At 41.9% G+C, this 72,089-nt stretch overlaps 1 protein-coding gene across 2 annotated transcripts; it reads right to left on the bottom strand.

The window, feature by feature from the left end:
* On the bottom strand, positions 18,735-64,143 carry LOC8072983 (achilleol B synthase). 2 transcript variants are annotated; one of them, XM_021464403.1, is made up of 19 exons: positions 63,878-64,143; positions 56,871-57,056; positions 56,440-56,529; positions 56,153-56,341; positions 55,505-55,589; positions 53,617-53,783; positions 52,554-52,742; positions 51,950-52,063; positions 47,144-47,266; positions 46,948-47,067; positions 46,420-46,518; positions 38,743-38,799; positions 38,254-38,300; positions 38,013-38,156; positions 37,751-37,928; positions 35,775-35,849; positions 35,591-35,674; positions 19,505-19,626; positions 18,735-19,207 (listed from the first exon to the last, which is right to left on the bottom strand). In XM_021464403.1, exons 1-18 carry the CDS (start codon positions 64,073-64,075, stop codon positions 19,510-19,512), a joined length of 2,262 nt encoding a protein of 753 aa, XP_021320078.1. In that variant the 5' UTR covers positions 64,076-64,143; the 3' UTR covers positions 18,735-19,207; positions 19,505-19,509. The 2 variants fall into 2 exon arrangements, with proteins under 2 accessions (XP_021320078.1, XP_021320077.1); XM_021464402.1 differs by lacking the exon at positions 18,735-19,207 and having other exon boundaries at positions 19,327-19,626.

Raw genomic sequence — 72,089 nt, 5'->3', positions numbered from 1 at the left:
CAGCATAAACAGGAGCGGCGAAGTGATCTAGAAGGATGCACTACCGATGCCTCGGTAGGTTACCTTTGAAGCCAATCCTGGTAAACTTCAAGAGATGGTTGATAGTGCTATCAACCGTGCTTTGATCAACCAAGCTGGTGTGCTGTCCAATACGGTTTTCAATGTCGTGGCTAGAACCTTCAAGGAAGGACAATTGCTACCAGATTATGTGGGCCCCTCTCATCATCAGCCAGGATCACCGGTGGTCACAGCTCCATCGGCTGCTACAGCCGCTGCGGGCCTGGAAATTCCTGTTCCTCCTAGCACGTTAGGGGTCACTAATGCACAATCTATGCCGATGACAACTAATCCATCGATTTCAGATGAACAGATCAAGCTCACCACAGATCTATTGGCATCGGCAATGTCAGGACCAGTTCCTCCTCCTAACTGGTGGGGTTTCGGTATGCCCCCAGAATACTGGAAGACACCTGGTACGTCCCAAGCAGCTGAGGTGAGAGGCAAGGCTCCTATGGCATCGGCACTTCCAAGTATGCCGATGAACCAGAGTCCTCAGTGTACCACAACCACTACTGCAAAGCCTTACAATGGGAATTCTCAAGCTCCAACGTTCCAGATGCCTAATGCATCGGCAGATTCAATGCTGATGCAGCAGAGGTTTGTGACTCAGCTAGGGTATGTCAATTCAATGATCATGCCCAATTACCAGTCATCGGCAGGTTCTATGCCGATGAACGCTAATAATGGATGGCTTGGGCAGCAAGTCTTTCCGCAAACGCCCCAACCGAATCATCAGGCTACAGGGTTCCAACAAAGCTAGATCTATCCTAGGTTCCAGAACCAAGGGGCAGTCAATCAGCCGATGAATCACGGCCAACAGATCGCTAGTCAGTAATTTGGAGGTCAACATTTGGGAGGCCAGCAAATTGGCGGACAGCAGATCGGCGCACAACAGCTTGGTGGTCCGCAGATTGGAGGACAAATTATTAATCCAACGTTCCATGCAGATCGCGCACCGCACCGACACGTGGAAGCTTACCAGCAAGCGCCACATCTGCAACTACCTCATCGGCAAGATGCCGATGCTTATTGGGCCGATAAGATTGCCGAACTGATGAGAGATCAATTTGGGATAAAACCCAAAGTCAACACTTACTCTTATCGGACACTGTATCCTCCCGCATATGATTTGATCTCGCTTCCAAATCGGTACAAGGTACCGGATTTTACTAAGTTTTCTGGGCAGGATGACACGTCAACCATGGAACACGTCAACAGGTTCATCATCCAGTGCGGGGAAGCTAGTAACAGGGACGAGTTAAGGGTTCGCTTATTCTCATCATCATTGTCCGGATCGGCTTTCACCTGGTTTATATCATTACCTCCCAATTCAGTGATTACTTGGGCTGATTTGGAGAAACAATTCCACAAATACTTCTTTTCTGGAGTCCATGAGAAGAAGATCACCGATTTGGTCAAATTGAGGCAACGCAATGATGAATCGGTTGAAGGTTTTGTGCAGACGATACGGGAAGTCAAGAACAAATGCTATAGCCTGGTTCTGGATGATCGGCAGCTAGCCAATTTGGCTTTCCAGGGTTTGTTGCCGCACATCAGGGACAAGTATGCGTCTCAAGAGTTTGAAAGCTTAAGTCATTTGGTGCAAAGAATTTCTGATCAAGATATCAAGCCTTTTGAGCCCAAGAGAGCATGGAACAAAAAGGTATCGTTCGTTGATGAAGCGACAAGCTCGGATTCTGATGAGGAACCAGTCATCGGCTTAGCGGAATGGGTAAAAAATAAGAAGCCGATGTCTTGCCCTTTTGGGCACAAGGAACCAGAGAAGTTCGCGTTCGACATCACTAAGGCCGATAGGATATTTGACCTTCTACTTCAGGAAGGTCAGATCAAATTATCACCTAATCATGTGATCCCATCGGCTGAGGAGTTGAAGAAGATGAAGTATTGTAAATGGCACAATGCAACTTCTCACAGCACCAATGAGTGCAAAGTGTTTAGGCAACAGCTGCAATCGGCTATAGAGTCAGGGAGGATCAAATTTGACAGCTCCAAAGCTCAGAAGCCGATGAAGATTGATCAACATCCTTTCCCAACAAACATGTTGGATGCTAAGGGAAAGGCCAAGGTCTTGACGTCGGAAGCAGCTGAAAGAAGTGCATCGATGGATCCTCAGCATCAAATCACTACCGCCGATGCAAAAGGAAAAGGCCTAGTCCAGGAGGGACCTAACTCAGGGAGGCCTCCCCGATCTGGTATTGTGATAACTCACAGAAAGCCTCGGGAGACTTGGCAGCAACGTGAGGATCGGTATCGGCGCCAGCAAGAGGACTATCGCCGGGAAGAAGAAAGACACCGGCAGGAGTGGAATTGGCATAGGGATCACTGGAATTGCCCGTTCTTCATTCATTGTTGGGAGGAGAATATCAAACTTCCCACTATCAGAGATTGTCCTGAGTGCAACGGTTATGACCGGTACGACAGGTCTGATCGGCGCTATCGTGATAATGATCAGCAATTTAATGAGCCGATTAGGGGGAGAGCATCCGTTCATGATCGGCTGGGTGGCAGGCTCAGCGTGCACGACAGGCTTGGAGATAGTGTTGAGTATTTTTCTAGGAGCCAGGAAGAGCTTGAAGAGATGGCCAATGCACGGGTTCCCGATGAGTTCATATTTTGCAGGGATGCCAACACTTATCGAGTGGAATCAAGGGAAAATCGTCGCCCGGCGGTAACACGGCAGCAACTTCCTCCATGGTGTCCAGAAGGGTTGACCAGGACACAAAAGAGAAGGCTGCAGCGTGAAAGGCGAGAAGAGTTAAGCAAGGGTGAGAACTCTGGCCAGTCTGAGGATCATCAACAAGCAGATCCCAAGGGGAAAGGTCCATCGGCGGATGTCAACATGGTCTTTATGTTGCCGATGGAGTTCCTTGCGCCATCCAGTGATGATGAATTGGAGTTTTCTGACGAGATAGCTCAGTTGGCTCTAGATCCGATGACAGCCATCTTCGAGAAGCCTACCGATGATGAAAGGCAACATCTTAAGGCTTTATTTCTCAAAGGAAGAGTGGATGGTCAGCCGATGACTAAGATTTTAGTTGATGGTGGAGCTGCTATTAACATCATGCCTTATACAGTGTATCGGAAGCTTGGGAAAGGAGATCAGGATTTGACCAAGACCGATATGATGCTCAAAGACTTTGAAGGCAATGTGTCTCCAGTTAAGGGAGCTATCTGCGTAGAATTGACCATCGGCAGCAAAACCTTGCCGACGACCTTCTTCGTAATCAGTGGGAAAGGTGCCTACAATCTGTTGCTAGGGAGAGACTGGATTCAGGCCAATTGTTGCATCCCGTCTACTAATGCTCTAGTGCTTGGTCTAGTGGGTAGGTGACAAGATTGAGATTGTCCCGGGAGATTCTTCCTATGTTATTGCATCGGCAGAGGCAGACACCTATGAAAGGACTAGGTGTATTTCAGGAGAAGTTTGGGAAAAGGATTTTCTCAAGGTTGCCGATTATGAAATTCCACCGATCCAAGCAGTCGGTTCTGATGAAGGTTTTTAATGGATAGGTTCGCCGGTGATGGAAAGTTAGGCCAGAGATTCACATCGGCCGATGATCTAGTAGAGGTAGACATAGGTAGTGGTGATAAGCCTAGACCTACTTTTATTAGTGCTAAGTTGAGTCCTGAGTGTAAGCAACAGTTAACTGATTTGTTTAAGGAATATAAAGATTGCTTTGCTTGGGATTATACTGAGATGTCTGGTTTGGACCGATCGATTGTCGAACATCGGTTGCCTATCAAGTCTGGATTTCGGCCACATCAGCAGCCAGCTCGCCGATGTAATCCTAATATTCTTCCCGATATCAAAGCCGAAATAACTAAACTTATTGAAGCCAAATTTATTCGGCAATGTCGATATGCCGAGTGGATTTCCAATGTTGTTCCGGTTTACAAGAAGAACGGGAAGCTTCGGGTCTGCATCGATTTCAGGAATCTTAACAAAGCTACACCGATGGATGGATACCCAATGCCAGTTGCCGATCTGTTAGTTGACGCTGCGGCTGGGCATCGGATTATTAGGTTTATGGATGGCAATGCAGGATACAATCAAATATTCATGGCTGAAGAAGATATTCCAAAGACTGCATTTAGATGTCCTGGTCATGTTGGATTGTTTGAATGGATAGTCATGACCTTCGGATTGAAAAATGCTGGTGCTACTTATCAGAGGGCTATGAATTTTATATTCCATGAATTCATCGGCAAGCTGGTGGAGATTTATATTGATGATGTGGTGGTTATGTCTGGGGACTTCACAAAGCATCTTGCCGATCTACGAAAGGTGTTGGAATGCACAAGGAAACATGGTTTGAAAATGAATCCCAATAAGTGTGCATTTGGTGTATCGGCAGGACAGTTTCTCGGTTTCATGGTGCATCAAAGGGGGATTGAAATTAGTCGAAGATCTATTGATGCTATCAACAAAATAGTTGCTCCTACTGATAAGACTGAGCTCCAGTCCTTGATCGGCAAGGTAAATTTTATCAGAGGATTCATATCTAATTTGTCTGGTAAAATTCATGCTTTCAGTCCTCTTCTTAAATTAAAAGCCGATCAAGAATTTGTTTGGGGGGAAAGAACAACAGTTGGCTCTGGATGAAATCAAGAATTATTTAGTGAATCCTCCAGTTCTATTTCCACCTCAGCAAGGGAAGCCCTTTAGATTGTATCTGTCTACCGATGGAATGGTCATCGGTTCGGCTTTAATCCAAGAATTTGAAGGGAAAGAGCATGTAATTTATTACTTAAGCAGGAGGTTGATTGATACTGAGACCAGGTATTCGGCTATTGAGAAGTTATGCTTGTGCTTGTATTTCTCTTGTATCAAGTTAAGGCACTACTTGCTATCGGCCGAATGCACTGTTATTTGCAAGGATAATGTGGTCCAGTACATGCTGTCTATGCCGATCATGAGTGGCAGGATCGGTAAATGGATTTTGGCGTTGTCGGAATTCGATCTGTGTTACGAATCGGCCAAGGCAGTCAAGGGACGGATTATGGCCGATTTTGTAACTCAACATTGCGGTGTAGTGGAGGCTTTGGAAATTGTACCTTGGACGCTTTTCTTTGATGGATCCACATGTGACCGGGGGGCAGGAGTCGGCATAGTATTAATTTCCCCTCAGGGCAGGAAGAATGAGTTTTCCTTGCCGATTGTTGCCACGTCAACGAATAATCAGGCTGAGTATCAAGCTCTAATAAAAGGGTTGGAGTTGTTAAGAGATGTTCATGCTGATGCTGTTGAAGTCTTCGGGGATTCTATGCTAGTTATAAATCAATTGGCTGGAAGCTATGAATGCCGAAGTGAAGTTCTCATAACTTATTACGAAAGGAGCATGCAACTGTTGAAGGAATTCAAAGATTTCCGATTAGAACGTATTCCTCGATTGCATAATGAAGAGGCCAATCGGTTGGCTCAGCATGCCTCGGGGTATCAGCCTATGATTAATACAATATCGGCAATCGGTGCCGATGATTGGAGAAAAGAAATCATTGATTATTTGAAGGATCCATCTAAGAAAGTTGAAAGACGGGTTCGATTTCAAGCCACCAAGTATGTGCTCCTCGAAGATGAATTGTATTATCGAACTATTGATGGGGTTTTTCTCCGATGCTTAGGTGATGATGAAGCTAAGAGTTTGGTAGGAGAAATCGATGAAAGGGTATGTGGAGCGCATCAGTCGGCTTTTAAGATGAAGTGGATGATTAGGAGGAATGGATATTATTGGCCGACTATACTTGAGGATTGCTTTAAGTATTTCAAGGGTGTCAAGGATGTCAAAAGTTTGGTAATATTCAAAGGGCGCCTGCATCGGCTATGAATCCTATTATAAAGCCTTGGCCGTTCCGAGGATGGGCTATTGATTTGATCGGCCAGATTTATCCACCGTCTAGCAAAGGGCATAAGTTTATTTTAGTTGCCACCGATTATTTCACCAAGTGGGTTGAAGCTATTCCTTTGAAGAAAGTCACATTGGCCAATATGATTGATTTTGTGAAAGAGCACATCATTTATCGATTTGGAATTCCTCAGACGATTACTACAGATCAGGGCACTATGTTTACGTCAGGGGGATTTGATGAATTTGCAATCGGTATGGGAATTAAAGTATTAAATTCTTCTCCCTATTATGCTCAAGCTAATGGGCAGGCCGAGGCATCTAACAAGGGGATTATCAAGCTTATCAAGCGAAAGATTGAGGAAAATCCTAGGAGGTGGCATACGTTGTTGAATGAAGCCCTGTGGTCATACCGAATGGCTTGTCATGGATCGACCAAGGTTTCACCTTATCAATTGGTGTATGGGCATGATGCAGTGCTACCTTGGGAAATTAAGGCTGGGTCTAGGTGAATATCTTTTCAAGATCAATTGGCTGCCGATGATTATGCTACTTTAATGACAGACGAGTTGGATGATCTAGCAGGACATCGGCTGAGGGCCTTGATGAGTATAGAAGAGAATAAGAAGAGAGTTGCCAGATGGTATGACTAGAAAGTAAAGGCTAAGAAGTTTGCCGATGGAGATTTGGTTTGGAAATTGATCTTACCGATCGGGACAAAAAGTTCAAAATTTGGGAAGTGGTCTCCCATTGGGAAGGTCCCTATCGGATAAGTCGATCGGCTCCTGGAAATGCCTATATTTTGGAAACTCTCGAAGGAGTTGAATTTCCCAGAGCATTAAATGGCAAATATCTGAAGAAATACTACCCCAGTATATGGGTCGATGCAAAAGAGTTAAGTGCCGATAACATCCCTATCGGCTGGGTCAAAATGTATCTGAGGATAACATTCAGCGTTTTAAAAGGCGCCGATAACAGTCTTATCGGCTAGACCAAATATCAAGAAAGATGGAAAGCAGAGAAGGGCGAGTATGTTGCCGATGAAGAGCTCACATGTTTAGCAGGGCCTGGATAACCGAAATGGCGCGTAGACGGATTTGGTCGGCTGCTTCTATCTCTTTGGCGTCTTCATCGGCAGAACCTTCTATCGGCTTTAACTTCTTCTTCAGCAGCAGTGCCATGCGACCATGGACATTTCGATCTTGCTCAAGAAGCTTGATTGTCTCCGGCAGTTGGCTTTCTTCCTGTCGGGCTTGGGACAGGGCATCCTCTACTTGTTTGAGTTCTGCCAACAGAGTTTCTCTTCTTGCCGATAGGTCACAAATTTTTTGCTTCAGAGCGCCCGAGGACTTCAAGCTGTCGATGTTCTTGTGCTTCTCATCGGTAAGGAGCTTTTCTTTCATCATCTCCTCAAAAAGCCGAGCTTGAGCGGCTCTATCGGCAAGGCGCTGGGCAGCCCTCTGGTATTGCAGTTGACGACTCTCTAGATGTGCTGCTTGGAAAAGGATTTCTTCGGCATCGGCGGGGATTTGGCCTCTCAAGGTCTTGAATAAAGCTTTGGCCGGATCGGAGACATCAACTAGTTGAGCTGTGTCTTGATGAAGGAGAGCCGACAGTTCTTCCAGCCTTGCCCTGATCTCTGCCGATGTAACCCCAACTGCTCGGGAAGAGCTTGCTTCCTCACCTTCATCCTCAGAGACGTCAATGGCAAAGGAGAAGAGGCTGTCGGGAGAGTCTTGTTCCTGCAAAGAAAATAAAGTGAGTCATTCCATGATCATATATCGATAAGTAATACTGATGGAGACTGGATGGCTTACTTGCTTCAAGGCGATCTCTCGCCTTTGACTGGAAGATGCCGATGGAATCACAGGTTGATCGGCTGAGACTGCCGATTGAACTATGTCAGCTGGAAAAACAACAGAGATAATTGTAAGACAGAGAAAATAAGTTCATCGGCAGTAATCTTATAAAAATATGTTACCTTGAGGAAGAGCAGTACTTGTCTGGATGGAAGAGACCACCGATGCTATAATGGAACCTGCAGGATCGGTAGTTTGTTCATGCACATCAGTCGATATGTCTTCTGGCTGAGGTACTTCTGGTTGAGGCTCTTCTGGATGGGGTTCTTCCACTTGTGGTGCTTCTTGCATCGAAGGGGGAGATGGCACTTGTTGCATTTGGGCTTCTGGGGAGGAAGGAGAAGATTCCACCGGAATTGGAGATACCGGAGGAGGAGGAGGAGGGGGAGTTGCCACTCTCTGGCGCTTTGTTTATGCTCTGGTACTCTTGGCACTTTTTCTCTTCTGCTGGCTAGACTGAGGGGCATCGGCACCTTTGCTTTTGGTCCTTGCCGATGCGCTGGTGTGCTGATACAGAAAGGAAGACTCGTTAGTACAAGTGTAACAGATATAAGAATGAGATCGGTATAAAAATTGAAGGTATACCTTGAACGCCTGTGCCAAGGTAGAGGCAGCTACCGATGGAGATATCTGAGTTCTCTTGGTGGTAACTTTCTTGAGGCGCACACCTCGATGCATGATGGCGGCCAGGGTGGGAGCGTTGTTGCCGATTGAAGAGATTGGACCTGGTGGGAATAGGTCAATCGGCCTGCCACTCCTACTGACCGATGGAGGGGTGATGTCAACCTGCAAAATAATACAAAAGTAAATCACCGATGGAAATAAACTTGAGAGAATTGAGACATTGGTTTGAAGATACTTACAGTGTTATCGGGAACTTCGTACTCGGGATCGATCATGCCGCGGTATGTAAGAGCCGATCTGTAGAACAGATGCTCCTTCCATTCTGCCCACCATTGTTTGTATGACTGAGTGATGAAGGCGGCTGAAACCCACTCTGACAAGTCTGCATCTGTATCGGCACTTGATGACAGTTGGGCTACTCGAATCCATTCAAGGAGATTGGTGATAACTTCTCTAGGTTTTATCACATCGGCATAACAGAGTGCAATTGGCAGCTGGCCGAAAGCCAATTGACGAGCTAGTGCCGATGGGTTGTAAAACTCATAGGTTTGGCTAGAAGTTTTCCCACTGCCGAAGAAGTTCACTGGTATAACTCTGGGGGTAATCAATGCCATCATCACTTCATGATCCTTGTTGAGAGCATCGTTGAATGGGTGGAAGACCAAAGGAAACATGGTATCTGGATCATCATAAGGCAACCATGCCCGCTGCTCTCTGGTTAGGCCCTCATACAAGGTTTGGAAGAATCGGCTAATTTGATCTGCATTGCCCCCTGTGCCGGGTAGTACTATAACAGCCTCGCCAAAGTTTAGAGGAGGGCGTGTTGCCGATTCTTCTTCATCCAATTCATGGTCCTCGGTTATATTTCTGGGGAAACGCTGCGCGAAAAGATCAAACTCAAGGCGCTTGTGCATGTGGAGGCTGAGCCACATGTTGATAAACCACCAGGGACCCCCCAAGTTGCCGATGGGCTGGCCGAGCAAGAGTTTCTTAGCTACCTGGTGCAGAAGATGGTAGGCAGCGCCAAGCAGGTATCGGCCAAGGGGAAATCGGCCACCATTAGCCAGTCTCTCTGCTGCCGATAGGTAAACAGAGGTCGGTCCTGCCGATCGGCCACAGAATACGAACTTGTCCAGCCACATGTTCAGAAAGGTAGTTTGTTCCTTTATGTTAACGGGCCCCGTCCTACGGTACTTCTGAATGTACCCTGACCAGCCACCGATGGCGCGAGTTTCCACTTTGGCACTAGGTGCGGTGTCAAAAAAGTGGGTGCTGTCGGTAGAGGATACATCTAGGCCGGTAAGCATAGCTACATCAGCAAGAGTAGGGGAAGCAGGGCCGTGGCCAAAGACAAAAGCATTGAGGGTATCTGACCAGAAGTATGATGCAGCTATCAGTAGTGATTCGTTCCTGTGCATATCGGCGATGGACAATCTGATGCATTGATCCAGTTTTCTCTCACCCCACTGGACTTCGTTTGAGTGGCTGACTCTCAAAAACCAATCCTTCCATCCCACGGTAGGACTGGGCCAGGAGCGAAAGGTATCCTGCCACAGATCTAAGGAAAAGTTCTCGGCTCTAAAAGGGATCCTGTTTGTTTCTGCATTAATCAAATCTGTGGGATCTGGGTTTCCTAGTGGACCAAGACACTGAAGATGTGGTTGATCGGTGGGGATGACAATTTTGTTGGACAAATCCTAATGGTTTTGGGTATAAAAGGAAGAACAAGAATAAAAAGAGAAAGGGAAGAATGCTCAGTAAAATGAATTGTAGATGAATCAGGATATGGCGAAAATACACGGGATGGGGTGATAAACTGACCTCAGGAACAGTGAAGTTGATGGCCATCTCATCACGAAGAGGATGATCGAGGGCTTCGGAGTTGGTGAAGAAGGGGCTTTGTTGGAGATCTTGGATCTTCCGAGCAGCGCCGCCGCCGAGAAAGTGGAGTTGGAGCTGTGGAATGATGTGATGGGGAAGGAGTACCCGAGAAGGAACTATTTATAGGACAAAACGGGCAAGGGCAAATTTGACTTATCTCTTCACCGTATCCGTGAAATCCGAGGGTACTCAGGTAGATATGGTAACTGTTCGCACGGTAATCAAGGGATTGTGCAGACGATTTGATAGGAAGCTGTCATTATCCAGAGATATTTTACTGTGCGGGATCTCCTGGTCGGTCCATCGGCAGCGCTTTGTAACGGTAATATTGCCGATAGGCGAATGAAGTGGAGATAGCCATTTGGGAGGATAAGATACGTTACTGAACTAGACGTCCTAGTCAGTCCATCGGCAAGTCCCTGTAACGGTAATATTGCCGATGGGCGATTAAAGTGGAGGTGCCCGTTTGGGAAGCTGAGGATTTTGAGGAATCTGCGGAGGAATAGGATCGGAGTAGTTCAGATTAAGGCTGTCGGTTGCCAGATTGGGAGCATTAATTGCGGAAAGACATCATTACTGCAGAGAATTTCGGAGCATTAATGATTTCATACTCCGAAATTGGGGGGCATGTGTTGACATCGTTTTTGGACACGTACCTAGGGACCAGTAGAGTATAAGTCGGCAGGTGGAGCAACAATAACTAGCTTGTAGAAGAGTTGCCGATGAGGATGGTTGCCGATGAAGAGAAGATTGAATATGACTAGGTCCAAAGGTGGTGACGTGTTCTTGCCGATGATGATCAATATTGGTGTTTGCCGATGGCCATAACAGGAAGACTGCCGATGACTCTAAAGGAAAGCGTGGAGGTTGCCGATTGATCTGTGGCGGTGTCCCGGTCGGTTACAAGGGGGTGGTTTTATGTTTTCCTTAGTTGTTTAAATTCGTTTTGTATACGGATTCTGTTTAATTTGGAATTCGAGTCCTAGTCGTGTCTGATTGTAGCTCTTTGAGCAGGGTATAAATGTGGACCTTAGGGCCTTGTAATGAGAATCTATCAATCAATCAATCAAACACCAATTTTTACTCATATTCTAGCATCTACTTTTTCGACGACTTCGTCATACTTTTTCCTATTATTACGAGTTCTCAAGAATTCGTCGACTTAAGCTCGACGTGTTCTCAAGTTCCGCGTGAATACCTCTTGGCCGTGGCATCTGGGCGCATCGCTGTTGTCGGGACCAAAGTATTTGAGTTATCACCTTTGCCGATAGTAAGGTCAAATCGGCTGGCACGCCTTAACGTTTAAATCGGGTATTAGCCCTTTGTGTTTGCAGATCCGCTTTTGTATCAACAAGATCTAAGCAAGGTAGGCTACAAAGATGATCTATGGATAATGGCTAACCGTGCTGCACAGGTCTTCTATGCTGAGCAGGTCCTCTCTCCTAATGATAAGAAGAAAATTACGGACCGTCCAAAGCACATAGTTTTTCCTGGAAAGCAACAAGCCATCGGAGTTGATGGTGTATCTGACTTGGATGAATTTAACCAGTTCAGTGACATGTCTTTCTTTGTAGACGACCATCCAGTAAAGATAAGAAATGTTGAGCGAAGCATTCCACAGAGCTCGTTGCCCTGGGTGCGTTACGATGGACAAGGAAGAACAGTAGCTGCCTAGATTTTATTTGTCATTTGCCATGTAATCTATTTCTACATGTAAGGGTTACTAGTGCCATTGATGTCGTATTGGTCTCAAACTTTTACTAAGGGTTACTAGTGCCATTGATGTTCAATCCACCAAGTTTGGGATTTTTCTGATGTGGTTTGTTACTTTATCCGGTTTAATTGAATTTTCGTGCGACATCACCCACTAATTAGCGCTTGAACTAAGTCTACCCCTGAAATAACTCCAAATGGTGCCAAACTTCTCCACAGGGTCTTATATACCATAGAAAATAAAACTTCCTTATGGTTGGTGGAAAAACCTAGTGGGATCTAGGTGTAGTCCACCATTTTTCATCTCATTTAGCACAAAGAAAAATGTAATAATAGCTTGCATGACCAGAAAATCCTAAGATCTTGTGTGGGGTTATCATTTGAGGGTAGAAGCTTGCCAAAAAATTTCAAGACATTTGGAGATAGGCATAACATACATGCTTCACAAACGTATAAGAGTCATTCCACCGAACTATGCTCAAACATATGGGTTCCTCACATTTATATTGTCAACGATAAATTGCACAAAGGAATATATTTTTCATAGCATTTACACACTACAATAAAGCTAACAAAATTAGATTTACATTTTTCTGGTATTCCTATAATTATTTATGTATTAAACAAGATATGAGGCACATATTCAATTTAAATCATTTTAAATAAAGCTGCATATAAAAGTATCTCAAACATGGCATTTAATATTATTAACATGTAGATCTACTTAATAGAAACACAATAAACTTTTTTTCACTATATTTGGACCAATATTTGATAAGATATGAATTTTTAAAGCTTTTATAAAATAATTCTGCAAAATAATTTAAAAACTAATTGAAAATCATTTCTACTGGCGGCTCTTCTAGCAAACCGCCTATAGAAATGCATTTCTACAGGCGGTTCACATAGCAAACCGTCTGTAGAAATGCATTTCTATAGGCGGTTGGCTATGAGAACCACGTGTAGAAATGGTTTCTACAGGCGGTTGTCAATACAAACCGCCTATAGAAATGGCGCCTTTATATAGGTCGTACCCAGACCTGAAATTTTCCAAGTCCCGAAGGCGCCAGTTGAATTCAAATCGACGTCGTCAGGCTACCGATTTTCGCTGCTGAGCTCGCCGCCGCCGTTCCTCCACGCTCGACCTGGTATGCCTGCCCCTCTCTTCTTCTTCGGTATGAGTGCCCACCGCCCCTCTCTTCTCCGGTCACGGCCGCGCTGCCGCCGCTCCCCTTGGCCTCCCTCCCCCCCCCCGCCGCCGCCGCCGCCGCTCCCCTTGGCCTCCCTCCCCCCCCCCCCCCCGCCGCCGCCGCCCACCCCCACCTCCCCTTCCCCCACCCCCTCCCCTGCCCACCACCGAGAAGATCCCCCACCCTCCCCTACGCAGCACGGCCACACAACCCTCCCCTACGCGAGGTTGAAGAAGATCCTGACATGTGGGGCCCACACGTCAATGACCAGATGATTGTTTTTTTGGAAGGAAATTGGCTCATATTTGGAAAATCATAGTAAATGCTAGAAAAATCATAAAATAACAAATATAGACTTTTTGAAATCCTTATGAAATTCTCTATGCAGTAAATCTATAATATTACATGTTTTTGTTTGAATTATTAGCTGTAAAAATAGATTTATGCAGCTAGGTTTTTAATGTTAGTTGAGTTTGTCTTTTTCATATCTTCTGCTATAGAGCTCCAAATGAAGTGAAATATCTGTGGCCTGCTACTCATGTGATGTTTGTTGTATGGTAAAATTTGCAAAATGTTTGGTTGCATTATAAATAAGTTATGGATTTAACTTTCATAGGGCTTGATAAATGGTTTATAATTATAAATAAAAATGTAAAAATAAAAAATATTGTTCCAGTACAATTCTATGATATGGTTGTATCAGTTTTATATATAATATGGTCATGTGTTTGAAGAAAATATGATTTGTGCATTTATCTTGCTCTCACATGATTAATTGCAATGTTAATTTCTCTTTTTCATAGAGATTGCTATGTTTATTCAAATGCAATGAAATTACTGCAGTAGACTATGGATAGTATGTAGAAGCTACTGTAATTTTTGTAGAATTTACTGTGCACTTTATGTGATTCAAGAAAGTATGATTTGCGCATGTGATTGAATCAATAAATATTGGTGTATGATATATTAGTGTATATAACTCAGGATACATAAATTTAATTTTATGCATAAATTATATAGATTTCTACAATGAGTTCTCTGCACAAGGACGAAGCACTGCAGTCCCAACACACGGAGCAAGTAGAAGGGTCATCCGACCCTATGGAACAAGCTCGTGAGGTCACGAAACAAGTAGAAACGGGCGAAGCATCAGGTTCGTCCTATGAACAAGAAGCTAGCGACGACATGGAGCCTCTAGAAGTGAGGAAGACTCGTCGTGAATTGGCACGTGACCCCGATTACAATCCAGAAGCTGATGAGGTAAATTAGAGACATTCACGATTTCATGTAATTAAATGATTTCTATTCATAGTTTCTACATATAAACACGCCCATGATTCACATGTCTATATTTAGGAGGCAATGTCTCAGTTTAGAGAGATGATGTCTTAGGAGGAAGTGGCACACGAAGACGCACCGGAAACGACGACCGCAACGACGAGCCCTGAGAGGCCATGTCAGTCTAGGAAAATGAAGCGGCTAGGTTTGAAACGAGGCGAGAGTGGGTTGAACCAATTTCCAGATGACACATATGCCATCACAGATGTGAGCCCTACTGGACAGCCCCTAGCTCCAGAGGAGGCCCTACCCAAATACAGGAACGCAATTGGTTTCTGTGTGAGGGACTTTCTTGATATCACAGTTAAGAACTGGGCCGGTGTGTCGAATAATCATAAGATCAAAATTTGGGATAAGATTAAGACAAGGTTCCAGTTTCCTAGGAATGTGCCAGAAGATTTAGTGAAGGCATATACAATGAAGCAATGTGCGGTTAGTTTTCGAAATTGGAGGTCGGAGATGAATGTCAAGTATGCAAAGACAGGGATGGATCCGACATCCAAATACAATATTACTAAAGGACAGTGGGCTGTTTTTCTAGAGCAGAGGAATGACCCTAACTTCTTAGCTCGGGGCGAAGCCAACTCCCAGCTCGCAAAGAGGAACAAGTACCACCACCATCTAGGCACTGGTGGTTACCGGCACCAAGTTCCTAAATGGAGGCAAGAAGAGGCTGCGAAGAAGGCAGTAGGGTTGCCAGTGCTGTCCGAGCAAGTCGGTGAAAGGTCCGCGAATTGGATCCGTGCTCGGAAACCAAAGGAAACCGAGACGGGTTTGTCCTTTGAAGACCCAATGCTTGATGAAGCAATGAAGAACATCTTTGCTGTGGCAGGCATGCAGCAGGAAGGCAAGTTTAAGCCACGAAGGGAGAGGGACATCCTTAGTGTTGGCCTCGGTAACCCCGAGCATCCTGGTCGAGTTCGAGGCATCTCATCCAAAGAAGGATGGAAGGATGGATTCGGCCCTCAATGGGCAAATGAGTATAAGAAATGTGATCGGTACAAGGAACAAATGGCAAATTATTTTTAGGAAGAGGCTAAGAAAGACTTCCAAGAGATGATGGGGAAGTTGCTAGAAAATCCTCCTCCTGAGTTGATGCAGAAACTAGCGAGTGCCATGTCAAATGCAGCTACCCAAAAGAGCACTCAAGCTCCCCAAATGCAGCTAGTCCCAGTGGTGTCGCAACCGTTGGTGGCATCAAGTGAAACAATCATTCCAAGCAGTGTCGCATCTACGGCAAACAAGGATCACTATCCAGTTGACGACATTGTTACTTCTACACCTTGCTCCCTTGTCGTAATATATGGGATTAACAATCATCGTACAAGGGAAGTAGCCACGGGCAAAACGATCCTAGGAGGACCTAAATACCATGGTGCTGACATCCCTAAAGACTACTGCAGAGTAGAGGTATCAACCGTGGTCCAAGGATATGAGGACGAGATTCTAGACATCCCTGGTCCCGAGGAAATTGTGAAACTGGGACAGGCGATAAACAATTTCATCCTTTGGCCTCGGAGGGACGTGCAACTAAGGGAGCCACCACCACCCTCTCAAGAGATGCCACTAACCCAGGAGTCGTCAGCTCATGTCGATCCTCTTCCTAACCCACCGCCTTCACCTCCCCAGTCTCTTCCTGACCCACCAGAATAACCTCTCCATGTCTTCCCTGTCCATCAACCATCTCCTCTCCATGATCTTTCTACCCCACAGTCAACACAATCTCCACCACCATTCAATTCCACCCCTTCCCCACAACTCAAAGATCCAAAACCAATAAGTGAGCCACGAAAGGTGCCAAAGAAGAAAGCATTTCCGATACCTAAGTTGATTTCACCATTCGAGCCAAAGAAAAACTCAGCTGGGCAAGTGAGATTTTTGTCAGGCATTGCTTCGAAACGCACAATACAAGAGCATGAGATTTCTGAGCTAGCAAAGTCAGAGGTGCCGGCACCTAAGGTCATAACTCCTGTCAATTTCAAGGTGCCAACTATAGAAGACTACAAGACTATCCCCAAAAAGTACGTGTGGGGAAAGCCTCTACTCAGTCGGACCAAACTTATGAAGAAACCAAGTAGTATAAAAAGGTTTCATGACTGGTACATGAGAGCCTCTTCTGCTGGCACCGACACCATAAGCATGCACATACCACAAATAGCATTTCTCAGCCAGAGTACTGACAAATGCATGCTCACTTTTGATGACATGTGGGCACTGATGAACCACGAGATGCTAGATGTACAGATCGTAACGGCATTTGCATTATAATTGTTACATAGTTACACACATTGTAGTTGAATCAATTTTCAATATCTGTCATGCTTCTATCTTGCAGAATGTTATATGATCAACAAGATTTGTATTTTGGTTCGGACCTTAATTATTGTGCCGAAGAAAGGAATGCCTATCTCTGCCTAATAGATATAGCCGAAGATCGGCACACATTCCGGATCGGGAATGACAACACAGAGGTACAGGGTTTGGAAGGTGTAGAACGGGATGAGAAACTCTGAAAGTTGAAACTTGATTTTGAAGCCAAATACGCCTTCTACATTGGAAATTCACTAATAAAGTTTCAAGACAGGAAAGCGGTGGTGGCCCCGTACCACTTTTGGTAAGTGTGAGTTTACAAATATCTATCTAAATTATTCCAATGCATAAATGCATCATTGATTTAATTCGAGCAGGAGGCACTGGATATGCTTCATCATTTATCCCAAGGAGGGAAGGGTGTTGGTACTAGACTCCGTAGATTACCCGAAAGAAAGCTATGCTCCATTCATCAAACTGCTAGAGCTGTAAGTCAAGCTATGCATGCATACTTAAGCATAGTGAGAATTTGACAATAACATGGTGATTCTATTTGAGATCATAGGGCATACAGGTTCTATAAGATAAATCATGGAAAGTGCATGTCCAAGAGACCAGAGCAACCATTGGAGGTTATACATAACTAGCCGGTACATATAAAAATTTACTATTATGAATACAAATCATACACATACGACCACAGTTACAACTATAATTAAATAACCACTCTCCTGTTATACAGTGCATGAAGCAACCACCGTTATCTGTCCTCTGTGGCTACTACGTGTGCGAGAACATGAGAGAAAACGGACGATATGCAAGGAACCCTGACAAGGTAATATAAGTAATAGTCTATTAAAGTTGAAAGTCATAAAATATATAATGTTTATAAACTTTCTTTGCAGGTATATAAGCAAGGGACGGCGAAGCGCATGGACGAACGTGCTTTAGACAACATAGTTAAGGACATCTGCTCGTTCATCATGAAGCATGTCATTCCACGTGAAGGCAAATATCATGATGATGAAAGCCAATTATCCAGGCCAGAGTTCCGAGTGCTAACAGAGATTAGTAAGCTCAAACTTACTAAAGAGGGTTATTAGAGGACAGAAACAAACTTTGATGTATATATATATGATGTGTGATGATAGATATACTCTTGTAATTAACTTTATGTCTTTGAGCACCAAACTTTGATGTATACAAATGCATGTATGAGATGAAGTATTTAAATTACATGTTGCCATGTTAGAAGACCAACCAATATCAATATATTTAAATAATAATAATAAAATAATAAATAAATAAATAAATAAATAGATAAATTAAAAAATAAATAAATAATACATATTTTAATAGGTTTACACAGGCGGCTCTCTTAGGGAACCGCCTGTGTAAATGAACATTTACACAGGCGGTTCCCTAAGAGAGCCGCCTGTGTAAAAGTTTTCTACTGGCGGCTCTCAAGCGACCGTCTGTGGAAATGGACGATTTCTACTAGCCTCCAGCGCAGGCGGATCCAGAAAACGCCTGTAGAAATATGTTACCAACCGTCTGTATAGTGTGCCAATGTACTGGTGCATAGAAGACAATAATGGTTCTCTAAAGTGTGCATGAGAATATAGAAAACGTATCGGAGACTAAAAGGATATAGAAAACGATTTTTATATACATGACTCTCTGAATGCTGATTTAGAGAGTGACATTTAGAAAGGTTATTAGAGATGCTGTACTGTACATGTATCGCTACGACGATCATTGAAACAGACGTGTATGTAGTATGTAGTATCCTAACTACAGACGTGTTTAGGGTACACGTGTCTTAATAGGGTCATTCAAACAGACACGTTTACTCACCGCGTCTATAGTAGTATCCTTACTACAAACTCATGGAGAGGACACGTGTCTAAACTATGATTCTTCACAGAGACGCGTCTTAATCTTGTTTGGGATGTGTCTTGGTAACACGCGTCTCCGCAAAAATAGCTCACCGCAGATGCGTTTAGAAACTTGCCAATTTGTGAGATGGGATTATTGGAGACACGTTATTTTTTATCACAGTTGTAGTGATGTGATTTTACAGACACTTTATTGCAGGTGCGTGCGCGTATGTGTGATACGCTTGGACCCGTGCTGCCTCCATTGGAGCTCGGCCTGGCGTGGCCTTAGAGAGGTCGAGCCGAAAGCAGATGATCTCGGAGGATGAGAATATAAAGGTCTCGTTTGGAAGGTGCAACCAATAAACAGCCTGATGAATCGGCGGCTGGAATGCAGTGTGGGTGGATGCTTGATTAATTAGTTATTCGGTTTTCTTTTGCAATCTCCTATATTGAAAAACGGTCCAGGTCGAGGATGATGATGTCCAGGGCTGTGGAATGAGAAAATAGGTTAGTAGGATTTTGTTTTATAAGAGTTTAACATTTGAAGTCAATCGATGGTTATATTGTTTTATGGAACCTTTTCGGTTCTAGTATGATTCAGAAAAAAAAAACTAAAAAGCACGGCAGCTTTATTTTCAGATAGGAAAGGACACGTTACGCAGGGCGGCCATCAATTTTGCACTATCATAACATAACCATACAGCGCAAAGTTACTAACATATAACTGTAGGTCTGAACATTTTCGATTCATTGTAAAGTATAAAACCTAGACTTCATGTGTATACCGGTTTCACTTCTTTCTTCCAAGAAGCCGCTGGTGAAATTCCCCGAGAGCCCATATGGGGTACAAGTTGCGGTAGTTTCCGTAATTGAAGTATAAAGAACTATTAAAGCACCCAACGTATTCCTGCAATCAAAGGTCATGCAGTAGCAAGCAAGTAAGCACTTGTTTAGCACAGCCCTAGGTTCAGATTTATCTATAAACAACAAAAGTATGATTTAAAGTGGCTTAAATAATTGTATTTACTCTAAATCAGAAACGATATTTTTTTTCTAAACAGCTCTGATCTAAGATTCTTTGGAGCTACAGCTCAACGAATCATGACTAATGTTGAGTTAAACCATCAGTCTAACATACAATGCTACATTCAGACTATCACAGGCGGTTCATAAACCCCCATCACAACCAGTTTTCGTGCTCTTACACTCAACGGTGATGGCATGGGCATCACAGCCGGGTGGAAGCTGGTTAAAAACCCGCGGTGATTAGGATTTCTAAAAATCCCAAAAACGACAAAAAAAAGGTAGCAAGAAATTTTTGTTTTAATCTCAAGAAGACCCCACTAGGTAGCCGGTCAGGCGTCACAAAGTCACACGATTTTTCACGCACTACACAGTGCTGAAACCTACACCCTTTTTCATGCGTATAGCTCCTCTAATCACTCCACCCTAAGTCACTTGTATCTATATAGCCCATCTATTCCCCTAATATTCACTTTTGAAGACTTTAAAATAAATATTTAGGACCCTAAATGAATTCAAATAAAATGTCATAAACTATAAATTTATTGTTCTAATCAAGATCCATCACTTTGATTTTGGTTGTTTCGCCAAGGTCGTTTAACAAATTTGAATTTTAAATTGTCAAAACTTCATCCATAATTTTGGGATCTTAAATGATTTCAAATAAAAAATCATCAATGACAAAGTTGTAGTTCTTATCGAGGTGTCCAACTTTGCTTTTGGTCAATTTTTCATCTGAGGTCATTTGATGTAAAATTTTAGAACTTTAGATATAAATTTGAGATCATAAATGATTTGTAACTAAAAAGTTGTCGACTACAACGTTGAGCTCATCAAGATCTATAATTTTGCTTTTTGTTGATGTTTCCATCTGAGATCATTTGTACAATTAGCAAATTTTAATTTCAAAATTTGAGGGCTTCAAACACAATTATGGGACCATAAATGATTTAAAATGAAAATGTCATCAACTACAAAATTGTAGATCTCTTCATGATCTACAACTTTATATAAAGTTTATTTTTATCCAACTCTATTTGAAAAGTTATGAATTTTATTGTGGTACAGCATGATTATCACCGCCATCTCATACAAGAAGCTTGTGGTGAAATTGGCGTTTGGGATAGGTCCAAATCTAGAAGTGGTATACTTGTACTACACCAGAGGAGTGCAGGATCACAAGAGGGCCTATTTGACCTATGCCTCTGCTCAGCAAGCAGCAAAGTGGGCAACACCAAAACTACGATGCTCAATTTGTTCTCAAACATTTGGCAGGTTGTGGTGCAAAAATTGAACCACGCTGTTGAAGTCGTGCCACGACAGGCCGCAAGTGTAGGAGCTAACCAAACAGCTTCCCCAAGTTGGGCATAAGAGTTGTTGCGTGGTTTGGCAACTTGCGGTAGCAAACCAAACAGGACTTCAATTTAAGTAGACTTTTGCAAAACACAATTTATTTTGGGTCAGAACAAGAACTACCCATCCCAAATGCAATAGACCTATATGCTCTGCTGCCGAGACATAGCCTGTAATACGTACAATCTGCCCTGTGTTCCAAAATGAATCCTTTATACCTATGTATTGGTGTGCTTCAATTTGATGCTATAAAATTACCAGTGAACTTAAAAAGGCTGACCGTAGATATAGTTTTCCCCATATGGTCCTGTTTGGATCATATGAATTGAAACTAATATCTAGAAACTGCTTATCATTTTATTTTAGATTACTTTTCGATTCATGACAACTCCTAGGATTAGGAACCTAATAGGGGGCTGTAGTTTTTGTTGTTGTTATGAAATGGAACTTAGCTAACTCTATTGCCATGCTCCAAAGGGGAAATATTGAGAAGTAAAAATAAAGTGGATAAAACACCATATTGTCTTTATAAAATACACAAGTATATATATGTTTAACAAACCCCAGGGTCATGGGTTCGTAACGGCGGTGAGCATCGTGGTTGTCTGTCAGAAGTCGATGTGTGGGTCTATAGCGGCTGACACTCAACACACAGAAGGGACACAATGAGTTATGCTAATTCAGGTCTCTAAGCCTTATGTCCAGCAGTATAGTGATCCTCATGTTAGGAATGACCAATCGGGGGATTACGATGGTGGAAATTAGAAGAGTATGGTAGGGGATTACTCGGTGTTATCCTAGTGCTCATCAGTGTTTTTCCTCACCAAGTAAGAAACTAGCTAATGATATCCTAACATATGGGTATGTTAATCCTCAGAATAAAGGGTTTTCGACTAATGGACACCCGACCAACCCTTCTAGGGTCGCCTGGAAGCTCGAGGGCTTCACCCATCGGGTACGCTCACACACACCCTCAGACTAAGGAATCAGACTGAGCCTGAGCATGCCGCCTCTATTTTGGACTCAGGGGCTCACCCGAGCCTCAGGCTTTCAACTGATGAGGAGCCAGAGCCCAATCCTTAGCCTTTGCCTAGCCTATGACACCACACTATCCAAGGCCCGGACGCAAGAAGGCACACCCCTGAAGCATCATGTCTCGAGGGCTCCCTGGTGTTGCCCCTTGGGCATGGCTCTATCAACTACTCAATCCCTTAATAGGGACATGCACAAGGCATGACACAAGAGGAAAAGTCTCCCACTATGGCCTCCAGAGGCTCGAGGGCTTGTGGACCCATGCGTCAGCCCATCGAGATAGAATCTCTTGCCACCGAGAAGACTCTAGAAGGCGCACCAGGGGAAGGTCTATCCAAGCGACATAGCTTGATACTTTGCATGTTAGAAGAGGCTAACCAGATGACACCTAGGGTTTCTTTGTCTCCACGACATTGCCATGGTCCATAGAACACCACTGAAGAATCTCCTAGACCCCGACGCATGTAGACCATAGGGTCAACCCCCCAACATGCCATGTACCAGACCTATCTTGATATATATGTGATAAAGGTTGGATCCTAGAGGGGGAGAACAATCTAGATAGATCATTCCATTCCTCATTGATCCACTCATGCTTAGCACTAGGAGTAGGGCAACCTAGAGAGGGGCACCGAGAGCTCCTACACCTCTCTCATCGTCTTCCTCCTCTTCGATGAGGGGAAGGCTCCACTGATGGCATGTGAACCTTAGGATTAGCATCGAGATAACCTTCTACAAAATATCTCTCTTCCTCCTATACACTCTGTTGTAACCCGTGATTTTGGGTGCTCTTGAGTATAAGAGTCATCAGCTGCTGGACATAGGGCATCGATCGGCCTAAACTAGGATAAATCGTTCCATCCCCTTTATGATTCTTGTGTTCTTGAGTCTGCTGGAGCCACCGGAGACATGTACTCTAACACCGAATCAAACAAACTATGCTTGCCATGGTTCTGACCCACTATAGCTTGCACACTAGGTAGGGTGTAGTGTCAAGTGCAATTTAGGATCTATGGTAGCTAGAGCAACCTGCCTCTTTGTCATTGTGAGTGGCACCGCCCTAGATGGTGGCATCCACTTCCCTGACATGTTCCTCATCACGGTCAACGCCTCAACTCTAGATCATGTCCTCAACTTTGGGAGCCTAGCCTACATCGCTGACTGCTATGGGGAGATTCATTCGCTTGATGGGGCCAGGCCAATGGCCACAAAGTATCTTGCACTACCCACTCCATCAAGCCTCTTAGGAGCAGATCTCAAGGTCTTGGCTTAGTAGATCTAGTGTAGCTTAGGCTCAAACCCTACCATGTCAGACTAGAACCACATGTTCTACATGCTAGCCAATGTCCACCACCAAATCAGCACCAGTGAGGTGCTCCTGTTGCCGACTGCTTCTAGTACTACCTCCTAGACCTACCTTTTAGGATCCAAAATTTGGTACCAACCTTCTACGTGGGGCTAGAGCACCCATTAGCCGCAAGGTGCCTCAGAGCACCATCCTCTCTAGTACCATGGGTGTTGATGTTCCCTCACTGCATACCTTCCTCAAGATCCTCTTAGGAAATGGCTTAGAGTATGACTTCAATGACATTGACTACTATGACCCATCTCACATGTGCTACCATAGTGACAGTGAGGACCCCACCAAGGAGGTACCTAGGCTCACACCATTGGACTAGATATCGTACAGCCATGTGCACTACCTTTAGGAGAATGCAGATTGACTACAAGCTGGGTAGGCGGACTTGGAGGCCACCAAGGCATAGCTGAAGCACCAAAAGGTAGGATCTTACATGACAACAAGCCACACAACCTCCTGACAACAATAGTGGCCCTCACATGGGGGCTCCCAGCGCTATACGCTTCCCCTGAGTGGCCTACAACATGGCCGCAGCTGCCTATCAGTTGGAGGACATCTCTGACATGTCAGACCCAAAGACCAACATGTAGTTGCATGAGGTATGATGGCTCCTTCGCATCAACCTCAACAAGCAGGCCAAGAGTTTGGCCTCCTGGTGCTAGGGATTGCTTCAACATGCATGCCCAAACAATGGGTGCAAGTGGTGGTGACTCCTCCGACACTAGCTCCAACCGTTCGTGGGCTAGGGGTGCCATGCCCTAATAGGAGTGAAGGTGAGAGCTTTCCTCTTGGCATCCCCGCACGTATCGCATGATCAGCGATGTCCATGACACAATCGAGGCCTAACACCGCGCTTTAGTGTAATCCCGCCCTCTCGAGACATAGGGTAGGGGTGCTGCTTTGGATCACTTCAGCCCCTTAGCAATTAGGGCAGCAATCTAAGCTGCTCCAAACCCAAGGGATTCTGGCAGTAGACTCATATCTCCAAGTACAATGGCGAGGCCAACCTAGACCATTGGCTAGAGCACTACAACCTCACCATGACGGCTGGGGGTCGGATGATGACTTCATTGTCTAGTACCTCTGACGTCCCAACTCCACAAGGCTAAGCCCGCTTACATTAGGTAGCTTTTCTAGGACATAGACTACCCTCACAGACCAACACCAGTCTTTTCTAAGCTCTTTGTCCTCACTTGTGCGCACCTAGGAAGAACTTCCTGGTGGGTCACACATCCCTAAATTTCTCTAGGCCAAACACCCTTAACTTTAGAGTTCTTTGGAGATGAGCTTCTGGAAAAGAAGTTGCAACTTGTTGGTATGAGTATCCTATTAATCCTATTAAGCCCTAGATTGGAATGTTACAGTACCTTCCTCTACTTCTTTCGAGCTCAACCAGAGCATGAGTCAAGTAGCTCAAACCCGGTAGCATCTCTTGCTAGGGCGATCTTCGTTCTGTCTTTGTCGATCACTTCCATGGTAAGTACACTCAGTCCAAGAATTCATGGGACCTCCACAACTGTAAGCAGATGGCTGACGTGACCCTCTAGGGTACATCTAGCGCTTCTCCAAGAAGTGCAACGAGCTCCTTAATATCATTAACATGTTGACGTGATCAATGCCTTCATCTACAGCATGATGTACAAAGCACTCATCCATGTGCACGGCTATGATACCCCATGCATGATGTGGGAGCTCTTAGACATCACCACCTAATATGCCACCAATAAGGAGGCTGTATAGGCCAACTTTAGCAACAAGGCCCAGGCCATCGGCCACCTGAGTGGTGGGCATAGCTGCAATGACCCTACTTCATCCTAGCATTGCCATGAGAAAAGGAACAAGGACTAGAAGCACAACCGGGAGAAGATGGTGCCATGGCCAACAGTGCCACCAGGCCTTAGGCACTCTTGGCACTCAAGGCCCTCTGTCTGATCCATGGTAGGCAGGTGAATCACCTCCTTAAGGCTTGTGCCACCATTAGAGTCTATATCTATGGCACCCTTGGCCAATAGGGTAAGGCCTAGAAGCCTATCATGAAGGCTAGCCAACCAGTGGATGATGTCCAAGAGGAAGATATTGAGTTTCCTAAGGCCGAGTGATGCCTCATGATCTTCAAGGATTCTTAGGTATATGAATCCTGCCAGCAATGTAACATCACCGAGCATGAGGTGAACACAATTCACACCCTTGCCACATTGACGTGGCTCCGTTGGTCCCAACTGGCCATCACCTTCGACTAGGATGATCACCCATACCATGTTCCTTATCTAGGGTGCTACCAGCTCATGGGCAGCCTCATCATGCGCACCACATGCTCTCTTAGGTATTGATGGATGGAGACAGCACCCTCAACATCCTCTATGTCAACACCCTTGATTAGATGCACATCTAGTAGAGTAGCTTATGCCCCAACATGAATCCATTCTAGGGTATCATGTCAAGGAAGGAAGCCATGCCCCTTGGGCACATCTGGCTTAACATCACCTTTGGCTGGATAGACAACTTTCGAAAGGAGTCACTCACCATTGAGGTGGTAGACTTTCCCAGCATCAACCATGCTCTCCTAGGTCGGCCATGCTTCGCCAAGTTCATGGCTATCCCTAACTACATCTACCTAAAGCTAAACATGTCAACCCCAATGGGGTAATCATTATCGAGGGATGCTTAAAGCAAGCATACTACTAACTACATTGCCCAAGCAACTACAATGATCGCCCCTTGTGCCCCTGACAGCTCTAGCCAGGCCACAAGAAGGGTGTCGATGGAGGAAGCTACAGAGATGGTGGTAGCACTCAATTGAGGTGGAGCATCGATGAGGCGCCTGAGGCTTCTGGCAGCAGCGATGGCTATACTGTCTCATCCATCCAAGCGCTTAGCCCCTAAGAAGGGGCTAACTTGATCAAGGAGAGTTCTAATCTTTTGCCATGAGGGATAGCCATCGCCAAGTCATCCTCCTAGTGGCCTAGCCTTTTGAGCCAAAACATGCTAGCCAACCTCCATCATCGGCCTACCTCCACAACAACAAAAACCAAGTCTCATCCTCCCAATCTTCTAGCTCTTTATCTTACTAATAGCTGCCTTTTGCCCTTTGAAGGAAGGTCATGGCTAAAGGCCCCCTGAACGAGCAAGGTCAGGATGGATGGAATGAGGCAGGTGACAAGAGGACCGGGCGAGAGATTAGCAAGAGCTAATAGAGGGTCTCAACTGTTGTGTTACTATCTATGTCATCTTTTTCTTCCCTTGTGTTCATTCTATGTCAATGTTGTCTATTTCTAACTCTTAATCCTTTGTTAGATCTTGTCTCCTAGATGCATGATGGCATGGGACCCCACATGAGGGCCATCATTGAGGGTTCTAAGGTTGGCCCACTAGGTTTCAAGGCCGCATGAGGCATCTAAAGGTGTGAAGCATGCACTTGGTCATGCACAAGAGGCCTTAGCCAAATGCCCCAAACTAAAGCTAGCTAACCATCACCTGATGCCCATGTACCAACCTTGAGCCGTTCATGGTGAGGGAGGCAGTGAGCCCCCAAGCTTTGGTAGATAGGCTTAGGAATCGTATGAGTGGCTCAACTGGGAAGCGAAGAATCTCCCATCTATGGGACATAAATAGGGCATGGAATGACCATAATCTTGGGGTTCTCACAGGCTTACCTACTAGATACATGGGCACGATAATCTTGGCCAATGAGGCCATTGTCATAACAGCCCATCCCAACAAGGAACCTAAGTCTTCGAGCATGACTCATGAGCAATGATATTATTTAATTAACGACCAATATGCTATGGCAAAAGCTATGATCTACTATAGCTTATATGGCAACAAAGACCACAGGCTGCGCTCGACCTCTAGGTTAGGGCCCAATGGTGCCTATGGCATGGGCAGCAGGCCAACCTTGGCACTCCTTAAGGTCCAAAGCTAGGTGATGGCAACCCCAATGAGACCAAGCCCCCACCTTCACTAGGATGAAGGGGCCACGACCAATGCGTCATGGCTCTCCTTCCCTTGTTGGAAGATGGAAGAGAATTCTAGCAATACCTCACAAGAATCCTTCCACTTTCTAGTGGAGGGTAATGTTACAGACACATCTAGCATCACGTTGTCACCCTTCCCTCACTAGAATCCTTCCACTCTCTTGGGAATGATCACTCTGGTGAAGAATGACATGCTCACTTGGATGGAAGTGTCATACTTCGTCATCACCATTGCCACCAGGAGTTGGATCTAGTAGGAAAAAGAGGAGCTAGGGGAGGGATAGAAGGCCTCGTGCACCCCTTTATAGCCCAGTCGAAGCACCATGAGTGTCTTTGGGCCCTCTAATTAGCCATCAATAGCTAAAGGGGCCTTGAGGGATTGGCTAGGCACCTCTTCATTCCTCACGATGTGCCCAGAGTGGTTGCATGATGTTGGCTATGTAGTAAAGGTAGAATCAGGAGGGCATTAACAATGAGTGAAGTCCCCACTCCACTTTGTACCAAGTGCAGCGCCCACTCCATGCATGCCTCCTCATGAGACATGAGGGGATCAACTCTCCTTAGGCCCACCACTCACCATCAACTTCCCAAATCTGTGTGCACCAAGTGCCACAGTCTCTCCTCTACCAGATCTGCTCCAAGTAGGATGGTGTGAGAGTGCATGCCATAACTCCTCTGGCAAGTGTGATGGCCTACGCGCCATCAGCCGCCTACATGATGCATCGAGAAGGAAGGATGCATCTAGAAATCACCTCACCCACTAGCAAGCAAGCCCCATGATGGCCTCAAGGGCTATGTTGGCTGTCCAAGTAGAGCAACCTAGCCTCCCAACCAATTGGTTCCTGAGTAGCATGCCCCAAAAACTAGCCAACTCCTCAGAGTTAGGGCGAGAGCCACTGAGCAGTAGGCCTAATGAGAGCCCTCTCTAAGCTTGGCACAATCCCTGTACCCTGACCTATGGCAGTAGAGGGTCATCCCAAGAAGGCCATCCCTAGAGGATCAGGGCCTACTATGGAAGCCTACAAAAGAGCATGGTGTGTCTGGTGATTAGGTGGCTCGAGCTAAATCCCACATGCTCTCAATCACCCAACACATGATAAGCCTAGATTGATATTGAGGGTGCCTCTAGGCCCAAGCTCATCGACTCCTAGATAAGTCTACTAGACTGTTGCTCAAGTTACAAACTCTTGAAACATAGGTCCAACAAGGAGTTAGCACCACCATTACACTAGGGAAGGTCCCCACATAGGGCATTGAACTCTTGTTAGTAGAAGTCATCCCTACCATGGCTAGTTTCACCACTAGAATATCAAATTTATCCCTTCATCACCATCATGAACCAGGCCAAGTGAGGCCATGAAGGGCTTAGGGGCTCTTGATGAGATCCTAACAAATGGGTATGCTAAGCCTCAAGATCAAGGGTTCCTAACTAATGGACCCCGCGACCGAATGTTCTAGGGTCACCTAGGGACTCAGGAGCTATACCAATTGGATATGCTCACATGCACCCTTTGACTAAGGAATTAGGCCAAGCCTGAGCAAGCACATTGCCTCTACTCTAGGCTTAAGGGCTCACCTAAGCCTTACGCTCACGACCAACGGAGAGCTAGAGTCTGATCATTAGCCTTTGCTTGGCCTATGATGCCATCTAAGGCTCGAGTGCAAGAAGGCATGCCTTGAGCCATCAAGACTCAGGGGTTCCTAGGCCCTACCCCTTGGGCATGGCTCTATCAACTGTTCCCCTAATATGGTCACACATGGGGCATCACACAAGAGGACAAGTCCCTCCATAGCATCTAGGGGCTTGGGGGCTTTTGGCCCCGCACATTAGCCCCTCAAGTCAGTCTCCCTTGCCATCGAGAAGACTCTAGAAGGCGCACCTAGGGGAGGCCAATACAAGCTAACATAGCCTAACACACATCATATCAGAACAGGCTAGCCGAATGATGACCATGGCTTCTTTAGCTACTGAAGACCCTCCTGGACTCCTGTGCATGTAGACCATAGACTCAACCCCCCAAACCACCATGTACCCGACTATCTCGATATATAAGGGATAATGTTAGATACTAGAGGGAAGAGAATGATCCAAGACAGATCATTCCATTCCTCACTGATCCACACCTACTCCACACAAAGAGTAGGGTAACCTAGAGAGGGCACCAAGAGCTCCTCCACTACACTGATCATCTTCTTCTTCTCTGATGAGGGAAAGGCTTCACCAGTGGTGAGGCAACCTTAAAATTAGTACCAAGCTAACCTCCTACCAAATCTTTCTCTTGCTCCTATATACTCTATTGTAAACCACCAATTTTGGGTGTTCTTGAGTATAAGGATTATCACCTAATGGACATTGGGCATCGATGTGCCTGAACTAGGATAAACCATTATGTCTCCTTTGTGATTCTTGAGTTCACCTGAGGCACTGGAGACATGTACTCAAACATCAACTTGAACAAACTATCCTTGTTGTGGTTTTGACACAGCAACACTGGCCTTCTCTAGCTAAGGCATGCTTGGGTTCTGTCTAGTTATAGGTGATCCTATCCCTCCAAACATCCTCCTTCTTTCTTTTCTTAGTGAGCTACACCTCCCCTTAATACATTAAGGAAGACACCATGTACAAGCTAGTTCAATTCTTAGTCTCTGGTCCTTACATCAGGTGCATGAGTCTTCTACCATGGCATAGATGGACACAACCTTGTCATGTAGGGAGGAGTCAATAGTGTAGCAGCTGCCTCCTGATGTTATTACCACCCTTCCAGCACCTGATCATCACGGTATATCTACTATGGTGTGACCTTCCTTAGGTGAGCCATCTTGAGGCTTCCTTGGCCTATAAGGAGCCCCTATTTGGAGGGGCTGACAAGTGGGCCATAGAGCCCTCCACCCATGGAGTTGGTGAAGTCTGTTGTCCTATTGTGTCATGCTAGTTGTGTGATCTGCCAATGGAGTAGCTGATACTAGGCCTCGTACCCGTTGAATGCATAGTTAGTGTAGCATCTCAATACCTACTAGGCCTTAGATGTCACCTAGTAGATTCTAAGGTGAGCCTGACCCATAGCTCGGGGTGCCAGTTGCCATCTCAGCACTAGTCTGGGTGTGCACTAGGAGGAAGTCACGCTCAAGCCACCATCACTCATATACTTGGGGCTATGGTTGAGCCCTTAGGCCCCAAGCAGTGGCTATGGGGATGCTTAGGTTCTATCAACTTCTTCCAAAGAGTGTGCACAAGCATATACAATGGGTATGACTACCAAGCCCCTAGGTGATCTATGAGATCAGTTAGGGAGTCCATAGTCGGCTTCCTCTTTCCTAGGAACTTAACAAACCCTCATGTTAGACTCTCATTAGGATCTTGTAAGCCCTTTGTGGTCTTTTGGGTTGAGTTTGTGATGGCGATAAGGTGCTAAGCCCGATCTATGATGATTGGTTCGATCGGGTCATAACATCCCCTAAAGGGTCCTGGGTCAGATGTCGTTTGGATGGTGCCTAAGCCCTTAGGTGTGTGCATGGCTTCTGATCTGAGCACTACTAGGATCAAGCATTATGTGGGATGTCCTGAGTGAGTGCCTAGCTAACCCATCGAGGGGTTGCTAACTGTGTGCCCAAATGGGGCATCCTAATTATGTTGGCTTGTTATGGGTCGAGCGATGGGGCTCGGGCTCTAGCTCGGTGCCAATCTATTGCTTGATGCTTCACACGCATATGAGGGCTTGGTGATAGGCACCCTTGGCTTGAACCACACTTTAAGATTGTCAACATAGTTCTACGCCATGGGCTCAAGTGACCCATGGTGGGCCCACTGCTCAGTGCCCCCTACTCTTGTCTTTTACTATTATTGAGACGGTCGTAGGGCACCAGTCTGTTGGTACTGAATTTCTCGATAGTAGGGCTATTGCAGCCCTGAGGCCATCACAGGGCATGTCTATTTGTGAACATGGTAGTTTCTTCATGCGCCTGTCCTGCTGATTCTTATTGCAATCTTTTAATATTACTCGATCACCGCATTAGCTGGTAGAGTAAACATGCATCGCACCATGCCTATGCTCCATGTGGGGCAAACTATCACACCACATGGCAATGATCCAAGGGTCGGCCACGACATTTTGAACATGTGCATCTTGGCCATTGGCCTTGCATGGAGGGCTCGAATGTCATATCCTTCATTCCCTTCCACCTCATGGGGCTCGGTGTCTCTGCTCACCCCTTCATTTAGACGTTCCCCCCTTCTTTGACCCGTGGCTCCATAATCTGACACTGCACAAGGTCGCCTAGCTCATGTTTTTGTGACCCTCTATGAGTGCTACTTTGGGATTTCGTCCACTTGGACTTGTGGCGTTGGATCTTCTGCCTCTCCTTGAACAAGGAGGGCGGGGTCACATAGAGCTGCTCGCCACCCTTTTTGGTGTCTAGGTAAGGATTAGATTTGCATCCCTAGGTTCTTAAACCATGTTATGAAAACTAACTATATTGCCATGCCCCAAAGGGGATGGAAATATACAATGTGCATAAATACCCTATGGTCTAGGTTAAATAAACAATTATATATATCTCACATTTATAACTGTGGATAAGTTTGTAGGTACTATGTTGCTTGAAATTTTTCCACAAATATTATTGAAGATAACAATAATACTAAGAAAACTATTCGCCACTCCACCAAAAGGACTATAGGTACTTCAGACCATGTAAGGAAGTATAAATATTAGGAAGTATGTAAACTCTCATAGGCACACTGGTAGTATTTACAAAACGGGGTGTACCAAAATGTTGTATACTCTCTTCGGCAGCAAATGTAAAGAATTTTGCGATTCAAAATTTGTCCATAAATAAATTCTACTAGCCATCATTTATGGCATCAATTAGTTGAAAATGGGAGGATTTAAATAAATCACTTTTATTTAGCTTGATTCGTAACTAGCTTAGGCCCTATTTGTTTGACATTTTGACCACTTTTAGACCATCTCCAAGAGCCTTTTTAAAATATGGTCTCCAATTCATCATTTAGAGAGTCATGTGAGTAAAAATATTTTGTATATCTTTATACTCCCTAATAACTTTTCAATATCCTGTGCGTAGTCTAGACATCTATCTCTCCATCTTTGGCTAGCCAAAAATCCAAAATAGAGGATGTCTATATTTAGACATCCAATAGAAGAGGGTATTGGAGGATATTTTTCCACCAAAGTCTCGACTCGTGTAAACTAGGAAAGGTATAAAGAGTCTCTTAGAGACATCTTAGACTACTAACTTTTGGACTTTGCAAATGCCAAACATCTCCCATAAACCAAAGGCTGAGCTTTTGAGCTTTGGCCTCCCTGAGCTTTTTGGCTTTTGAAAGGTCCAAAAGGTGTGGACCGAAATCTCCCAGGAAACCCAAATGAACAGTGTAACACCCTAAAATTTACTCCTTTTGAAATATAGATAAAAATTATTTAATTTTGTATTTTTTGTGCTCATAAAAATATAGGAAAAATAATATTTTTCATTAAATTAAAATTTATCATAAGGCTTAGCAATATTATTATGCATACATGCTGGTGCATATGTTTTGATGTGATGTTTGTTGCTCCTTTATGTGTTGATAGTAAGAAAAATATTTAAAATACGTTTAGTAGATCGATCTTCCTTATACGGCACCTATTTATCTTTTATCTACAACCAAATTCCTTGTTTCTAAGCTCAAATTTTTATTAGGACCTTCCTAAAATATTTTCTTTGTCACTCAAAGCACTTCTTTTAGTTCCTCGTCCATCAAGCAATCTCTACAAACTTTTCAAGAATTTTCCATCTTCCATTCTCACTTTTCTATGAGCATAAATCTAATTTTTAGATGCCCTAAATTGTCTTATCATGAGGTCCAAATACGTTATTTGAGTTCCTCATATTCCATAATGTCTCTGAGAATTTTCTCCGAATTTTCAGAGCTTTTAGAATATTTTTCATAGTTTAAATAATAATTCTGGACTTTTCTAGAATCATTTTATCCATGAAAATAATTAATTCCGAAAATAATAAATCTATTACTATTTTCCAACGTCAAAGCCCAGTTACAATAATCATATAAATCCCAAGACCATATTTTTATTTACTAATGGGCTTTAATAATTAATTAGGCCTATTAGTAAAGATGAAAGTTGCAAATCAATTAGTACCATATCGCTAGTTGACGTGGAGGTGGGGAGTTTTTCTCCCTATATATATGTACCAAGCCCTTAGGCAAAGCACATCAAAGACTATCATATGGATATGGAAAGCCTCTAATTTGAGAATTCCTAAGATAGTAAAATAAAATTTATATTTTCTTCTCTACAACGTGATCGCCCTCGTCTCGCCTATACTCGACATCTACGAATGGTCGGCTGCTCCGGCGTTGCTGTAGCTCCAAGAAGCGTCACTGCCGGTGAACCTACTCCCTGTCTACCAACGTAAACCCCAATCACTTTATCTTTCAGTTTGGAAAATACAAACAGCTCGGTTTTAGATTAAAAATACGTTTTCACTATTTACAGAATTGCCACTGACTTTCTTTTGGCCATAAAATATTCATTTTAACTCTGATTTGACCCATTCAAATTACGTTGGATTCGTATTAATGAGCTCGACATGTTAGTAACACTGTTTTCTTAGTTTGAAACCTTTTAATTTCGTGATCCTATTTAATTAATTACTTTTCTATATGAAATCTTAGAAAATTCATATCTTCTCCGTTTTAGCTCCGATTTTCGTGATCTTTTCGTCTGTGAGATCGTAGCGATACGTAGAATAATTTTATAAACTTTTCATACTGTTTTTATATAATTGGTGTACTGTTCTAATTGTAGCCTTGTTTGCTTCGTGTATGTTGTGTCCGATTGTTTGTGTGTTGATGATCGATGATCGAGTTTAGTCGGAAAGCAGTTTTTGGTGATCAAGATCAGAGCCTTGGACAAGTGAGACCAGTAGGACCAAAAGGATAAGCAAGTGCAATTGGATTAAGGCAAGTACAGCATTTGGGTTTTATTTCTGTGACCATGATCGTGTGGCTAGATTAATGTTAAGTAATAAACGATAAAAATGACTTTTTAGCAACTTGATGATTTATCTATACGTGATCACTCGGGACAACAGTGCAACCATGAGGGCTATAATGGCTCTGGCTTTAACTCAGTATGAAGACCTTTTCTAGCTTGTTAGCGGTTACCCGAAAGGGCGCTAGAGGGGCTGAACCGACATGGGTATAGTGCGAGCCCCTGTCCCTATGTGTATAGGCTGCGCGTCATTGTGCCATTCGGAAGGGGGGTATCTATATCTGCTCGCGAAGGAAACCTTGCAGCCCTAACATGTTAGACGAACTTTTGAAAGGCTTCATAGTGATCCCTGCTGACGTTCCTTGGTAGTGGGTTAAGAGGTCGACGGGCCTCGGCCGAAAGGGTAAATCATGACTCATGGATAAAGATGTGCAACCTCTGCAGAGTGTTAAAAACTAGTATACTAGCCGAGCTCACGGTCAGGAGCGGCCTTGGGGACATCTACATTAAGGGTGATGATTCTTGTGTGTTAAATATGCTCATTGTTTATTGTTTACTGCTCTACATTATTTATGTCACATTGATCATGAGATTGTGAGAGCTATACAATCTAGTTGCTATACTTGTGGAGTTCGACATGGACTCACTCTTGCTATTTCCCCCAAACCTCAGGAGAAGTTTAGACTTGTGATCAACCAGTCAGCTGGATCCTGTAGAGTGGAGTTAATACCCGAAGTTGGAGTTGACTATCCGTTGTTTGCTATCAAAGGTTATCTCTTTTATACTAAGTTCGTTATATATTTATGCATTGTCTTTTGATATTACCCCTTATTTATAGCTATATGTGAGATTTGACTTCTAAAACTCACATATGGTGTGTATCTGATTTTATCCTTAAAATCGGGTATTACAAACAGGCCAAAGCTGTCCTAAAAATTACAGTAGTTGTTATGTTTGTGGGCGTGCGTTGGCATATCAGATTTGTCACAGAAGGCAACAACCTAGTTCCTATCCCCGAGTCCTTGAAAACCAATACTGATAAAAAAATATTTTTCTGAAATAAAAAGGACCAACCTAATAATCGAGTCCATTCTTTCTATAAGAAAAAAAACTTACTTGTTGCGGGAAGTCACCGGAAACTAGTTGCATATTGATCAATTCTTTTGCAGCTTTGTATAATGGTGTTGGATTTCGGTCCACCTGCATAGCATGCCCATAATATGAAATAATTAGCTTATGACATAATAATTTCATAAATAATATAATTGTAGCAATTCTAATTAATTTGCAGAATTTGTACCTGCCCACCATAAATTAAGGCTAACATTGCCCAAGCAGTGTTTACTGCATGAGGTGTACTAGCTTCCATATAATTCTGCAAAATATTTAATTCTCAACCTTTATCAAATTTATTGAGATTTGGAGTAATCAATATATTGAGTTGAAAAGATCAATGTTTGAGGTATAATGCATCTCATATCATTGAACTATTGCCTAACAGTTAGTTAAGATGGACGTAACTAATGAATCATCCCACATTATATTCCATACTCAAGTTGGAAGGTTGTTGTACAAAATTTATATAACACATCACTTTATTTGGAAACCCAAGACAAGAGAAGAACATATTATTTCTTTTTCAGATTTTGAGGTGCCCAAAAATTAGATTAACGGTGGTTATATGTGAAGTAAGAATAGGATGTTTGCAATTATAGTGTATGAACCATAGGTGCTTGAGTACATAGCTGGTTGTATACAGGAAACACTATCAATTAAGCACGGTGAGACAACTAAACATAGTTGGAAGTAATTACCTCCATCTTCATGAAACAACTGATATTACTAGGATCTATTGTCAGGAAAAAATGATTGGTTGGACGGTATGTGCCCCCTAATTTATCCCACCTATTAGTACGACGTATCTATAAATAGTTGTATGTCATACAAAACCGAAGATAGGAATTTTAAAAAACTCAACAAGGAACTAATCAAACATGACTGTTTTACCATCAATAAACAAAAAATCTTATAATACTCTAACACATTATTGTGTTGGTCCTATTTCTCATGGTCGATCCATGTGCTATGGTATATGTTAAGTATCATGTTAGTTACCTAGATAGGTTGCGCCAACTTGAAACCATTTCCTAATCTCATCCTAACACCTTCAAGTTAACTCTTTTTTACTTAAAAGCACAAAAGAGGAGCTACGCATATGCATTCTTGCCTCACATATAGAAACTTTGTAACTGGAAAATGTATACCCTGTGTCCAAATAAAATTTGCTTATATGACCCAGCTCTGCACATGGAATGGACCCTACATACACGTAGCACCTCGCTTACACATTTATCCTCGCTTCGTGTACAGAGTTACCCAGAGGTCCTACATTTGGAACGATTATGATAATGTATAAGCTGGCTGTCACCCAACTACTATGGAACAAGGGTATTACATTCACCCTCCATCCTCCCCCCTTATGGGCTGACGCCCTCGGCAGGTTACCACAATATGCAGCAGATGTCTAGGATCACCCCTTACTGCACCCTACTATGAGCACATATAGCAAGGGCTGATGGTTTGGATACCATCTGTGGCACCTTGTGTCCAATCCAAAATCTACTTATATGGCCCAACTCTATATATGGAATTGGCCTACATACATGTAGCACCTCCCTTACACTTCTATCCTCACTTCATGTAAAAGAATCCTAGAGGTGCTATGTTTGGAACGTTATTAAGGATTATAATCTGGTCCTCGTCATCCTAAACTTTCAAGGTGGTACTAAATCCACCAACTACAGCTCCTCATGTGCCACATGGGTCACATGGGCCAACAACACAACGAAAATTATTTTGCATATCATATAGGATATAAAAGAACATATACTTTTTGTCAGTTGCATTGTGGCACATGTATCTAGATACAATCTAAAGAATGACTCACCAAACATATATTTAATATGAACATGACTCTAAACATCTAATGGTTATTCAAGAGTAACTAAATATACATTAACAAATCAATGGCTACAACTACTAAATTAAATTGTCACGGGCCATTGAAGTTATTTTTCCTTCCTAGATGTAAGAAAACAGGGTACTAGTTGTTCTAAACAATGGTTCATGGAAAACTTAAATTAAATCTAATAAAAAACACTTCAAACATTGCCAAGAGATAGTATAATGTACCTATATATTATGTTAACAAATATAGAAATATGAAATGAACTGAGCAAATCCTCTGCAAAATCATATAATGAAATTAGCTGTTACCTCAGTTTCACTAGAAAGATAGGATTCTCCCCATCCACCTGTGCTTAGCTGCTTTGACAACAAAAAACTACAAGCTTTCCTTATGGCAGCACTATTATCATAAGTTCTTCCACAAGCTGCTAAGCCTTTTATCGCAAAGAATGACCCATAAGTGAAACATATACCCCAATTGCCAAACCTAATATATTATGAGTAAGCCAGTTAATGGTTCCTATAAATATTAGAAATATTTGCATACAACATGCAATAAAATTTTAGATACCAGGAGCCATCTTTTTGTTGTTCCTTCTCAATAAACTTGAACGCACTTTCAATGCAGTTTTCTATCTCTTCTTTGCGGTACTTGTGATCCAGTTCTCTGAACATAATCAGAGCTTGTAACGCTGATGATGTACATTCAACAGACCTATCAATTGGTTTAAGACAATAAATCAGCTTCCATGTATATGGAAAACATGAATCGACTGTATTTGATTCACTTAGGAACATAATTAATTTCTTACGGATAATCAACAACAATGTTCTGAAAGCATTCCGAAGGGTTGAGAACCTATTGCCAACAAAATCCTAGTTAGCATCATGCGATCAGAAATGACCTTAATACCACTAGTAGCATTTGGATAATTATGAAAGAATTACAAAAGATGCGAACATAACCCTAAAAGCCCATTTATTTCATAGTTCACACTAGTGCAGGACTTGGTCTTTCTCCCGGTTAATAATATAGTCATCTTCACAAGCATATTGTTGGTAATATAATAAGTTACATGTGTGCTAATTGTATTTGTAGCATTGAATTTAATGCTGAAACCTAGAAGATTCAATGGTAGATATATATTAGCAGAAGGATAGTAGCAATCTTCTGATTCCTATCAGATCCAATGTCTGTGAAAAATATTTGTTCATAACTCACTCCTTAGTGGAATCCTTTTTTCATGGAACCTACAAAAGTTATATTCCAAACAAAGAAAATTGACACTTCAACTACTCACCTCCAATAAAGGTGTGGTTCTCTTACACTCATATGTAGAGAAGGTGCCATCATCATTCTTCAAAAAATAGATATAATCAATAACCTTAGATCAAAGGAAAAAGTGCAAAATTCAACAATAAGATAAAAGAACTATCTTTAAAGACATATTGTTTTGATTTGATTGCATGTGTGTCCATTGGCCATAGCCCTTCACATTTATATGGTGGGAACATCTTCTAGCATTAGGAGTTGAACTCATACAAAATTCCATGACAAAATATGACTTCAAACTCATTTTAGACTGAAAACACTAGCTAGGCAAGATTCCCAAATCGGCTTCCACGGGTATGCATCTTTCAATGGCCCAAACTCTAAATTGAACATTCTACATTTGTATTCCAATCACCTAGATGAGACGTACTCAATGGTGAAGTCCATCTTGTGAATTAACATTATCGCCAAAACTAACTTGGACATAGGAAAGTAGCTTTGTTGATTTTTTGTGATCAATTATCTGGTGCTACCAATTTTGATCATTAGCAAAACAACAAGTTGTAAATTTGAAAGAGTACAAACAAACACTTGTGTAGTATAGTGACTATGGGACTAGGGTACCATATATTGTTGGATGGTGATGTAGTCTTCAATCATGACAAGTTGTGCAATATGATTTGAAAATCTGATATAAGAATCAGGTCCTACATGGGAATATTTTGGAATAGGAGATAACTTTTTCATGCACCTTTGTTGTTTCTTAGTAAATCAAATCTTATTAACCTTCTAAAGGAATATCAATATATGCATCATCAATTAAGAGAACACAAATTTGTGGACTCTATTTGTACCCTAAAGTTAACCTCTAATGACATTATTGAATATGCCATGCATTTGTTGTCCTGTCCTCATATGGCTTCGATAGTCTATGGTTCTTCTCTATAGAGTAGTTCTACCCTCCATCTATATGTTGATAATACAAGTTAATTAAAACTTAGTGTGAGGGTCAAGATACCCTGGGTATCACAAGGCACAAAATAGTTAGCTTCTCGGATGGCCGAATCGGCCAAGGCCTACCAACTGTGGACCACCTAAGCCATGAAGGCTCTGGGCAGACATCAAGGCGAGCGATCCAACCATGACCTCTTCCAACTCCTTCCACTGCAAGCTATGTATCCATGCTCCACCTCTCGCCCTTCTCGACCCCTTGTAAAAGATGGGAGAGGTCGGATGCCACCCAGTACACCTACCCTAATAGAGACAGGCAAGCTTCACCCCATCCATTAGAACAAAGAGGATGACCATCTCAGGGTAGATACCATCCCTACATGCCCTTGTGTAGACAAGACAATATTGTAGGACAGTGATGACCGGTATGACATTGCACCATCCAAAAATTTCCCAATGAGATGAGCACACCCAATATAGGATGGGTTGCATGACCCCATCCTTGACTTCACAAGATCAACTGAACCACTGGAGGCCTCGACTTGGCCACCTAGGGTCAAGGGATGAGGCACTTTGTCCAGGAAAGGTGACCAACGATTCAAAAGTGTCCACCTGCTCCCTCACTATCACCACGACACCACCAAGACAACTAGAGACACAAGGCCATAGGAAGTCTGCATCGTGTAGGGCAGTTCATGAACCACCACCATGCCAATAGTGCCATCATGACCAGCATTGTAGCATCATGCCATACCACACCATGACATGGGAGCAAGACCACAACAATGACAATAGACACATGCCTGAACATACGATGATGCCAAGATAAGACACTTGAACCGAGGAACATGAACCAAAACCATCTGTAAGACTCAATGTAGGGCCTCAGCCAAGTCTTCCATCCTAGAAACTTGAGACCCATGGCAAATGACAAACTTTCCCATGGGATAGCCCTCAGCAGCCACCTTTGCCTAGGGAACCATGAGTTCAGCCACATCGATAGGCTAACTCCTGCCCCAAATGCATAAACAACATGGCTCACTCGTGAGGGAAACTCCTACATGATATAAGGATGACTACCCCAAGAGGCATGAATTTTTGGCTCATACTAACCATTTTGGAAAATCCACAGACAAGAAGGGCCACAATAAGATGGAAGGAAGGGCAACAATTGAACAAACAATGGGTGAAACAAAGTAAGACTTGTGCTTTCATGCTTCTTGTAATTTACAACTCAAACATGAGTGGGCACCATTAAGTCATGGCATGACTAGGGATGCCAATAGCCTCCTAGGTCCATGAGTAGAGTGACCCACCACCTACAAGACCACACATTGCACATATGAAATTTCATTTTAGGCGGGCCCTTAGTTGGGCTCAAGGCCACCAAAAAGTTAGGGGCAGGAGAGACAGGCCCCGAGCAGCTCTTATTTGTCGGTGTAGAACCTCTTGACCATCTCCCTCGGTGTTTGAGTCATTGGCTTCAAAGTTGATTAGGTTGAACTCCCCTCAGGAGGGAAGGCATCTTGCCCTCTAGCAGCTGTAGAAGTGGTTGGGGATCGACGAGTTTGATGGTCGACAATTTATGGGAGTCTCTTGATGAGGCATAGCTAAACTTCAATTGATTGTTGGAGGATATTGGATCATATGCAAATTACCCATTGACCTCAATGAGGCACACCACTCGATCGGTGAGGTTATGGTGGACAGTCTCTCCCCACAAGGCACCAAATCACACTTGCCCATAAAAAGGCACCATAACCCCTCAGGATCAACAAGGATACCTAGGAAAAAGGAGTTAGATTCACATGACCTCAATAGAGGTCAAGGATAAACCTTGACTGACTCCTTGTATCCATGGTCATCAACCTAAAGCCAGCTCTAGATTCTCACAAACAGACAAGGGCTCAACACCCCTTGTGGGATAGATGAACTAGGTGGATCATTAAGGATTTGCAATGGTGCCTTCCTCATGAAGCAGTGCAAAATTCAGTAGGATGCGATCATAGCTCGGTCATGCATAAAGGGCCCTTGACCATGAGCCACAGCTCAACCAAAGGGAATCCCATGGTCAAAAATAGGGAGGCCGCAGCTCAACCTCTCACATAAGGTGTGAGATGACCCTTTTGGTCCTGCGACCTTATGCCCATGGCTCAGGCCAGGAATGGCCAGATCCCAACCTAATGGCTCACAAACTCACCCCAACCTTAGAAAAAGTCACAACACTCCTAGAAACAGCTTCTCTTTATTCATAATCATCAATTACAACTCTAGCACGGCCAAGCCGCATACAAGTTGTAAAAACCTAATACCACCACTTTGGTGGTATCACCAGAAGATCCAAAAGCTTTGGCTACAAGCAAGACATGACAAGGTGGAAAAGAACACCTCACAAGCCTTCTTTTAGCATCAAAGCTCTCGGTGCATATAATGGAGGGGGAGACTAGGGATGCAATGGCTCATAAGATTCCTCCATGTGCACTGATGGGTTTTCAGGAACATATATAATTAGATCTTGTGCAAAATGTCATGCATGCAAGAAAGAACCATCAAATATATGATGGGGTTTCCTGACCTCCAGAGCATGACTGCACCACCACCATACCCTCCATGACGAGGATGGAAAAGTGAAACCATCCACAACCAGCAACCACTCCATGCACCCAAGCCAGTAGGCACTAAGGAATGATGACGGCACACAGCTAGAGGTTCGACTACTCCTCCATCTCGTCCCCTCTTGATTGCAAGTCTTCTTCTAGCATTAGTTGCTAGTTGAAGCATTGCCAAACTTCAGCCAACACAATCAACCCCAAGCGGGTTCCATCCTCAAAATCTCCACAATCTACTATGAAGCACTATCTCTATTAGACTCTGCTTCTCAGAAATCTAGGAATGACCCAAAGGCATGGTCAAGAGTGGTTTGAAAGGAAGGGAAGCCCCTGTTTATAGGTCCAAAGGTGCATTATGCATCTCGTGACTCCCAAGCTGCATGGCAAATAGTGAGAGGTCATGACTATTGATAGGAGCCTACATGAGGTTGGGAAAAAGAGAACCTCCAAAAGATGGAGCGATATAGTGTTAAGGAGACCACTTGGCTCAGTCTGGAACTTGAACCCTTCTCGCATAGTACCCTAACACGGCAGGGCTTGGTGGGACAGATGTGTACCTAGCCATCAAGTTAAGATGACCTAACGGGATAGCACACAATATCTACCTACCGCATTAAACACTCAAACAAATGGAGGTCAAAGCTCTGAGTGTGGGCTACCATGACCCCAAGTGCACACATACCACACATTAAAAATTAGCATCTCCACGATCACTCTAAGATCATGAAGAGACCGGGGGCTACTGTAGATCAAGATACCTCGTGTATCACAAGGCACTGAATAGTTAGCTATTTAGAGGACCCAATAGGCTAAGGACCAGTGACTATGGCCCACCTAAGCCCAAAGGCCCAAGGCTAGACACCAAGACGAGTGATCTAGCCATGACCTCTTCCTACTCCATACACAACGGGTGTGTTTGGTTGGATTTCTATATTAGCCTGGCTAGCCCAACCAAACCAGGCTAGTATAAGCTTGCCTCTAGCAAGCCAAAATATGTTTGTTTGGTTACCTACGCATTTGAGTCAGGCTAGGATGGGTTCGTGTTTGGTTGTTTCACTTGGTTTGCATACTGTCACCTTTTCCTCACGCTGGTGAGTTTACCCCCCTCTCTCTCACACATTGCCCCGAACAGGTTGTGGGCAGAGTCCCTTATCCACATCTCTGCGTGGTTGGTGCCCACCACCACGACAATGAAGTGGCCTCCGCTGCCGGAGCAGTCGAGGTGGTCGCAGCCGCCGGCGGTGGTGGTGGTCGCGGCAGCGCAGAGCACCGCGACGTTCCAGCTGTAGGGGTAGTAGGGTGACTAGGCGAGGTGGGGCAGGTGCGTGCGGCGGCCCGTGGCGGGTCCTAGACGGTGAGCGCGCTTCCAGCTCACCGGGACAACGAGCATGCTTCCAGCGGCAATGGTGTCTGCCTGGCCACGCTGCGGGTGGCCGACCCCCTCAACTGGGGGAAGGCGGCTGAGGACCTCACCGGGAGCCACCTAGAAGCCGTGAAGCGGATGGTGGAGGAGTACACAAGGCCGCTGGTGAAGATCGAGGGCACCAGCCTCACCGTCGCCCAAGTCACCGCCGTGGCCGCAGCCGGCGAGGCCCGGGTGGAGCTCGACGACGAGTCCGCGCGCGGCCGCATCAAGGCCAGTAGCGACTGGGTCATAAACACCATGATGAACGGCACCGACAGCTACGGCGTCACCACCGGCTTCGGCGCCACCTCCCACCGGAGAACCAAGGAGGGCGGTGCAGCAGGACCTCCTCCATCAGTTCCTCCATCAGCGCGCTCGTCGGCGGCAGCAGATATGCTTCCATGGTTAGCCAGGTGGGCCCGAGCAGCGAAGGCCGACACGGCGGCGGAGCAAGAGAAAAAGAGGAGGGGATCTGCTGCTCTGTTCTGCTTCCATGGACGGAGCAAGAGAAAAAGACGAGGGGATCTGCTGCTCTATTTGGCAGTGGAGCAAGAGAAGAAGAGGAGGTGGAGTGCGGGGCGGAAGGTGGAGTGCGGCCCGGACGAAGCTCGCTGGGTAGGTAGGTGCAGAGGAGCAAGTGCGGAGAAACACCGGGAGGTCAATCGAACGCGATAGAGGGCTGGCCAGAGCCTGGCTCAGTTGGGAAGCTCGATTTGGGCTTTCAAAGCTGGCCAGGCTATCCCAGTATGGCCGGCCAAGCCTGGCCATGCCCCAAGCCCTATTCAGTGAACCAAACACCCAATTTCTGGCCCAACTAAGCTATGGCCACATGTAGAATGCAACCAAACACACCCTACAAGCTTTGTAGCCATGCTTGACCTCTCCCCCATCTCATCCCTTTGGAAAGGATGGGGAGAGGCCGGATGCCACCCAATACACCTACCTTGACAGAGATAGGACCACTTTGCTCCATCCGTCTAGATAGAGAGGGCAACAATCTTGGGGTAGACACCATCCCTGCATGCCCCTACACAGACAAGACAACACCACGAGGCAGTGACAATCAGTACGACACTACACCGTCCAGAGACAGCCCAATGAGATGGGCTGCACGACCTCGGCCTTGACTTCACAAGAATGAACAGACCACTAGGGGCCTCGACCTGGCCACCTAGGATCGAGGCCCATGGCACCATGACCAGGAAAGGTGACCGATGATCTGAGAGCGGGCACTTGCTCCCACATTGTCACCATGATGCCATTGGGAGAAGAGGAGACGATGACAAAGGTCACAGAAACACCACATTATGCAAGACAGTTGATGAACCACCACCATGCTAGCAGTGCTATCACGATCAGCACTGTACCACCATGTCGTGCCACACCATGACATGGGATCAAGACCATGGCAACCACAATGGTGACCATGCCTGAATGCACGATGGTGCCAAGATAAGATAGGGGATTGCCAGCCAAGTTTACTCATTTCTTCCTCCCCTAGGCTCTTGACCAATGAGGTTGGGAGAACCCATCTCACTACATGCAACCTGGCCCTAAACTCTATATACCATCTCTGAGACTCGACGTAGGGCTCTGACCTGAACCAATATAATTCCTTATGTCTTTGAGTGCTACCATTGTCTTCTTAGAGTAACGCGACACACATAAATTCACTCGTTGGTTGGCAAAACACCAACACATAGTATTAAATGAAAAATATGAAATGGATTCATATGGTAGCATCAACACTACACCCTGTACTCACAAATAAGTGAATGTTTTGGTCATTGTTTACTTGTTGTGATCTCCAATGCACAAAATTGGCTAGGACCCTTTTTATAGAATGTCTATCAAACATAGAAAAAAGTATGATTTTTGAAACCATATTTTCGGATGACTATACTCATATCATTTTTGAAATATCAAAACACTACACAACTAAAGTTTACCATTATTGACTTAGATAATCTGAAAGGACACTTATTTGTGCCTATAGGTAGGGATGAAAATGGTACGGATATTTTCGTATTCGAGACTGAATTCATTTAGAGGGGTTCAGATCTGTCCGTATTTGATTTCGAATATTCAACATCTGATATCGTATCTGTATCCGAATACTTAAATCGTATATTTATGATATCGACATCCAATCATATCTTATCCGACATGATTGGCATTATCCGTATTCGAATCCGAATCTGACCAGAAATATGATATCGGTGATATTCGTGTGTATCCGATCTGTTTTCATCCCTACCTATAGGGAGTAGAATCTCAAAACACTATGTGTAGTCCTGAACATGTACTATTATTCAATAGGACATGTACTAAAGAAAATTTTGACTTGGTTTACAAAAGAAAACCCATTCATAGTTAAGGCCTAGTTGGCCCATTCATGGGTTAATGATCATACTTGTTGTAGTCTTGGCATATCAAACATGTTTTTTCCTTAGGTCTAGCTGTATGATCAAGGTACACTGAATAAGGACGAGGGCCGAAAGCTAGTATACCAAGATGTAAAAAATGGGTACCATTTGTCATTCAAATTAATCACCTTAGTTTAAAATGGAACGGTAGTGATATTGGATCACTTAAAACCCTACGAATGTGCATGATGTGTTAACTATATTTAAACATGGGAGCTAGTATTAAGATAGATTATGTCATATTGTAAAAAAAATTATAGTTCATTTAATAAATATACAAGAACATGTCAAATGATCTAAAAGCAGAGTCATACCACATAAGAAAGTATGCAATCCACTGCATCATACAACCTTTCTCCTTTGATGGGCTCCCCCACAAGATCGGGAGAGATCTTTGATAATAATAGCAATGCCTAAAGAGAAGAAGCAAAGTGTTAATGGAAGAAATTCAATAAGCATTTTTTGAAAATTTGAGAGATCATAAGTATTTCCACATAAGGGTACTCAAAAGGGTTCCATTTAATCATGATTTAAGATGCACGCTTGTAAATTTAATTGAAAAAATAAAATATTGTATACATTATGGAGAAGATAAATCAATGCGAAACGTGTTTGTTATGCATGCAATAAGTACTTATCCTGCGCACATGTATTTTAAGTCCAGTGTCATTTACTACAATAAAACACAATGCAAACTGTAACACAACTACGTTTATATTGACAATGGCCGAATTAGTAAAGGTATTAAATCATAGCATATATCACTTATAATTTTACTAGAGAATAAGACAATCACAATCAGGGTTTTAACAAAATTAGAAATATAAGAGATTTTTCCTAACCTTCAATGCTTCAGCAGTACAGTCAGATACTGACCAACCATTATCTGTTGTTGAAAGTGTCCATGAACCTTTTGATGCATGACGGTAGTAAGCTTTGTAGTTAGGATGGTTTTCGTGAATCTACATATAAGAATGCACATGAAAATTTTGCTTTACAAATGTGTTTTTTATTATAAGAATAATGTTTAACTTAAACCTGTGAACTTTTAATGAATTCATGAGCTTTACGAAGGGTAGAACCAATCTCATTAACAAGTCCACTCGAGCAATAGGCTTGGACAATGAAAGAAATCTCCCATGTTGCACAACCATCGTAGACCTGTTATAGAGAAAGTTTGTGCAATGCTTCTTAAGTCTTAATAGAAAAAATAGCTTGTTCCATAGAAATAGGATGAACACATAAATGGCCATGGGTGCACTATAATACAGAACATTAGTGAAAATATTATATTATGAAAGCAGGATTTTTTGAAAAAGAAGTTCCACTTTTGTCCAAGCATTCCATGGATTACCTGGCATGCATGGTTATTTTATTCAAACACTTTGATTGTATTGTAGTGTCATTGTAGGATGAATGTCATGAATTGTTAACGGCTTGACTAGAAGTTGCTAGAACTAGAAAACAAGACAAACAATTTGTTTGACTGTTAATAATGGCATTATTTGTAGTATTTGCGTCATGACCCATTCATGACTTGTTCAAATTCATCAGCATCATATGCATCTCAAATTCAATTTGGAAACCAGAATGTGAAAAAACTGAACACGCATGTTTTGGCGGATCTTACTTCAATCACCACAGAACATGCCGCTCCATGAGAAACACTGAGCTGTCACTTGTGGAGCACTTGTGCCCCACAAGTCAGACCACCCGTTGCCACATCGTGGAGCAACCAACCAGCTAGGCAGCAGCTCATTCTCCCTCTCCCTATCTCTCTCTTGTTCTTCATTTCCTCTCACTACACTCTCTCACACACTCAAACAAGGAGAAAGAGAAAGCAGGGAAGGAGAAGGGGGAAGGATTGGAGGCTGCCACCACCAGCAAGCAAGCATGCACTTCATGTAGGATCTGCTATCCACAAGAGGTGGGGGTAGAAGAGAGAGGAGCCCTATCTTACTTAATTACCATTTGGAGCTAGGTGGAGAAGGATCAGAGCTGAGCAAGCAAGAAGAGGTGTCGAGTTGCCAAAGTCTAGATCTACCTCTTCCACTGCATTGGAGAGCTTCACAACCATCCCACTGGAGCCTTTTTTTGTAAGCTTGAATCAAGAAATGCACAATTTATTGCTTCACATTGTCATTTACATAGAACAGACCACCCAATGACTAGGTATTGATTGCACACAATGTAAGTCCAAATGACTAGCTAGATATGCTCTATATTATCCTAGGAACACATCCTAGCAAGGGATTACACATGTGAAGTCTCTAGATGAAGATCATAATTTTGAGATGCAATTTTTTTCACTGGACAACATTCCATGGATCGGCCGTCAATTTAGTTAGAATGTTCTTTCAGAACAATTACACAACCAGACACTTAGGCATTTCACTTAGTGATTTTACATGAACACTTCATCCTCACCACAGAATATGTTGTGAAATCATTCATAGAATGAGAAAGATTTGAGGCTATAGACTTAATTTGATGGACCATCCACCAATCTTGTGGATCATCTGATAGAATATTTTCCAAACTTGAGAGCAGCTAGTTTATCAAGGAGCATCCACCAAGAATGATGGGATCTTCTGCAAGAGCCACCTCACACTTAGAAAACTTAGGGGCTATAGAATTGTCATGGTAGAGCATCCATTATTTTTGACAGAACATTCCGTCAACTCAACTACAGACCTAAGACACCTATAAGCTACAAACTTGAACTCGTGGATTGTCTTCCACCATTAACGAAGTATCCATGAGCATAGTCCAGACTTAGTCATTTAGAGCCTAAAGTCCCCTAAACCTATGGATCGTCCCTCAAACTGATAGATCATCCATCTGAATATAATTTTTAGATTGGAGGCTAGCTAGTTTTGGCCTTGCACTCACAGATCGTCTATGAAAATCAGCACTTAGAAACTTTCACCAATGTGTTGTCGGACTGTCACCATGGATCATTTGACATATTGAAGGAGCATTTGGCATTACTAGTCAATAGAATACTAACACTATACAAGTTATACATACCTAAACCATAATCAGGTAACATCAATGCATACATATCATACCATTTACTCCTATGCATTGTATCCATGATGCATGATACATTCATTAGGTGACACGGGCTCTGACAAGGTCCTTTTGGAGGAGACTCAAAAAGTAGAGGTTATTGATGAGCCACCAACTGAACCAACTCAAGTCAGGCCCCTATGCAACCCTATCTTTTGCTAAATGCATAATGTGATTATGTTAAGTATTGTGTCGCTATGTTACTATATGACTAGACTGCATATCTTTCCAAAGTTGTGCTTTCATACCTTGAATGATACTGCACCACACAAATGTTGATTGTTTGCTTCCATTATTCAAATAATTCATGCTTAGCTTTTGCTTAGACGGTAGAAGTTGAGTTGACGCTCATCACTCGTGCATTATAGGGCAAGCTTGTCCACTAAAGCAACGTATATGGGTTATGATCTAAAACTTGAACAATGAGGTTAATGTTTGTGGATGGTCTGTGAGGGGTTGGATCATGCCAAGATGGGTGAAGGTCTTGAATGATATAGCTCGCTAACCGGTTAAAGACCGTATATCCATGGTAGTAAGTGATGAACATATTTTTAAAACTCACTTGTCATGAATGGGATGATGAGCCAAGTATCGAATTGCGATCGGTCTACCCATGGATTCAGCACGAAGGTGATGCTAGGTAGAAGAGATGTTAGTATTACCTAGGTACCTTTCAAACAAATCGTGGGCACCCATAGTCAGATTGGGAAAGGTTGAGACACTGAGGTATTCCTTATGTACTAACAGGTCGTATGGTGATATCCCTTGACTTTGGTGGGGTTAATGTGTACCCTCTCCAGAGTTTCTTTATTTGAAAGCTATAAATTTTGTACCTCTAGATATGGACTAGAGTTGAAATGAATCAAGGACTCATGGAAGATCGTGATCCCCATGCTAGTTGCTCATTTCAATTAACCATGCCATGCTTGTCAATGCTTAATGTATGATCATTCCATAAAATGCTTTTATGCAAACCAAAATGTATACCTTGCTACTATCCAAATGCGTACTCCATTGTTTACTATATTGGGTAAGTCCTACATAGTACAATTAAGTACTCACCCTATGATCAATTGAGTTTTGCAGGTAATGTTGCACCTTCCTATGGTTTCTTCTACATTGTTGAGTCCTAGGAGGACTAAGAGTGGTGAAGAGACCAAAGTCTCATAAATGTGTGGGCATGGCACTACACACATATATTTTTATCTTTAAAAATATGTTTCGAAGACTTCCGCTAGATCTCTAATGTTGTAGTTGAATGACTACAATTGAAGTGTTGTGAACTAAGTTTGAGAACTTGATGTGAACTTAAGTACTTGGTATTGTAATATGTTCCAACTGTGGATTGTGATGTGTTTCCTTTCTCTAGCTTGATCTTAGATGAATGTCATATTTAGTAAACTTATGGGAGGTCTACCAGGATGACCAATTAAGTGGACTATCTAACATAGTAGTCAATGAAAGACTATTATGTTAGGTACTCATTTAAAAGGGAGATGATCCTAACAATTTGGCATGTTGAAAAATAGTTTTAAAATTATGAAGGATTTTATGCTGGTGTTTGATTATATACTAGTGTTCGAGATCAAAACAATGCATTAGAAATAGAACAATGAATAATAATGAGTACCTACAAAAACTTACATGTATTTTGTTTTTGTGGTCAGGATGGTATTGATACTCATGGTATTCTCTCATTAACTCATCAAGGCAAGACTTAACTATCCATAAAGGATTTCAGTTAGCTTACAAATGTGGTTGACTAGTTCAATTCCTAACCATATTTAGTTGGAGGATCGCATACACTACATAAGAGGACACTTGGATCCTAATGAAAACCCAAGGGTTGGTTGTGTAGCCATCTTAAGGCACAACCAATAAATTGGCGTTTCAGGTAAGCCCAAACATTATTGTTTCTTTAGGTGAGCATACTAGGATAGAAATAAAAAAACTCAAAACTTGAAACAAGAGTTATTGTGGAAATGACTTTGCATTGTTTTCCCCCAAAACACCATAATGGAGAAACAATAACCATTTTCGACCAGACCATTCAATAATCATGATCAGAAGTAACTACCAACCCGAAACTGATTCTCCAAAAACATGCAATGAAACTTGTTTTATCTAGTCATGTCTCTAAACTCTTCATCACAAAAAAATTACCAAGGGTACAAAGATATAGTTAACCATGTAATTCTTAGTTTTATGATGGAATTACATAAACAGAAAAATAAGAGCACACAAGGGGGTTAGTCTTTACACTTTACTGATTCATGTGTAGGAATGAACAGAAGATGCAAGAAGATTACACGGTAGCTGTGATTGTCTCATCTATGTTTTGATCTTTTTAACCTGAGATTTGGGCAAGTTCGTTTACACATAATAAACTAATACAAATCTTTCTCCCTTAGCATTGAAATCAGTAATGTCATCATGAAAGTATGTGAACTTTGAAAAATAAAATATTAGCATTGTGGTCAGTTGCTAAACAATGCAAACACTACTAAAATATAAACAAGCTAATCAATAACAAAAAAATGTGTTCTAAAAAATAAAGATAGAGGAGATTAGTTTCATTTAAGATATTAATTTCAGAAGTTCTGAAAAATATATCTAGACAAGCTAATTTTTTTAGTACACTTGCTCATAGTAAAGGGATCAAACAAAATCTACAATATGTATCATCAAAGCTTTTCAGTAACATTATAAGCCATTGCTAAAAATGAAAATTTGACAGTGGTAAATTACTACACAAGGCATGCAAAACAGTACCTGTGCCTTCATTCCATCTTCTGCAAGCCATAAAAAATCATATATCCTTGGAAGATGCTGCTTGAATGCATCTGAATCTGGATTTTCTGCCCAACAACAAATCATATCTAGTGCCTACAAGCAAAAAGTTGACGAGTACCTATTTATTATAGTATAATATGCCTTTCTAAATGATTTTAGTTATATGTAAGAAAAGAGATGTCAAGTTAGTTTAGTTACAACAAATCATTTTCATGAATACATACAGCTGTCCCTTTAAACTTTGAAAAAAAATCCACTTGGGGATTCATCTCATTGCTATACTAAGACAATCAATTACCAATATACTTATATACTCAGAATTTTAAGAACCAATGCATCATTATACAAGTTCATAGGTACACGTAAGCAATGGGCTGAGCCTTACAAGTAAGTTGATACCATACTATTAAATTAAATCTGTTCAATTAAGATATGCCTAGGTCCACACAGAAAGTTTTGCGCTTGCAGCACTAGCTAATAAGAAAGACATGTAACCTTGTTCACATAATAGAAAATGAAGTTAGACTCTTTTTCTTGTTAACAAAAATAAATAAAATCACTGTCCAACATTTATGCATATTACCTTGTTTATGGGACATACACAGATGTATTTACTAGTTTCATCTTCATAGTGGATATGTTCCATAATGTTTTTCAATGCTATATCTCTTAACTTGTTGAATGGCCAACAATTCAGTACTGGCTCTATGACTTTATTAAGGCAGGTCCATACAAGATTTTGTGCCATTGTCCTTGGATATACAAGGTCCACCTAGATGCAAAAAAAAGAGAGAGAGAGAGAGAAAGACATTAGTAGAGTGAGTCAGGCGTTTAAAATTTGTGCAGACTTTCACTCAGTATATATAAGTTCAGTTTACTTTTATATAAACTTACACTTAAGCTAAGATGGACACATTTTTTATGACCAAAATGATCAACGCAATATGGTGGAATTCAGAACTGCAAGTATAACTCCGAATACCTTCCAATTAATGGAACCATATCAAATAAGTTCATCATCGTTTTCAACTACCCTTTATTATAATTTCATTATTTTTTATTTCTCAAAGAGCCCAGATAGAAAATAATAGTTTCTGGAAGTTCTAAATGTTGTTACTACAAATTTGTATGACGCATTGATATTTTTTATTATTATTAAAACTCAAGTCCATTACTATTTATGTGATATATCTCAATAAAAAAACGGAATGCAAACTTCACTAGAAAGATTATTTGCTTCATGCCATAGAAGAAAGGTTCTCATTGTGTAGTCTAGTATTTAACATGTTTAAATCCAGATACTCTCATTTGTAAAAGTGAGCTTACTTCTTACATGTAGAACTATAAAGCGAGAAAGAAGTTCCCCTTGTAACACCATCCTCTTGTATGCAAGCATGTGTATCAAGACTTGTGGTGAAATTCAATAGAAAAGTTGTTTGCACATGCTATTTAATTTAACATACCTCAGCTGTATTGAAGATCCTTTTAAAACCTTTTTCAGACTTCTACAAGCTTGCATACATTGGAAATGCATAGGTTGCACTTTCACTTATTTAAAATAATAAAAGTTGTATATAGATTTTTTCTAGGAAAAGTAATAACAATTGTATGGGGGACGAAATAACCAAAGCATAGTAAAAACGAACCTTGGCACAAGTATCACGAGCTTCTTTCCAATCAATCTCACTGTATGGTATACTATAGAGCTCGTCCCTTAATTCCAGTATAGTTGGTGTAATTGTTCCAACGAATTTTTTAGCAAAGAGGTAAGCCATAGGCAGATACACCATACGGCAGTAAACCCAAAATCGTCCTGATATAGCCAGTAAGAAATATAAAATGTTCAGTGTCAGTTAATGAGACTATTTATAATGGCACAATTGTTCTATGCCATTAGATACATGGTGAAGGCCTCTTCATCTACGCTAGCTTTCCCCAAGTTATAGGAGGCCATCGAGGTATGGGAGCAGGTGCATAGCCGCATGGCACACCGCACATCCACCTTCGCGGCATTGGTGAATGCCGCAGAAGGCGAAGGCAGTGCCCGCATGGAAGGGCAGTGCAGCAGGGGGTGACAACCATGGCATGGAAGATGGCAGCATGGATGCGGCTGCGTGCTTGATGCAAACACAGCCATGCTGCTCGCTTCAATGTAGGCTGTGCGCAAGCTGGATGACAAGGAGACGACTACTCGAGCGATGAGTCTAATGATAATAACAATGGCTGTATTATCGAGGACAGTGAAATGGAGGCCTCCTATGCTCGATCAGGGATGTATGGCAGTGGAATAGGCCAGCTTCATGTTCCCAGATTTGCCGGGTGCCAGGGCTAGGGCACCCGGCAAAGTAATTGTTAAAAAATAAAATAAAATCTTTACCGGGTGCCAAGGACAAGACTCCCGGCAAAGAAATTATTGAAAAAAAAATAAAAAAAGTTTGCCGGGTGTCTCTGACACAGCTCCCGGCAAAGAAAGGACCGACAGAGCCGGCGCCATGACGGTCACTTTTCTTTGCCGGGGGCTGTGTTTACTCTCGGCAAAGTCTTTGCCAGGTGTCCGATAAAAAGCTCTCGGTAAAGAAATCTTTACCGGCCAATTTTTTGCCGGAGGCTCTTTGTTGGGTGCTGCTCCCGGCAAAGGCTTTGCCGAGTGCAAAGTAGCCTTTGCCGGGAGTTTTCGGCTCCCGGCAAAACATCCGAATCCTGTAGTGTTGTAGGTGCGTATTTGTTTAGTTAGTTTGTTGGGTAGGTAGGCAGAAGTTGTGCCAATAAGCATTTGTGTTCAACTTATTTGTGTAACAATCAGGATTTGTAGAATTTTGTGGAAGGCACGGACCAATGCCATATATATACAAAGAAATTGTGTGTTTATATGCTGGTCATCATGTGCGTTTATTTTCCAAAGTTGTCCATTCACTACTACTACTATGATTTCACTTCCATCGTCTGTTTGCCCTAAAATGTTTGTGATAGTTATCATAGCCAGTTTGTGTCACCGATCGACAGTTTATTTTCACTATTGGTTTGTATCACCAACCGTCGTTCAAACTTATTTTCGCCAACTGTTTCTATTAGGCCTTCTGCGGCAGTGTACCAAGCGATGCCAGAAAAAAACAGGCCCCGTGATCGGAAAACAAGCATCGGATTCGGACTTGTTGGCCGCAGTGTACAGAAGAATGGGCACTGCAGCTATCTATAAAGACTGGGCCCACTTGCAAAAAAAAAAATACACATTTTTCCAACCAGCAGCCGCACCCAATCTGACGCCATGGAAGCCAGCTAATTGAACGGGCAAGAAATGTTTCTTTATTGAATGGGCATCAGTGAATATAAATTCACCGCTCTGGAAACAGAAAGGAAAATCATGTCCACTCCCGACCTTCCTAGCCCTAGGTGCTGGCCTCCCAGGCCGCCGCCACTTCCTTTCTCCTAATCCCCAAAACTTCTCCAGTTTATCCTCAAAGTCTTCATTTTTATGAGGGGCGGCATTGCCCAAAACAAAGTTCCATTGATAATTGTACTGAGAAACATAGGTACCTGGATGAATTGGAAGAAAGTGTGGGACAAGCCATAACTCTGGAATTATTGGATTATTGCCAGACCAATCATACAAACCCATCACCTTCAATTAAGAAGATAATAACCTTGAATTACATATCCAAGTCAAGAAAATGTAATTTACAATAAAAATCCACAACTACAATTGCAAGTTTGCATCCCTTTTTTCTAAGATCATTTTTCAACGAAGAGCCCTAATTAAGAAATATAGAAATATTAAAATTCATAACAACAGTTTATGTTTAAAAAAGTTTTTTCATAGACTAATAGCTAACCATATTTATATTCTATTTCTAGATAAGCCCAGATTTAACTTGGGCACTTCTTTGACAGGCCAAATCATGTCAAATACATTCAGCTCAAATTCTAAGTATCTTTTGCAAAAAATGAATGGTACTTTAGCATACTAATTTAAATGGAAAACAATGTCATGATAATTAATACCATTATAAAAGGATTACATTGTTTAGTACTAAAAATCTGGAATATACATATAGTTTAAATTTTATCTGAAAGGGCATTTCATATATAATTGCATAGAATTATTGCAAACTATTATATATGGAGCCTAGTGGCCCTTAAATACTCATGCAATTGTATGAAATGATATTTTGTTAAATGTCATACCGAGAACCATATCTTTCCCCACTGCGGAATTGCAGTTGCACTTCCATGGGACAAAATCCACTCACGTCCTTTGGTCAATGCAACATTTTTGCGCTCTTCACCAATAAGTCTTAAGGCAACATAGTTTAAGCATGAGCCAAACATGGTGCTTGGTCCCAACACTTGTTTACCCCAACCACCATCTTCATTCTACAAGGATCATGTTACATGAAAGATTTATAAATTCCCTTAATATTAGACCAAATTATATTAATTATAAGAAAGCAAATAGACTGTCATAAACGTGCCTGATGATTGTAAATATAGCGGCATATCTCACGTCGATGTTCTTTAGATAGGACAGTATTGAGTGATCCAGTGGTATATAGGGCGAATACCTGAAATGATTTAGAATTCCCATAGTGTTGCATGTAGATCAACTAAGGTATACAGTTCCTTCACAACTCACAGTTTGTTAAGCATGACTTAGAAGAAAGGAATAACCTGAATTCCTATATTTTTATTACTACTATTTTTTTAGACTTACACTTCTAGCAAATAGACAATATCATAAATAAATAAATAAATAAATAAATAAATAAATAATCTTTTTCCCTCCAAATTTATGGTAGTTCTGTATGGCATATGCCAATCAATAGTGAACTAGCAGGCCTAACATCGAACATAAACTATCTGATTCAAGTCAATTAACAGTGTAAGTTTCAAATTAAATGTGTACCAGGAGAGGCATAATGAATAAAATGCCACTAAAATCTGCTGGCCAGCACCCATCATCTGCTTGCAGACTTGAATGTTGAGCGAGGGCTCGCTTCAATGCTGCTAATATGATCTCCTCTGTGACTTCTTCATTTTCTGCGAGTGTGGCCGGTGGAGGATCCACCTGAAGATGTTTATGTTTTGCATACTGCAGTAGAGTACAGTTTAGTATATCAAGAATATAATGGTATATATAGGCCAGAAATAGTTAAACCACTTGTACACATACAATTAATATAACTAGAACAATTTTTCACACAAACAAAATTAAATAAGAAAACTAGTTTTGGGATCTTTCTCAACGTTAAGCTAAGCCGGCAATTGTTACTTCAAACCATGGGCGGCGCCAGGGGTATGCCCCTGTATTCCATGGAATACCCATGATTTTTGTGACAAACACAAATATATGTATATATACACACATGTATAATCAGTATATATGTTAGTTTGTTGAATGTTGCAAATATGTAACCCATAAGGGCAACTCCAATAGTCTGGCTAAAATTAATTGTCAAATTCTATTGTTTAGGTATTTTGTCGAATAGAAAATTTCTAAAAAAAAAGAGATCTACAACAATTGTTACTTTACAAAGTCTTATAGTTAGCGTCTGTAATAAGCTATATATAGCCACCGAAAATCAAGAGAAAGCGAACTTCCTATTTTACAAAATTAGATAGCATATTAGTTGGAGTCTACTTTTTGCTATACAAATTCTGAAATAGCACAAGCAACAAGAATAGTTAAACTCTTGAAGTTGCTCTAAGCCTAGTAGAACAACTAGTAGCGGCAGCCCATGAACTCATCAGAAAGAAACTCCATCGACGGCATTCCTCTAGCGGTGGCGGCGGTCAGTGGTCTTTGTAGACTTTCTCATATACGGCTCTCCCTCAACGCCTTTCTCATATACGACCAATATACGGCTTGAAGCAACAACAAGGTGAACACAAAGATTCCACATTCATTTTTTATTCTTTAAAGCAAGAATTGAAGGTTTCGTTTTCTTCTTTTTGTTGCGTTCTAGTTTTTTTTTTAAGAAATGTTGCATTGTGTTCTTGTAACATAGATAAAGAATTTATATATACTTTGATTATTACCAGTGGCGACACTAGGCTCACTTTGCCTGATGCCTTGTTACCAGGATAAACAAATATTTTACCTAGCATATATTTTAAGAAAATTATATGTACTACTTGAGTTGTGCATCAGGATCAATTTTGTATTGATTTTGTCCCCTATTACTATTGCACATATGCATTGAAAATTTTTTATACGTGGAATACCCAGCTGTAAAATCCTGGCTCCGCCACTGCTTCAAACTAATGATTCTGCCACCAGTTTCAGCTGGCATAGAAAGCATAGCTTGGAGCCTCCAAAGGGCTGGACAACAATAAGCATAAGGTTGTGCCTAGGCCGTGACTCTGGCCCACAGTGCCGGCATGGGCATGAGCATGACACAGCTAATGATGGGCTGGCACGATGCGGTCTGATCTTTCTAGAATTTCTCTAGAAGTTGGATGGTCTTGGGGAATTCAAAACTGTTAGATATAGATAAGAGAGTATATAAATACCCCAAACACTAGCTCCCAAATACAAGTTCCTTATCCTGCCATATGTTACCAAAATACGTGCGCGTACTCCACACAACATGCTCCCTCTTGTATGATTCGCGCGACAGCCACGGCTCCCGATGCAGCAGAGAGCATGCTATGGTGGGGATGCTGTAAGAAAAATGGACCCTTGGTCTATTTAGTTTAAATTTTGGTATTTGATGATCAATATGACCAAGTTGGACTAATTAATAAGTTTGCAAATGTTTGTTTTGTAGTCAAATAGGGTGCAAGGAGGTTTGCACTTATAGGCAACATGGTGATCCAGATGATCAACACCTCAAGCAAGATATTAGAAGCCATGTTGAAGACCTACAAGACATGCTAGAAGTGCCCAAAAAGAATGATGCAAGAGTTATTCAACAATACAGGCCTATTTGTTTGCTGAATACCTCTTTCAAAATATTCACAAAAGTGGCAACAAATAGATTAACATCTATCGCCCAGAAACTTGTTAGACCAACTCAAACAGCTTTCTTACCAGGTAGAAATATTATGGAGGGAGCTGTGATTCTGCACGAAACACTGCATGAACTTAACACGAAAAAAACAAGACGGTGTGATTTTTAAAATAGACTATGAAAAAGCTTATGATAAAGTGAACTAAAACTTTCTACAACAAACTTTAAGGATGAAAGGTTTTTTACAAGAGTGGTGTCAATGGATACAACACTTCACAGAAGGAGGTAATGTAAATATTAAAGTTAATGATCAATTAGGACCATATTTTCAGACAAAAAGGGGTTGAGGCAAGGTGATCCCATGTCACCCATACTATTTAACATAGTAGTTGACATGTTGGCCATACTAATTGCTAGAGCAAAGGAAGACGGCCAGGTAGAAGGGGTTATCCCCCATCTTATTCAAGATGGACTTTCCATCCTTCAGTATGCAGATGACACAGTGATTTTTATGAGCCATGATGTTGAAAATGCTGTCAATATGAAGTTATTGCTCAGTACTTTTGAGCAACTATCTGGCCTAAAAATTAATTTCCATAAAAATGAGGTCTTTTGTTTTGGAAAAGCGAAAGGTCACGAAGAGTTTTATTCGCAACTTTTTGGATGTGTCATTGGGAAATTCCCCTTTCGTTACTTGGGGTTGCCTATGCATTTCAAAAAAAACTCTTTAACAAAGATTGGAAGAACATTGAAGAGAGAATTGAAAAGAGACTTAGTAGTTGGAAAGGTAAAATTTTAACAGTTGGCTGTCGTTTGGTCTTCATAACTCATTATTGTCTAGTTTACCTATATTTATGATGTCCTTCTTTGAACTACCAAAAGGTGTTCTAGAAAAGATTGACTGCTTTAGATCACGGTTTTACTCGCAAAAAGATTAGCATAAAAGAAAATATAGATTGGTTAAATGGGAAATTATGTGTCAACCTAAGGAGCAGGGCGGTCTTGGGATTAAAAACATAGAAGTTCAAAATAAATGCTTGCTTAGCAAGTGGTTGTTCAAGCTTTTAAATGAGAATGGGTTATGGCAGGAATTACTAAGAAATAAGTATATTAAAAATAAGACTTTAGGAAGTTGTGTAAAGAAACCTTTGGACTCACACTTCTGAAAAAGCCTTATGAATGTTAAAGATACTTTTTTTAGATATGGATATTTTAATGTAAAGGATGGGTCACAAACCAGATTTTGGGTGGATACTTGGCTAGGTAATAAACCCCTTAAGGATAAATTTCCTGCGTTATTTAATATTGTAAGGAGAAAGCAAGATTCGATTGCAACAGTGTTGAACACCCCTACACTAAATATTTCTTTCCGTAGGAATTTAGTAGGGGCAAATTTAACTAACTAGAATAGAATTGCGGCTTCTTTACAACAACTTAGCTTATCGCAGGAAAAGGATGTGTTCTTTTGGGGCCTAAAGGCATCTGGGGTTTTTACAATCGAGTCTATGTATGCTGCTTTAATTAACAATAGGGTGAGAGGGTCACAAGATATTTGGCAAACAAAACTTCCAATAAAAATAAAGATTTTCATGTAACCAAGGATAACTTGGCAAGGAGGAATTGGCATGGCGACAAAACTTGTTGTGTCTGCCATTCCTTGGAAACGTTACAACATCTCTTTTTTTATTGTGTCTATGCTAAATTTTTGTGGCGCTCTATACATATACTTTTTGGGATTGTACCTCCTTTGAATATAGATGATTTATTTGAATATAGATGATTTATTCAACAGAGACGGGCGGGCGATTAGCTAGTGGGCCTTCCCTAAAATTAAAAAATTTCCCTATTTTTAAAACGCGATTTCATATTTTCTATAAAAAAAATTCCACATACGGTTCTCTAACAGAGCCGCCTATGGAAACGTTTTCTACAGGCGGCTCATAAGGAACCGTCTGTGGAATTGGTCCATTTCTACTGGCCTCCAGCGCAGGCGGTGCTGAAAACCGCCAGTAAAAATAGGTTACCAGCCGCCTGTATAGTATGTCCTTGTACTAGTGTTAATTAGAGTGACAACTAAGAAAAATTAAGTAAGATATGGCACTACAATTAAATTAAAGAAGAGAGACGGGAAAATAATTTTTTTTGCTAAGAAATCATATCTATATGAGAACCAAGATATAAAGAGTTGTGATAGATAAATCATGGAGAGATGTATGAGGGTTGAGGGACCAAAAAATTAGGGTCATGTGGCGGCTATGAGAGGGTTATGTGGCGGTTGTTAATGGATTTAATGGCTTAATGGGATGTCATTAGGCCCATATTTCTTGAGGCAGGCTTTAGAAGACCCGTCTCTTAAAATAAGGTTATTTATAAAGATAGATGTTCGCTAGTCTAAAAAGTCATGACTGAAAATATTATTCGTTAATTTATCGTGAGAGAAAAATAGTGTTGGCTGACATAAAAATACGGCTGCTAAAATTATTGACAGAGGGGGACCAATAAAAATGCCACCTCCGGGAGGAGCCGTATCTACCAATCCAAAATTGCTTTTGTAACAGTGAAATGTACTATGCCGCCCAAACATACCTGGCTAGATGCCTGTCGCCACCTACACTAACGAGTAGGGATAAAAATAGTACGAATATTTTCTGACCTTATTCGAGACCGAATTCGTTTAGAGGGGCTGAGATCTGTTCGTATCCGAGTATGAATGTTTAATATCCGATACCGTATCCGTATCCGAATACTTAAATCGTATATTTATAATGTCGACATCCAATCGTATCTTATCCGACATTGTTGATATTATCCGTATTCGAATCTGAATCCGACCAAAAATATAAAAACAAAGTGATATCCGTTCATATCCGATCCGTTTTCATCCCTGCTAACGAGACTGTGACCACGACTATGCTAAGGGCCGTGTGAGCTAGATGTGAGTTTGAAGTTCATTAGTTGTTTGCAGTATACCGGCATAAAAATTATCCTACAATAATTTTATGAATTATTACATCTTAAGCACACAATTGGACCATGATTATGCTTTTGTATACCGGCATGATCCAATGAGTATAAAACTTTTACTATACTTTAAGCATATAATAATTAGTCTACCATAAAAATTTCACCATAGTTGGGCCATAAAAACTGCAACTATGACTTATTCCGTTTAGTTACAGAAAAGCATAGATCTAAAGTTACAATAAAAACTTTATACTAAAACATACCATATTATTTATTTACATCTACTTATTTGAAGTCCAATAAAATTAGAATTTATATTTTATAATTTTTCTGTGATTTAATATGATTTTTTAGAAAATCAGCCAAAATAAAAAAAAAAGATAAACAAAACCGCCTTTAAAACAGATTATAACCGGGTCAAGGAGGTAAGATGAATGGGTTTAAAGTTGAGGAATATATTTTGTCTGGTTTTAGAGTTTAAGGAGAAGAAAAGAGATTTTTACAAAAGTTGAGTTAAATAATATGGAATTTTTCTAGATATATACTACTCCCTTCATCGCTTTTTAATTGTCGCTTGCATCTAAAAAAACAACTGTCGGCAATTATATATTAAAAAATATTAATAAATACATAATTAGTATCATTAGAAACATCTTTGAATCTAGTTTTTTTAACAAATCTATTTGGAGAAACAAATGTTTTATGTATTTTCTATAAATCAAGTAAAACTTGTGGCACGTACACTAACAGCGACAATTAACAGCGACAATTAAAAAGAGATAGAAGAAGTACTTTGTATATGTTTAGTTCCTCAATGAAAAAATTTTGGGATATTGTAGCACTTTCTTTTGTTTGTGGTAAATATTGTTCAACTATGGACTAACTAGGCTCAAAGATTCATCTCGTAAATTCTGACCAAATTGTGCAATTAGTTTTATTTTTATTTATATTTAATACTTCATGCATATGATGTGAAAAGAAATTTTGAAAAATTTTAGGGCAAGGCCTCCGATGGCTCAGAAGGGCCGCCCCGCTCGCCTGCCCTGTGGGCTGGGCCCTCTCGCGTGCAGGTCGCATGCTAGTCACGCTAGTGGAGTCAAAAGTCGGCGTTGCTTTACTATAGTTACCGTTGCTTTACTATGGCCTTGTTTAGTTCACACCAAAATCCAAAAAGTTTTCAAGATTTTCTGTCACATCGAATCTTTCGGCACATGTATGAAACATTAAATATAAACAAAAACAAAAACTAATTGTACAGTTTAACTGTAAATCGCGAGACGAATCTTTTGATACTAGTTAGGCCATGATTGAATAATATTTGCCACAAACAAACGAAAGTGCTACAGTAGCGAAATCCAAAATCTTTTCGTATCTAAACAAGACCTATATGTATTTCAAGCTGCCAAAAGTCAGGTCGAAGGAATATATCACGGTATTTTTTAGGCCTTGTTTAGTTTTCAAAAATTTTAAGATTCCTCGTCATATCGAATCTTTGTATACATGCATGAATTATTAAATATAGATAAAAATAAAAATTAATTGTACAGTTTATCTGTAATTTACGAGACGAATCTTTTAAGCCTACATACTTTGTAATTGGATAAAAATTGTCACATACAAACGAAAGTGCTACAGTAGAAAAAAAAACAAAAATTTTCGCGAAATGAACAAAGGCGTGACATGAAGCAACGGTAACTAATGGAGTGTTTGTTTGCGTGTTAAAGTTTAACTGATACCGTAGCAGTTTCGTCAATTAGTATTCAATCATGGACTAATTAGGCTTAAAAGATTCGTCTCTCAAATTACTCTTTATAGCTGTGTTTTAAGTTTCGTAAATAATCTATATTTAATACTCCATACATATATCTAAACATTTGAGGTGACAGACGGAAACTTTAACAGGACAAACTAAACGGGAGGTAAACAAACCCTAAGAACCCATAAGACCTACTCCACCCTAAGAAGCCATTAAAACCTACAGTAAGCTACTACGTACCTGCATTTGCAGGAGGAGGTCAGAGGACTCTCTTTTCTCAAAGCGGCGCTCGGTGAACTCACGGCGCACCCTCTCCACCTCGGCACGCTCCTCCGGCGTGCCGAGCTCCGGGTCGAACTCCCAAACAGCTCGCCCACGGAAGTTGTTGGATGACTTTAGCCATGGCCCTGCGCCCTCCGCGACCTTGAGCCTCCACATGATCTCGCCGGGCGCGACAAACTACACTATTAGTTAGAGATCGAGGTGGCCAAACTGATGGCGCGTTCGCAGGCACAACTGGCAGAGAAAGGCCAGGAAAGCTTCCTTCTCTTATAGGAGAGTAGCACGATGTGTCAGTGCCGGCCACTCTGTCCTGTCTGACCAGGGGCTACAACCTTGTTTACTTCCAAAAATTTTTGCAAAATAAAAATAGTAGCAATTTCGTTTGTATTTGATAAATATTGTCTAATTATAGACTAACTAGGCTCAAAAGATTCGTCTCGTCAATTCCGACTAAATTATGCAATTAGTTTTTATTTTTATCTATATTTAATACTCCATGCATACGTCTAAAGATTCGATATGACGGGAAATCTGAAAAATTTTGCAAAATTTTTGGGAGCCAGGAGAATTATATAGGAGTAGTACTCATCTGTCATGTGTATTGACTTGTCTTTTGTGCGAACAATAAACTCTAAGCGTCACGTAGAGTACTCCCTCTGTACCTTTAGAAATGATGTTTTCAATACCGTGGTTGACCATATGTTTTATTTAGAAAAAAATTAGAAATTATAAAATAAATAAATTATTATTAAAATATTTCTAATGATAAAATAAGTCATAACAGAGTATATAATGTTTATAAAAAATTTAAATAAAACAAATGGTCAAACAAGATAGCACGAACCACCTTTATCCATTAGCTCATACTCCCTCGTTCCTTTACGTTCGTCGTCCAAACATTTTCTACACGGTCACACGGAAACAAATATTTATGAAACAGGACGTGAACAACCCTATAAAATATTCCGTCACTAGTTGTAGAACATTGCCATTAATGCGCTGTTGTGAGAGGGGCAAGGGATAGAGGCTGCTGCACTGGTGACATGCAAGTGCTCTGGTAGCATGACACACCTATAAGAACAAGTATTATAATACAGCCAGCTGCTGGCTGTAAGACATCTTTATAGCCTTCTTACAGCCCACTCATATAATGGTTAGCTCATCATTATTAATACATGGCCCACTTGTTTGTCTCACAGGACTTTCTTGGTTTTTGTGTCTGCTGTAAGCTTACAGCCCGCTTTTACTCTCTCTCCTCTTCTCTTTCCTCCACCTCAGCATTTAGCTGGCTTACAGCCTACTATAATACTTGCTCTAATTAGTACGCCAACGACCAACATTAAGAGAAAACCTTTCATAGCTAGAACGACCAACATTAAGGGACAGAGGAGTACTCGATTTGCAGCAAAGTGATAACTGTGACTAACAAGCCCACATAATACTGAAACAAACCCACAAAACTTCTACCCTCTCTCAGCTAATTGATGCACTCTACAGCTATGCAGTCTATGTAAACAAATATGCTCCATTATTAGGCATCTAAACATCATATCAATCATGCATACTCCCTCCGTCTCTATTTAATTGTCGTCGTTGGTGTACGTGCTACAAGTTTGACTCGATTTATAGAAAATACGTGCAACATTTATATCTTTAAATAAATATATTAAAAACTAGATTTAAAGATCTTTCAAATGATGCTAATTATGTATCATAAATATTAATATTTTTTAATATATATGTAATTAAAGTTATTTTTCAGAAAGCGTAAACGATAATTATTTAGAGACGAAGAGAGTATATTGACAATGTAGCTACAGAAGCACATGCCACATGGCTCTTTTGGAAGCACACTACCTAGGTCGACTTATGACGAGGGCAGAAGCATATTCCAATAACCAGAACACCAGCAATGATTCCAAAAATGAGTTCACATCAACCAACCCCCAATTGTCTAATCACAGGAGGCCCTACTGTAACATCAACATGATCATTAAGAACCGAAGCATCAAACCGAAACACATAAATAACACCAGTACTTTACCTAGTAAATGGAGGAAGCTCATTTCCAACACAATCACATAAGAGAATCGAACCACATCTCAGAGAGGAATTTACTATTATTGTCTTTACCATGCATGAACGTGCTGGCATCACATTAGGCTTAACAATGAAACAAATGACTTACCAATAAACTGTAGTCTCTATTCTCTAAAAAAAAGCCAACCTGCAGAAGACAATGGATTTCCACAACAGGAAGAAGCACCCATTTGTTCCGTAATGCACACACCTCGCAAATTAAGCAGGAAAACCCCAAAAAAGAACAATAGACTTGTGTGCTGAAATAAAAGACAGATTTATCTGGTTGCATTTCTGTTATGAAATTTAAAAAAAAAAATTGACAGCACAACACCTTGACAGAAAAACCACAGATAAAATGAATAGAACTGGGTCTGGATGGATTTGAGAAAAAAAAAGAACTCACAAAATAATAACTAATGCAATTCCCAGCACTCTAGGAATAAATGGAGGACAAAAGGTGAAGCAGCACCCGGGATTAAAAGAAATAATGAACAGGAGGGGAGGACAGGGGAACCATCGATCTGAACAAAACAAAAACTAACATCATGAAGAACTGCAACAGCAGCCACTATCAATGAGTTTCGTTCGTGAATATATAACATTATCTGTTATCGGAGGCCACAATCAGATATGTAATCAGATATGGCCGTATTCACCGCTGATTCCTCCCCAACCTGAATGGTATCAAATTACCGGCCGCTGCGAGTCGCTTTACATTACTATGCGAAACCAAACAAAGAAAGTAATCATCAGTCCCAGTGCTGCTTCCCTGCAATCTATTTCCCATGCCGTTCGCATTATCAGTGAGGGAACCAAACACTATGTATATGTCACCCAAGATTAAGAATAGGATGGAAATATGTCACACCCGGTTTTAGAGAACAAAACCAGGCTAACTATATGTGTGCCCAGGAAGTCCACACACTACTGGAATTCTGTTCTTTGCCGACTGCCAAAAGCAGTCGGCAAAGGCCCTAAAACAGGTGGCAAAGGCTTTGCCGACTGCTTTACACGTGGCAGTCGGCAAAGAACATGTGGCAAAGATTTCGTCGGCAAAGAAACCTTTGCCACCTGCCAAGAGAAAAACAGTCGGCAAAGCCTTTGCCACCTGCCAATATGGCAGTCGGCAAAGGGAACGAATGTCGTCGTGAGATGACGGAGCGCATCCCTTTGCCGACTGCCAAAAGCAGTCGGCAAAGGCTTTTCTTATTTTTTTTATAATAGAATTTCTTTGCCGACTGTTTTTATTGGCAGGTGGCAAAGGTTTTTTTTTTCAAAACAAAAATTCTTTGCCGACTGCCTTTTTTGGCAGGTGGCAAAAGGCTCTTTGCCGACTGCCTTTTTTAGCAGGTGGCAAAGGCTTCTTCGCCGACTGCCTTTTATTGACAGGTGGCAAAGCTGGAATAAGTAAAATTTTAATCTGTTTTTCTGTTTTGCATCACAAATATGATTATATAACTGGAATTCCCATATATCACACAGATCCACATATATATCACACAAATCCACATATATAGCACACATAAACCATAACAAATGAGTCCAACAGTTCACATGTCATCAAACTAAATATCATCAGCCTTAGAGCAAAACACACAAATATAGAAGCTAGTTACACAGAATTTGTTATACAAAACATCTCAAGATGCCCAAAATGACATTTGAAGCAACATGAAATTTTATATTTTATTTAATAACTAGCTTCTATACTTGATCCCGCCATCACGGCTCACATGCTAACAGCTTTCCATCAGGGCTCCAGCCTCCAGGCAACTGAAAGGACAAACTTGCCACTGCTGTCCTGTCAGGGCGAGCTCCCTCTGGACGTGGGACAGTAAGGCTGGTAATTGGCTGCCATCTCTCTGTGTCCCAGAGCTTCACTAATCCACTGCCACCACCAGATGCGGCCAGAGCATTACCCTGAAAAGGAAAGAATATGATTTACCCCAGCTTGTCAATAACCAAACTGAAGAAAGAACAGCCAATTTGACAAATCAGATGTAATAGGATAGAAGCATAGTCATGAATTGCCATCATCTTTTATTACCTAGAATCACAAGTACAACATCAGTTGTCTAAGTTTTAGCCATCTGTAGAATTTTGACTAAATAAAAGGGAGCTTATTCATACGTAGAATTTTGACCCACAATCAGGCCATCTGAATCTGAGCTACCACACTCACAATAACTGTGAAACCCACAAAATCCAAGCCAGGACAACACCAGTAATGTACTACTTGGATGGGATGCTTGAGAGAAAAAGAATCGCATCATTCTTTAGGATACAATAAAGCTAAGACTACTACTACTTAACTGGATTGTCGACTTATGTTCCCTTGGTTGTCTGATAATTTCATGTAAGAAACTGAAATGACCACTATATAAAATGGGCGGGCGGCGGCGGCTGCTGCCAGGCCACCACACACACAGACACACACAGGCCCCACGGCCACCGCCTCCAGCTGAAAGCTATATGCGCCCAGCGGCAATTAATTGCGATTATTTTCTTAATTTTTGCTCGCTCAAGACTCAGGAGGAGAGGGTTAACGGTTGTTCGTCAATTGGGTTTGGAGCAGTGTTCACGTTACGCATGCATCCACGCACGGCTAACAGTTCGTTCCTATGTGGTGGCAAATAAATATTCAACCAGCAGCCGTAAAATTCTACTACGACACGTACGCAACACGTAATCCCAACCTTATACAATCATAATAAAAGTGATTCCAATATTATTACTCATTCAGTCATTCCACCAACGATCCAGTATTAAAATTGATCCAATATTACTCGTTCTTTTTAAACGTGCAATGCAATTACTTTTTGAAACCTTAACAATAACTATATAGTGGTTATTGTTGCATCATACATCTTATATAGTCATGGATCTGAGAATTCCGATTTAAATTTTATTCTTGTTGACCACTACAAATTCTTTTTATGATTTAAATTTTAACTGACCAAGCAAAGAGATGAAAAAGCCAAGCAAAGAGATGATAAAGCTACAGATAAGATAACCTCTGCACGAGCAGCGCAGGGGACTCGTCATCATTGTTTGACTTGCACAATCAGGGGTGCCCCCGTGCTATGGAGGCAGACGACGCAGGGCTGCGCCTCCGTTACCCGCAAGACTAGCGACAGCGGTAGCAGCCGAATTGCCGGTGTTGTGGTCCTGAGAAATTGACTCCAAATAACTGGTTTCTCTATAATAGGACTCGTAACGTTGGTTTCTCTTAAATAGAACTCCAAACGTTGTTTATAAGCTCTAATGACATTTTGGGTCTTTTTAATCAATTTTAGTAATTCAAAAAACATGTATTTTCAGTTAATGACTGTATTGTCCTTCAGCCTCTGTACACAGATCGAAGTTTTAGTTTCTCTCTAAAAAAGATCGACATTTCCACCGTGAGTCTTCCATCGCCCGGGCCTGTTCGACTCTGCCGCCGCCCCCACCATGGTGCCGCCTCTCCCCGGTGATCCACCATTGCCCAGTGAGCCCCCGACGGCGGTGGGCGATCTGCTCCCTCCCGCGGCCGTCCAAGCTCCATCTTGCAGCCTCGTTGTGCTGGCAGGAGACTAGATGGCAGGCAACTTAGGATTTACCTCACCAGGTAGGAGACCAGACGGCACAAGGAACAACGTGATTGCGCACACGACCGCGGTGGGACTTCTGCTGCTGGTGCTCTCGTTTTGTGTCTTGCACCAGGCAGCAAGGCATGGAAAAAAAAGCAAGACAAGGCAACACGGAGCCATGGATAGAAGCCACGGCCAGGAAGTTACGATGTTTTTTTTTTCTAACAGAGCCGACCATCACAGTGAATGAAGGGTAAAAAGGTCACTTTAGGAACAAATACATGTATTTAGATAAGAAAAGAGATTCAAAAGATACAAAATGTCATTATAGCTTATTACCAACGTTTGAAGTCCTATTTTGAAGAAATCAATGTTAAAAATCCTATTCTAGAGAAGCCACACGTTTAGAATCCTATAATAGCTAATTTCTCTGTGGTCCTCGCAGGCTAATCCGGATCTACTCGTCTAGGAAGAAGGCGCGAATCATAGCTCCCAGAATCGAACGGACGGTTTCCTGACAAACTCCGCGCGGTGGAAAGGATCCGAGAAGTATTTCGAGGAAGCGAGAGGGTAAGACAGTTACCTGTGCGCCGTGGGGCGGCGGCGGGGTGCGGATTCGAGCTTGCTGGCGCGAGTGCGCCGCTGGGAGTCGGAGTCGGGGTCCGCGAGCGAGCAAAGGGGAAAGCACAGGAGCGGAGCGGACGGGGAGGCGAGGCGACAAGCGAGGCCTCTGCTCCGACAGTGAAACCCTAGATCGGCGCTTGATCTGGTGTGGGGGTTGAGGAAAGGGGAGATAGGGAGGGAGAGTGAGGAGCCGAGGAGAGGGGGTGGCGGCGCGGGTGGGAGATGAGAGGGAGGGGATAAGGGTGGGAGATGGGCCGGGCCTCAATTATTTTAGGGTTCAAGTCTTCGCCGACTGCTCCATGAACAAGCAGTCGGCAAAGCCCAGCAAATATTTTAATATAATTCTTTGCCAGCTGCCGTAGACTGAGATGTTTGGGTTTTGTTTATTTGATACTGCAACTTGCTCCAAACTTTCTCAAAATTTTTTTATAGCTTCCACATGTGATAAAATTAAACCTCAAAAAGTTTTGTAATTTTTTGACTTTTTTACTATATTTCATTAATTAGTTTCTTTAAATTGATTTTTCCACTACATAATTCTACTTTGAACTATTGGTGCAGGAAATAGTAAAACTTAGCCATTCAAAAAATGATATTCATGTTGAATAATATATTTTTAGACCATATCCAAAAACTGACCCAAAATTTTGAAGTCCTTGTCCACGGAACATGATCATCCAAGTGTGGTAGAAGTGAACTTTAATTATATAAAACTCAAACAAAATCAGAAAATTACGAAACTTGATGAGGTGTCAAGATATCACATGAGGAGCCTATGATAAAAATTTGAAAAAATTTAGAGCAAGTTTTCATGTCAGATGTACAAAACACACACATGTCCGCATGTGTTGACATGTGATTACATGTAGAGGTGTTTGGGTTTTGGATGTTCGACGTCGCAACTTTCTTAAAATTTTCTCAAAATTTTATCATAGGCTTCACCTGTGATAACATAACACCTCGTCAAGTTTTGTAATTTTTCGACTTCGTTTGAATTTTATATAATTAAAAATCACCTCTACCATACCTGGATGGTCATGTTCCATGGATAAAGACGTCAAAATTTTGGGTGAGTTTCTGGAAATGACCTTAAAATAGACTCTCCAACATGAATATCATTTTTCGAATGACTAAATTTCATTATTTAATGCACCTGCAGTTCAAAGTAGGATTCTGCGGTGGAAAATATAATTAAAGAAATTAATTAACAAAATATAGCAAAAAGGGTCACAAAATCACGAAAGTTTTTAAGGTTCACTCTTATTGCATGTGGAGGCTATAAAAAAAGTTTGAGGAAGTTTGGAGCAAGTGATGACGTCGAATGTCCAAAACCTAAATTCAAATTTCAAAAATAAAAAAATTTTCTTTGCCGACTGCCTAACGGCCTGGCAGGTGGCAAAGGGGACGGCGATGGGCGCCGTTAGTGTCCCGCCACCTTTGCCACCAGCTTTTCTTTGCCACCTGCCAGGCAGCCACCTTTGCCACCTGCTTTTCTTTGCCACCTGCCAGGCAATCGGCAAAGGACGTCTTTGCCGACTGCTTTTCTTTGCCACCTGTCAGGATAGTTGGGCAGTCGGCAAAGAATCCTTTGCCGACTGCTTTTAGAAGCAGTCGGCAAAGAGAATGTTTGCCGACTGCCATGTCTTTGGCAGGTGGCAAAGTATTTTAGCAGTCGGCAAAGCCCAGTTTTCCAGTAGTGACACATACAACAAAAGAAGCAATAATATCAAAAACAATGTTATATAGCGGAAACATAATTATAATTAACACTTACATCAGAGAATCGTAACACAATAACTAATCTTCAGGCTCAAATCTTCACAGAGACGGCTGACTGGGGGTAACATATGCCTAGCACTTCTTGTATTCTGAGAACATCCTTCATGATTCCATCG

The sequence above is a fragment of the Sorghum bicolor genome, chromosome 7 (genome assembly GCF_000003195.3).
Source record: "Sorghum bicolor cultivar BTx623 chromosome 7, Sorghum_bicolor_NCBIv3, whole genome shotgun sequence".
In the NCBI taxonomy this organism is placed as follows: domain Eukaryota; kingdom Viridiplantae; phylum Streptophyta; class Magnoliopsida; order Poales; family Poaceae; genus Sorghum; species Sorghum bicolor.
The sequence above is the reverse complement of the archived record's forward strand: the minus strand, read 5'-3'. Positions and strand labels throughout refer to the sequence as shown.

Coding starts and splice junctions, on each gene's coding strand:
- LOC8072983 (XM_021464403.1), bottom strand. CDS start 64,075: ATGTGGAGGCTCAAGGTCGCGGAGGGCGCAGGGCCATGGCTAAAGTCA. Junction 52,064..52,553: donor GTGTATGTCCCATAAACAAG/GTAATATGCATA, acceptor TTTTGCTTGTAG/GCACTAGATATGATTTGTTG. Junction 47,068..47,143: donor AATTCATTAAAAGTTCACAG/GTTTAAGTTAAA, acceptor TCTTATATGTAG/ATTCACGAAAACCATCCTAA.